General features: G+C 39.2%; 2 protein-coding genes across 8 annotated transcripts; both read right to left on the reverse strand.

Annotated features, from left to right (window-relative positions):
- Positions 1-12,678: 12,678 nt before the first annotated feature.
- On the reverse strand, positions 12,679-28,859 carry LOC137255824 (sodium-dependent dopamine transporter-like). 3 transcript variants are annotated; one of them, XM_067793384.1, is made up of 14 exons: positions 28,817-28,859; positions 24,102-24,225; positions 22,486-22,617; positions 21,650-21,908; positions 21,049-21,181; positions 20,661-20,795; positions 20,209-20,312; positions 19,562-19,686; positions 18,704-18,816; positions 17,976-18,104; positions 16,780-16,879; positions 15,669-15,769; positions 14,085-14,255; positions 12,679-13,024 (listed from the first exon to the last, which is right to left on the reverse strand). In XM_067793384.1, exons 2-14 carry the CDS (start codon positions 24,214-24,216, stop codon positions 12,929-12,931), a joined length of 1,713 nt encoding a protein of 570 aa, XP_067649485.1. In that variant the 5' UTR covers positions 24,217-24,225; positions 28,817-28,859; the 3' UTR covers positions 12,679-12,928. The 3 variants fall into 3 exon arrangements, with proteins under 3 accessions (XP_067649485.1, XP_067649486.1, XP_067649484.1); XM_067793385.1 differs by lacking the exon at positions 28,817-28,859 and adding an exon at positions 28,243-28,307 and having other exon boundaries at positions 22,486-22,614; XM_067793383.1 differs by lacking the exon at positions 28,817-28,859 and adding an exon at positions 28,243-28,307.
- A 2,336-nt stretch (positions 28,860-31,195) lies between these two features.
- Positions 31,196-52,739, reverse strand: LOC137255823 (sodium- and chloride-dependent GABA transporter 3-like). 5 transcript variants are annotated; one of them, XM_067793378.1, is made up of 14 exons: positions 52,624-52,739; positions 48,682-48,809; positions 41,666-41,797; positions 40,766-41,030; positions 40,349-40,481; positions 39,966-40,100; positions 39,413-39,516; positions 39,050-39,174; positions 38,213-38,325; positions 37,710-37,838; positions 37,377-37,476; positions 36,763-36,863; positions 33,365-33,535; positions 31,196-31,862 (listed from the first exon to the last, which is right to left on the reverse strand). In XM_067793378.1, the coding sequence occupies exons 2-14, from the start codon at positions 48,794-48,796 to the stop codon at positions 31,746-31,748; spliced, it is 1,740 nt and encodes a 579-aa protein (XP_067649479.1). In that variant the 5' UTR covers positions 48,797-48,809; positions 52,624-52,739; the 3' UTR covers positions 31,196-31,745. The 5 variants fall into 5 exon arrangements, with proteins under 5 accessions (XP_067649479.1, XP_067649480.1, XP_067649482.1 ...); XM_067793379.1 differs by lacking the exon at positions 41,666-41,797 and having other exon boundaries at positions 52,624-52,708; XM_067793382.1 differs by lacking the exons at positions 31,196-31,862; positions 33,365-33,535 and adding an exon at positions 33,542-34,119 and having other exon boundaries at positions 52,624-52,708.
- Positions 52,740-67,178: the final 14,439 nt, after the last annotated feature.

Consider the following 67,178-nt stretch of genomic DNA (forward strand, 5'->3'; position numbering starts at 1 on the left):
TGCAACGATTATTGCAAATACGCTTATAATATATTCTCTGGGTTGTTGCACCTGAATAGATTATGAAAAGATGACCAGAAGGTGAAGAACTCACTGTTGCTACATGTAGAATATGCATTGTATTTTGTGATTTCATAGTATTTTGCTATCTCCCTTACTGCATGGTTAAAGTATGGAACTTGTTGTTTTGTTTTGTGTGTATATATTACCTGTTTCACTACAAGACATATTGCATTTAAAGAGGTATTGTTTCTCCCTTTAAACCCGATTAGAATATTTTCTGGTGTAAAATCAATTTTGCCGTCAGTACCAGTCTTAAGCCAAATCCCAAATCGTGGGTTTTCCCAAATCTTTCTAACATGACAGCAACCGTAAAACAGATGGATAATAGTTTCTCGTTCTTTCGAACAAAATGTACACATAGGTGTATCATTTAGTTTAATTCTATTTAAGAAAATGTTTGTAGGTATAATATCGTATAGTATCCTCATCTGTAGCCGTTTCAAAGTACTACATTTTGTACATCGATTTGACAGAATGTATATGTTTCGTAACATTGTGTTATCATATTGTATTTCAAAGACCCTTTCCCACTTTTTATAAGCATATGATTTATTATAGTTTGGATCTAGTAATGAGGTATAGATCGTTTTGATGCCTTTAACCTTCAAATTTAATTTGGTTATATTGAAAGGTAGTATGGGAGAAAATGGTATTGTTATGGGAAGGGAAATGTGTCTTTTCTTTAAACAGGCTGTTATGGAAGATTTGATACTGTAATATCTTAAGATATTTATTCTGACTCGATATATTTTTGCAGCTCTTCATGAGTGTAAAATTCTCCTGTAGCGGGGTTCATTAGATCATAATTAAAGTGTATTCCTGCACTGTACCACTGTTTTTACAAAAAGTGACATGTTGCCTACTCTTAACATTAATTAAACCAAACACTTTGACTTAATATATCCCTTGAATTTAGTGTATTGTTTTTGTAAATAAAATCCCCATGCAGAGATGACATCTCGCCAAAAGGGGTTTCTTATGCAAGGTTTTCTGTGTTTTTCCATATATTCAGGGTCTGCTAACCAAAGTCTCTTGTAGGTAATTATACAATTTTCCGCTAGTGCTTTCATTTACAGGTACTTGAGTACAATCTCTTTATCCATGATATTTTACATGCATAAATAATGTTCTTAATAAGTGGAACACTAATTCCTCCGTACTCAGGTGTCATAGCGAATACATCCCTTCTAATTTTATCAGGTTTATTTTTCCATACAAATTTGAAACATGCTTGTTGGAATTTATTTATAATTTCATCTGGGGATGATGGAATTGAAGAAAATAAATGATTTAATTTTGCTAGTATTAGTGACTTCAAAATAACATTTCTCCCAATGCGGGTAAGTGTTCTTGTTGACCATAACTTCATTTCATTCTCTATCTTTTTTAATATATTTTCATAATTCAGTTTGACCATTTCATCAAGGTCTACATCAAAATGACACCCAACAGCTTAAAGCTGCTTTGGGTCCAATCTAAATGCCAGTCTTTACAGAGTTTATATCTACATCTTTTCTTAGAACCTGTCAAGATCAATATTGTCTTGTCTTCATTAATTTTTAATCTAGAGAACATTGCAAAGAAAGATAAAGTATTCAGTAAGGCATATATACTACTCTCTGTGCCATCCAAAGGTAGGGAGGTATCATCGGCAAATTGTGCAAGCACGTATTCAATACTTCCTTATTTAGTACCTTTAATATTTTTATTGTTTCTAATAAGTATAGTCAACATTTCTGCACATAAGATAAACATATATGGTGATACAGGATCTCCTTGACGACAGCCCCTAGCTATAGGGAAAAGAGTGCTGGCAAATCCATTTACAAGTACACTTGATTTCATATCATTAAAAAATGTTCTAATCCACTTCTGAAAACTCGGTCCGAAGTTATAAAATGTCAATACGTTTACGATATAATTTTAAAAATTCTGCTGTAAAACCACCAGGTCCATGATCATGACTTTTGTTGTTTTTCATTTATTTAATGCCTCTAAGGGATCTGCATATATTAATTCACCCTCTAAAGTTGCGGCATTGTCTTCATTTAGTTTTGGTATATCGTAATTATTTAACAGAGAATCAAGATTTATTTGTGTGTAGTTTTCATTTTTATAAAGTTTTTCGTAAAAGGTTTCGGTTTTGTTTAGTATTTCTTCTTGATCTCTAATGGTTGTTCCATCGTTTTTTAAAATTTCTAACATAGATTTTTTGAAAAAAATTCTAAATTCCAAATTTAAAAAAATATCTGCTTGGTTTAGCTCCCTGCTCAACCCATTTAGCTTTAGATCTAATAAAAGATCCTTTTGTTTTATTTGTTTCAAATTCATTAATTTAAGTTTTTATGTCATTTATTCTCTCTAAAATTTGTTCTTTATTTTGAGGGTTGTCGTTTTTATCCAGTTCTATCTCTAAATCATGCAACATTGTTTCTAGATCGATGATTCTCGTCTTATCCTTTTTTTCTTTGATGATGTATAGTAATTTGGTAGACATCTAATCTCCATAAGAATCATTTCCCATAGTAATTGATCATTAATTTGATATTTTGAAATTTGGTCGTCGGTTTTAGATTTATATTTGTTTAAAGTATTCTTGATAGTTTCTTTGACTAACTGTACATACTTTGGATCTTGTAATAAAGAATTCTTGAATTTCCAAAATCCTTTACCTCTTTGTGTTTTAGATAGAGATAATGTTATTGAAATAAGTGAATGGTCTGAATCTATACTTGAGCTTATATCACAGTTAGTAACATTTTGTAACAGATTATGAGAAATCAAAAAATAGTCTAGTTGAGCTTGTTTAATTGGAGTAGGCTGACGCCAGGTAAATCTTCTCTCGAAGGGGTTGGTTTCCCTCCATGGGTCTTTTAGATTTAAAACGTGAATAAAATCAATATTTTTTTCTCTAGCTTTGGGGTTATTAATATTTTTATAATTGAAATTATCTTTCATAGGGTCTTGTACTGTATTTCAATCTCCACATAAAATAATCTGTGCCCCTCCTAATTGTTCCACGTGATCTTAAATAATGTAAAATTCTGGCGAACCTTGGTTTGGGCCATATATGTTTGCTAATGTGTAAAGTTGTTCACATATTTTTACATTTAATATTATATAATTTCCTGAAACATTATCAACAACCACATCTTCAACTTCGAATTCAAAGTCATTATTAAATAGAACAGCTGTTCCTCTGGCATTCTTTTGAATGTTGTCATACAGCACTGACTCTAGCCCCATTGTTGCCTAATGATTTGTTCTTGATCTTTAGTAAGATGTACATCTTGTTAACAATAACTTTTGGTTTTTTTTCGTAAGAATCGAAACATTTCATTTCTTTTAAAAGGATTGTTTAAACCCCTACAGTTTAGAGACACAATCTTATTTTTTTCCTTTTCAACCACTTTCAAAGGTACTAATATCTTCGACCCATGATACTAAGTAGTATTTGTGAAAGTGCATTTATCAGTGGCATATTTTGTGGATTTTTCATTATTTTGTATATGGAAATAAGAATTCAAACATCTTAAAAGCATGAACGTAACAAGCAAGGAAATAAGAATTCAAACATCTTAAAAGCACGACCGTAACAAGCACTTCCGGCATGTGAGTGAGTGAGTTTAGTTTTACGCCGCTTTTTGCAATATTCCAGCAATATCACGGCGAGGGACACCAGAAAATGGGCTTCACACATTGTACCCATGTGGGGAATCGAACCCGGGTCTTCGGCGTGACGAGCGAACGCTTTAACCATTAGGCTACCCCACCGCCCCCTCCGGCATGTGAAAACCAAGATAAATTTATAGTTTCTTTAGTACACTCTTTGTTTTTAAGAAACTTGACATATGGTTCTTTATTCTTGGAGACCTACAGTGGTATGTTTAAACGTAACACTGCTATTTCAGGCATTGTATTGTTATCCCTGTAATACACTTAAAACAATATGTTACCATTAGTGTAATATGTAACTCCCCACAGTATGCAACTAGAAGGGTGTGTTTACCAGAGATGTGTTACATGACTTTCAAACAATGAAATATACCTTTAGTTCTGTATACATTATATAGTGAAATTAGGTACTATTACATAATTCACTGTTACGGATCGTGAGGAGCACAGTTATGATCACGAGGAGCACAGTTATTCCTGTAATTGATCTTTACAGAAGTGTGAATAAAATGTAGCATTATAGGCACAAACTTTGTGTGTGACTTTGTATAAAGTGCATGGTTTCTTGATCATTTATGTCAGCTGCACAACATTTGGTTGTAAGCTGAATACCTTACAGATTAACAAGGTATGGTTATGTCTATATATCAGAGATAAAAACGTATATTAATATTCGCAACTTAGTTTGATTTTGTGTGTAACATGTAATTTCCCTGTGATTTGTATCAATCATTTACAAGAGCAGCAGTCTCACTTTGAATTGGAGATTAGGAGGCTTGACGTATGGTTATCCTTTCTAGCGCAACTACAATAGTATATAATGCATTATACTACTGACTCTGGCATTGTATAATAGATAATGTTTTGTCAATTCAAATAGTATGTTATCACAGCTGTGCCCACAGCAGTGTGCACCTAGGGGGATGTATTTAGCATAAATATATTACAATAGACATTGCAGTGACAGTCTTACTAACCAAAACACACATCAAAACAAAATTATATACACCTAGGGGCAAAAGAAACGATACCACATTATTGAAGCCAATTAATCAAAGATGACAAAATATAAACAGAACATCAATGTTGTAATTTGAAGACAAATAGGTGAGGAGTGTATAACATCAAATTCATTAAACGAGGTCAATAATTGTGAGAGATAATGGCATAAAACCACATGATATTTATATGTCCTGTATTCGGTCACTCCACTTTTATGAGATAACACAATGTCAGTGACACAGAGACACGCATGTGAGTCAGTATCGAGTATGGTCACCACCGGCATCAATACAGGCTCTAACACGACGTCGAACAGATGAGGTCAGACGTCTGATTACGTGAAGAGGTATCCTGTTCCATTCCTCCCCCAAAGCTTGGATGAGGGTTTGCCTGTTCACTGGGGCGTTGTCCAGTTGAAAGACGGTTCTTGGATTCTGTTGCAGGAAGGGTAGAACAACTGGCCGAAGGACTTGGTCGATATAACGCTGCCCATTCAAATTCCCATCCACAACAACCAGATCTGTCTTTCTGTCACCACATATCCCTCCCCACACCATAACGCCTCCTCCAAACGACTCAACCTCCTGCGTGCAGCAACGTGCCCTCCCTCTCCTCTGCATCGATGCACTCGTTGCCTGCCATCAGGTCTGTTCAGGAGGTATCTGCTCTCGTCCGTAAATAAGACTCTGTCCCATGGTCTGCGCTGCCAACCTTGAACGACACGTCCCCATCTCACACGTTGACGTCGATGTTGACGCCTCAGTGCTACACCACGGTAGGTCTGTAGGCTCGGATACCATGCTGAAGAAGTCTCCTGGACACAGTCCTCCGGCTGATACGATGACCCAGGGCAGTCGCTGCTGATGACGTCACAGTGAGAAATCGGTTGCGCAAATGCAGTGTGGACAGGTACCGATCTTCAGCTGGGTTCGTGACCCGAGGTCTGCCACTCCTCGGCCTGTCCTGTGTAATGTCTGTCTGTCTGTAACGGGTCATTAGCCTGGTTATTGTAAGTCGGGTACAACCGAAGATTCTTGCGACGTGAGTGTGGGTGGCGCCAAGCTGGATCATGCCGATTGCCCTTTCTCTCTCTACTGTCGAATAATCTCGGCATGGTCGCAAATGTAATCGCAAAATGTAGATGTCGACAAACATTTTCATGTGCTTTTATACCGAATATAGTCACGTGTATCATGCGTGCACGTGCACTAAACTATTGCGAATAAGTTCATTTTTTCTGGCTTCTTGTTGTGCACGTGCATCCGTGTTTCATTGCACCAGCCTTGTTGCGTTCGTGTGAATGTTCTTAGCCACAATTTCTCATAATATTGACGTCCAAACACCACTTATGACTTTTATAAGTTTGGCATCGTTTCTTTTGCCCTTGGATTGTAGCTGGAAAAGGAGCAATACGCATCACATAATTCCTGATCGTTTTCTATATGCTCTCTCGTCTCTATGCATGTGTACCCATCAGGTTAAGAACTCCTCACTGTGCTAGAGTCTGCAAACTCCTCGCAGTATCTGAACTCAGCAATGTACCATTTATCCCTCCATGTACAGTATAAATTGTATGGTGAAAAAGGTATCTACTACTACATAATCTACTATCAAAAGGATCATAAAAACAAAGTTATCTGTTTCCCCTAACTAATCTCCACAATCGTAGTGTCTCAACTGCGCTTGTTTGGGGAAGTGAAAACTATCATGCCGTATTGTATCTATAAATAGACAAGCACATGGTGTTTGTGGTTTTATGATGAGAATATCAGATGTTCCGCCGTAGGCTTACATACATTGGAAGTAAACAATATTATAATATCGGTAGAGATAGAAAACGTGTTGCCGTTTGTACTTTTCGTGAATTGTAACTTCCATGTACATGTGAAGCAGTTTCAGCGCATTTCTTATACCATAAGCGAACATTTATACATAATAATCAGTAAAGTAAAAATACTCTCTACTCTGAAGGTAAATGTTGACAAAAGAAATAAAGGAAAAGTGGGTTACTTATTAACTTAGTAAGCATTTATGTGTTGTTTGATACCACAACATTTCTATATCATGTCAGGAAACAACAGTCTGCTGTCTGCACATTCGTCTAAATTTACAATACAGTCCTATCTATGGAATATAGTGCATAGGTCAAAATTTTATTCAGTTATTTACCCGACTCATCAAGGAATGGACTATATTCCGGTTTGTGACAAATAAATAAATCCATGAATAATCCAGTTCATGAATAATCCGAAGTTATGAAACAAGTTCACTTTTGAAACACTTTGTTTCAACACAAGGGACTAACTAATTTTAAAGGTAAAAAAAATCGGATTGATCACATGTTGACACAGTCACAGTTTGGGCGCGTCTTTCACCGTTATGTTTTTCCACTCGTCCTGCGGGCTCTTTCTGTATTAGAGAGTTATGTCAATTCCGCGCTCCATAATTCTGGTTTGTAGCTTGTGGTCCCTTCTAAGGTGGAAAGCTTTGTTGGCCAGACGTCCACGTTGCTTTTTCAGCGAGACTGAAAGGTCCGTTCGGACACTCATTTTCTTTTCCCGCAGTACTTTATTGTTCTTCATGGACGCTTTGTCAATCAGCTGCTGGGACGAACTTGATGATTGTGGGTTTCGGCATATTCTTCTGAATGTTCGTGGGGTCAGTGCTCTTCCTCGTTAAACGATGCACATTTACAAACAACGTGTTGTCGACTCCCGGGACACCGAGTGATGTGAAAAAGGCGCGTACCGCTTTCTCGGGCTCCAATCCGTCTGCCACCCCGTAGACCAGGAGGTTATTCTTGCGTGAATACAGTTCCTGCTGTAATAGTTTCGACTCAAACGCTCGATGCAGTTCACTGATTGCATTCGCATTTTTCCTTATTTCGTCTGTGTTGCTCTTAATTAAGTTTACATGTAAAATGATGGGTTTCCTCAAAGATAACATTCATGCTGCAGTCATATAGCTCCACGCAAAGGCAAAGTGGCTCGGTGAAAAGTAAAATTCACCCCTCGTGTCATACAGTTATGCTGTGAGTATTCTAAGAATCCTTTCAGCACATATCGACATACTGAGAAGGTGAGGTGGTCTCGTTGTCTCCATTATAGCTAGTCCAGGTGGGGGAAAAGGTAAACGGGAAATGGCTGTTAAAATATTACTGACCTTATCAGATCGTTTTTGAGACCGATGACAATGTAAAAGTTTCTTAGTCAAACACATTGAACCTTGTGAGTTGTATTTGATTCATCATGATAAAGGATCATATTAACCACTTCAGGAGACACCCTTGAAGGTACGGGGTAGAAAAGGTCATCAGCAACCTATGCTTGCCATAAAAGGCGAATGTGCTTGTCGTAACAGGCAACTAACGGGATCTGGTGGTCAGACTCATTGACTTGGTTGACACGTCATCGGTTCCCATTTGAGCAGATCGATGCTCATGCTGTTGATGACTGGATTGTCTGGTCCAGACTCTTATTATTTTACAGACCGCTGCCACATGCCTGGACTATTGCTGAGTGTGGCGTAAAACTAAACTCACTCACTCACACACTTCGGGGGAAACCTTTTTCATGTACTGTCTGGGGTTGTATGAAGATACTGTTCCCATATTCTAATACTTCATTTTGGTTTGATATCAACATTGGGAACAGGTTCTGTCAAATAATCCAGAACAAATAATCCGATCAGCTGGCACAGCAGACACATGTCATTGTATCCCAATTATGTAGATCATGATTTTGCTCATGTTGTTAGTCACTGGATTGTCTGGTCCACACTCGATGTTCTACAAACTGGCGCCACATAGCTGGAATATTGCTGAGTGCGCTGTAAAACAACATTCAATTAATCAATGAACTTTCGACGCGTTTGGCCTATGTAGTCTGTGTTATACGTGTGTTTGGTAAATTAACTTTTTTCCCTTCGCGGTAATAACACTCGCTTTTATTTTCAGCGAACTCAGTTTTCTTTCAGCTTAGTTTAGTTTTTAATAAAGGTTTCAGTACAAAATGTTCAACAAACACAGACGCAAAATACACACTCTTTACACTCTATTTTTATTTTTGTTCCAGTGCACTGGCGCTATCACATTTCCCATGTTTTATGACATTAATATCTTACAAATAAAAAAAAGTCGATGTCTGAAAATTATTCTGTTGTCAGTGAGTAAGAGGTTCCCAACATTGGCGTGAATAACATGAATTACCTTACCTTTATTACCTTACTTCTTGAGGAGCAGTTTCTTAACTACTCAGCAGGTGACAGATTAAACGTGTTTCCTTAATTGTTCCCCAGCGTTCGCCATGACGTTAACGCTGATGTAAATGTTGAATTATCGATTAGCCGCTCACACTATTCCATATCAGTATGAGTTCGTGGTTAGTTGAAACAGTTTTGACAGCAATAAAGAAAGCCAAGTTGATCAATCGAGTGAAGACGATCAATCAGATGTCGCAAGGGAAAACCAATTTCTGACCTGCAATGTACGATATACGTATGTACGTACTTTCCGTACGATTTCTTTGGAAGTAGACTTTAATTGGCCAATATTCGAACATGCAGCAGTCATTCGTACATGAATTGTACCATATGCAGATTGAAGTGTACCTTTATCAATAAATTGTTACTTGTATTGTCTAAACGCCAAACGTTTAACCTAGAAGTCATGAATGTTATGTATAATTGTATTCTCTCTAGATAGTGTGTTCATTCGATATTGAACAAAATGTAAATACTAACCAGAAGAAAAACTAAAACTGGCATCAGATGCTTCACGTGCATTTTGAGATTGAAAGGTAACATAAAACATATGATAAGGATTTACAACTGCTTTGATATTTACAACACGGCGTTTCTGTCAACCTTTGAAGGTGCAAGAAGTAGCCTAGCGACGTCGTGTTGTAAATATTAAAGAAGTTGTAAATCCATACCATATATTGTCTCTCTTCCTTTTTCCTCTGGAGAAGTTAGTCTGAGCCATAAGGATATTACATGTATACTTTATAGATCTGGTCCTTTCCTGTGTTCTGGATCTACATGTATTTCCTCTGCGCTTAAAGTCCAGGAGACGTTAGAAAATATGTCTCGAATGCCCCAAGTGTTCTGGAAGCGCCTCACAAACACCGACGATATCATCACTGGATAAAAGACAAAGCGGGGATTTATTGCTGTTATAACCGGGCTTCAATTTCCAGTCAAACAGTTTAACATTGCTTGGATGAGAGCAATAACTTAAGGAAGTCTCACAGTCCAAGAAGTGAAATCTTAGACGATCATCTTTCATGAAGTGAATGAGTTTGGCTTTACGCCGTATTCCTCAGTTTCGCAGTAATATCACAGCGCGGAACACCAGAAATGTGATTCACACAGTGTACCCACCAGGGAAATCGAACCCCGGTCTTCGGTGTGACGAGCGAAAGCTTTAATCACTAGGCTGCTCAATAGCCCCCGACCATCTTTTATGTTTGAAGACAATAACCCTTTGATCATTCCTCAAGTTGTAAAAGTCGAAGATCCCTGTTTATGTACCAACTCCACCTTTAAAAGTATGCAAAGTATTATGTTAAAAATCCAATACTGTCGCCAATGCACACCGCGAGGCAATAATATGCCTTGCAACATCAACTTTAATTAACGAGACACCTTGTGTTGTGGAAGATTAATATTTGTCGGATCAGATACTTCTGGTTAGTAATATCACAGTAGGTTTTGGATGTTAGAGGGTCTGCTCCTGCGTCTGTGTAATAGTATTTTCCATTTTTTTCTATTTCTTTCTATTTTTTATTAGCACAGATGTTACACATACGATGTATAAATACAGGCGAGATGTCACACGTCCACTTTGTTAATTCAAATACGAAGCTATATCCATTTCACATAGAGATGAAGATATTGTACATGGATGTGAAAGTAATATTGGTGGTTTTGTCCGACATTGTGTGGAAATAGGAAGAGGACGACAGGAAAGGAGGAAGGAGTAGATGGCAAGAGAGGAAAAAAGACGGGGGAGCGGGCGTGTCGGAGACAGTGTGTTTACGTACAAAGTTTCGGCATCAGTGTTGACTACTTCCTTCTAGTGTGGTATTGGCAGGGTCGTAAATATATATATTTTAGTGTTAGAACGTTGATTGATATTTTATATCAAACCTTGGAAATGCAAAGTTGTTTCTCCAGTTTTTCAAGTACAGATATGCATTTTGAGAGTGTTATACAAATGGTTTAACAGAATGATTGGATTTGGGTCTCCAAGTAAGATTGATTTGGATCTTTTTAATTTCGTCTTGGTTGATTCTTCAGACTCTGAGCATATTGGAAACTGTCTCATCACATTTTGAGTTTTCCTGCAATGTTCAAATGTTCCTCAGTGCAGGCAACGCAGTGGGTGTTGTCAGATATCCCTATATTACGACGAAAAGTTTGTGTTATTAAAATACGATGAAGAATTTTGAACTGAACTTTTCTTGTCTTATTATCAGCGCAACAGTTATTGATAATGGATAAACCTTTCGACATAATGTCTGTTGAGATTTGCATGTCTAGTCTGGATTCCCATTTACCTGTAATTTAGTCTAATATGGTTCTATCCTTATCACCTAAAGGTTTGGTAGATGAACTTATAATTAGCAATATGTCTTTTGACAAAATTAGTCGTTTCAACATGTCATTTTTGCTTTCTTTGTTAATTATATACATGTACATAAGGTTATTTTTCAACTTGTTTGTAAATTCGTTATATTTAGAATGGGAAGTTTTACGAAGTCTTTACTGGTTGTTACCTTGTCATGTGTTATAGGCTGTAACTATAAAGGACATTATCCCAAAATTGATTTTTCAAAATTTTGTTTATGAAATGTATTTTTCCTAGAAGTTAAAGATTGTTGTGTTTCCATGTGGACGAAGAGTTTCATGCACTAAAGACTGCCATGGGACTTCCGAATATGATAGTCGTTTGATCCAAATTGTTTAAATATATTTATCAAACATTTCCACGCTCACCATTGTAAGTCCACCGTTGCCGTATTCGTTTACAACCATCGTTAAAAACCAACCGACTTAGTTTCTTCAACTCTGTTCGTGGGACACCTGTACTTATGAATACGTCGGTGGCCTACATATTGATTGATAATAAAAGGTTGTCAATAACCTTTCTGAACTGTAAATCGACCACCTTCTGTATCCCACAGAAACCGATTCAACCAGTCGAGGGAAATTCATAGAGTGAGTGTTGTTTTACGCCGTTTTAGCAATATTCCATCAATATCACAGCGGGGAAAACCAGAAATGGGAGTGCCATATTGGTCGCTTGTATGGGATTAAACCCGAGTCTTCGGTATGACGAGTGGACGTCTTAGCCACCACCCCTTTTATCGGGTGAGTTTTTCAAAGACTTTGACGTCCTTGGTCGTCAAGAACATATGTTGTAACATCAGTGTATTGTCACAACTCGTGAAGATCCGGGTTAGAAATGATCTTCAGTAATCCATGCTTGTCGTAAAAATCGACTAACGGCTTCGGGTGGTCTTGCACGCTGACTTGGTTGACACATGTCATCGTATCCCAATAGCGTATATCGATGGTCAGGAGGTTGATCGCCGGATTGACGTGTCCAGACTCGAGTATTTACAGACCGCCGCCATGCAACTGGAATATTGCTGACTGTACTGCGTTCAACAACAAGCATTTGGCACCAAATTGCACAACAACATACGGTATTCAAGTGTACAGCACGTTTTCTCTTCACGTTTGTCCTCTTCTGAAAATGCATCTGTATGCATTCATGGTCCGATAGAACACAGCACATTTCCACGAGGAAGCGGAAAAACAAGAGATAATTATTGTCTGGGTGTATTTATTTGTAACTACTGACCACAGAGTACATTATATCAATGACCGTATTTTGATATTACTAACATTGAATCAGTTAGTATGGTACATAGATCTGTGATATTCTAAATACTTGCCCACGGTTCAAGTTCATGAAAGCATGAGGTGAAATTGAACCGAAAGTAGATTGATTGTGAGTGAGTTAACATTTTACATCGCATAGGCAATATTACAGCCATATTGAGATGAACCGAAAATAGATTGCTATGTGTATCTATGGAATATATTATTAAGAACATTTAAAACAAAGACTCTGAGGAGATTTCACTGGGCTGCCGCATTTCCCTTGTGAGGCTGAATCAATCTAGGGAGCCACCATTGGTTGGAACACGCCGGGGACATCGTCCTCGTTCTGTGATCGAATCCAGTCTTCACTAGGTTCGAAAGATTTCTTCAATTTCTGAAATATGTCGATGTGATAGAAACATGTTTACGCTGGGTAAAACAGGACATATAAGCGTGCTCAGACCTTTAAAAGACAGACATAAAACGAACGCACCACCATATCTTATATATCATATGAAGATCTTCAATACCCAGTAGCCAAGATCTTCAGTATTAGATCGTGTGGACTTGCTGATTTGCTTGACACCTGTCATAGGTTCACATCGATGTTGATCACGGGATTTTCTGGTCCAGACTCGATTATTTACAAACCACCTCCATATAGCTGGATTATTGCTGAGTGTGGCGTAAAACTAAACTCACTTCGTTACCACCCTTGAACTTCAATAAATCACTGTAGCCCTGTAATTCTGACAATCATCTGGCATCAAACAGTTGTTAGTGGTTGTTTCAATTCGTTTTTAGTTTTATTGTTTGTTTTGGTTCTTTCTGGGTTTTTTTTGTTTGTTTGTTAAATCGTACACATGCAAAGTTTTACCTCAAACACATTCATATTTCAAAACGATTACTGTACAAACATACGGAAGTGAATGTGGTGATGCGCCGTCAAACATTATCTTAGCAACATTGATTGAGACCAAAATATCTCCCATTTTTCAATTTAAATTAAAACTAAATTTCCCCTACTTTTTTTGAAGAGTATATTTTACAAATACAGTCCCCAGGAAGGTACATATGATGAGAAGATTATGTTCATGCATCTTGACATGGCACTTTTTTGTGGCAGTTGCCCAAACACCCCAAGAGGTAGTTTCAGTAAGTTACATGTAGTTAGACATTTAAAGAACCTTAGCATAAAATGGCACCACACTGACAGAATATTAATAACATAAATATAAATTAAAACAGAACAGCGCACACCCCTTGTACTTTCGGGTTCTTTGTGAAAGCACCGTAACTGTTTTGAAAAGTATATTTCTTGAGACTTACACGTCCCGACCATTTGTCTCGAGGACCACAGTACGATACAGAGCACATACGTGACAGTATGCACCTAGTGAGTTGAATAGTGCCAAGCATATTAAGATATCTCTCAGTCTTTTAGCTGCGGTTACCTGTTTCATTGTTGCTCCTGGGGTGTTGTAAACCGCCCAGATGAAAACAGCCGGTAAAGGCAGGAGTGATGAAAAGGATATGAGCCACCCAATAGCTGTTGCCCAGGTGGGATAGATGTAGTCCCCATACTTCGGGGGTCGGTAGGAGTAGAAGGAGTAGCAGCAGATCACCTAGTACAACAGTTGGAACGTAAAAGATACACACTTTCCTCTTCACTGGTGTTCACCTTAAAACTGAGGATCATGTAAAAATTCCAATATATTAATAGACGTTGTGGTGGTGTGTGGCCCTGTGCACAGAACTGAGCGCAAAACTCAGTTGAAGTTAAGGAACGGTGGGCGCTGAGAGCCCTAGGATGTGTGACCGTGTGTTCCGCAGCTTGACTAGTAATAGTTTGTAGAGTCCCAAAGGGAAGCATGTATGACACATGTGAATTTCTTGAAAATTGCCTTTGTTCATCCATCAGGAAATGTTTGCCCAGTGGGATAAGTCATGTGACATGTAATGGTATATATCCCATGCACACCTGTATAAACATTCTGCCAATATCGATTGTATATATTTTTGTCGTACTTGCATAAGTCTTCTTAATACCTTTGAATATTTATCCTGTAGCGTAAAACTAGACACAATTGAACGTAAAATGCAATAGATTCCATGTCCGGGTACACAAGGATAATTATTTTGCAATATCCATTGTATCATCAGATAGCCTTGCTGTTTTTGCATACACTCCTGGGTGATGTACAGACAGTGGGTTCTGTCTTTGTGCATTTATTTGGTAGTGTAAACCTAGGCATTTATGAGTGTGGAATGCTATTTGTTTTCATGCCTGGACATACCTGTGTGCTGTATATGCAGTGGGGTCTGTCTTTGTACATTTACTTGGTAGTAAACCCTAAGCATTTGAGATAGTGTAATGCTATATCTTTTCATGCGAGGACACACCTGGATAAATTCTCAAACTGACTGCATTGCCTCCACAGCTTTGCTGTTCTTGCATAAGTCTTTTATAATGCATCGACCTTGTTGTACACAGGACCCACATACTGTATATTGTACTGAATAAGAGAAAAGAATTGACTAATAACCCAGCGTCTCACTGGTAGGTTAGGTTTTCCGGGATAATGATAGTCAGATTGTTATAAGCATCCGTCTAGTGAATAGGCTTTACCTTATTATAAATGCACAATTATTTAAATCCGTGTTTGTCCAAGAAGAGTGATCCGTTGCTGATGCCAAGCACTGACTTGTCTGTCATCGACAGTTTGCCACTCAACAGTTGACATATTACTCTTATTATCCGCAAACAAACCAAGGATATGGCGAACAGCACGTAATTCTGCACATCAGACATTTACTCATTAAACCTATGTACACACATCTGCATAATCTGACACTAATGGCAAGAGTGTATACAAGCATGTCACTGCTGGAACATTGTTAACTGCACGGTTTCCTTTAGCGTATCACAGCAGTAGGTTTTGTAACGTCGTCATAGCAATAGCTGTTTTATGTATTTTTATGTAATATTTTCTTGCTTCATGTGAGTATATAATCTTTAGCAGACTAGAATAACTTACAATTAGAAATAGAGGGCACAAAATCTTGTAACCAATGACCATGACCAGCGGTATCTTCTTCCCCCACATCGTATGGACGTCCTCCTGAAGTCTCTTTGTTCCTTCAAGGGAAGGTCGCCACGGTATGTTATATTCACAGGTGCACCAACTAGAGTGCTTGGTTAGCAAAATATAACGTACGTTAAACAAAACAACAACGAAAGATAACTTCAGTAATTGTCGATGAATATGTTAACAAGTTCTTGAAGCCAACCAAATGTTTGCAGATTCGTCAGCCTTAACGCATGTGGCTGGTAATACTATGTATTACTGTAATAAAAATTATTTTTGTCTTAAATATAAATGATTAGATGATGGCAGGCCAGGTGCCAGTTTACTTCAGTCTGTTGCCAACATTCTGAATGGTTGTGATAACGTTTGAATCTGGTTCTAAAATGCTAATGAAGACCAGGTGTTTGTCTTTTCATCTTTGGCTTAACCACTCACTCAAAGGAATAGATTCGTAAGAAGCATATACACAGAGAATAGAATATACTTTGACAAGGAGCTAACGATTGTGGCGTACAGCACACCGGCAGCAAATGCTTACTTACCAGGGCTTTTGGTGTACAGTTGGCCGAGTTCTTTCCACATAGATGTTCTTAAAGTTCTTGAAGTCTCGAAAGTGATTAATAACACTCTCGATCAGGTTGTCATTTGTTGTTGTTGTTTTTTTTGTTTCTTTTTTTTGTTGTTGTTTTTCTTTTTTTTTTCTTTTTCGTTATTGTTCATTTGTTTGGACTATGCCTGGTTCTTTTCGTGCAGTGCATTATGTTACAGTCGAACATGTACAGCGGATTTTACTTTTAGCGGGTATTTTTATTTATTATAGAATGAGTGTTATCGCTTGCTGAATGAGTTTGTTGGCCTGTGTGAAGTGCATTAAGCCTATGAGCTAAATAATGGGCATTTGTAAAGGTTTTTCTGCTGCAGTGAACATATTTACTCATTTTAAGTTGACCACTGTGATACTTAAAAAAAAAAGTCTATCTACGCATCGAAGCATTCACAACATAATAACAAATAAAAGAGCAAAACGATTACAAAATTACCAAAGTTGGGATATTCTTACCATAACACCAGCCCACAGCAATACACTCAAGGATGCCAAACACGGCTGTCGATGGGAAGTAGGCGTACCAGTCCATCAGCGTTACCGCATATATCCCACCCTGAAATATATAGATTCTCAGATCTGCATGATATAACAAGAAGACATGGTCACCAATATCTCCCGTCACAGTGTTCTGTTTCTATTTAGTTCGTGTTTTTCAACTTCACAGCTAGATTCATGTCCTGAAAACGCATATCAAGTTTGGGTTCCCAAATACGCTCTTGGAGAAAACCTGTGCCCTCCGGGGGATACCGTGCACGAGAGACTCATGACAATGGTAATAACTTTGTAACATATTGTAAAACGGTTCCCATTTTCGAACTCCATCAAAGCATTTGTCTTGGAAACACATGCCAAATTTTGTTTCCCAATTTATAGCCCTTTGTGAGAAAATCTGTCCGCATTATCTCCAATGGACGAAAGGAGCTAAAATCAACGCCCCTACCGAATTCGTGACGGAGGATAATAACTCCCTGACATTCATACAGGTGCTTTGTTTAGATTCCCAAAGCAAATATTTCATTTCTTAATTACCACGTTGTTGATGTGGGAATAAAACAAGTTCATCTCACAAACTGACAAAAATAGTGTGCATCACGGTATTTCAGTCTTTCTAGACTAAAACAGATTTTTAGGATGTTCAAAGTTAGAATTTGAAACCTGTCGACAAAGAGCAGTATTTGGTACATCAACTTGCATTGTAATCTAAATTATTTTTAACTACTGAAGACATTACCAAATCAAAAACGGACTGTTGTAACTGAAGGTGGATGACCTTACAAGGGACCAAAAGGATGTTCCTGCATGGTAGCCCCACAAGCAAGAGGAAGTAACTGAAGTGCGCTTTTTGCCTGAGGAAAAAATCATCTCTATTTTTGGCACACAAAACACAATTAAAATATACAAGAAGAGACTTAAGGAGCACCATTACTTCTGAAATATATATCAGTCCAAACAGGAAGAAACTTGAGGAACACCATTACCTCTTACATATATATCAGTCCAAACAAGAAGAAACTTGATGTGCACCATTACGTCTGAAACATATATCAGTCTAAACAGGAAGACACTTGAGGTGTACCATTACATGTGAAATATATATCAATCCAAGCAGAAAGAAACTTCTGGAGTAGAGACTTGAGGAGTACCATTACCTCTGAAATATATATCAATCCAAACAGGAAGAGACTGAGGACCACAGGACCTATGATAAGCCAGCGTCGTTTCATCAACCTCGGAAACACATCCTCCAAGGCAGCAATGATTATCTCAACAGTCGGTGCCTGCATTGATTCAAATTACACATATTTCAGAAGTTGAACAGCAATGCTTCTAACTCGTACAAAATGTGAACAGAGTCTAAACGATGAGCACATACACACACACTCCCCCAACCAGAACCTCTGCTAAACGAGAATTACATGGTATATCTGTATGAATATCAGTATATGACAGTGTTATTACTATCCAAACCATTAGGCACATTTTGGCCAAATTGTGAACGTTAGTGGACATGTTTTTATATAAAGCCATAGAGTGTTCTGAACAAAATTTTGAACTGAATCATGACAAGATGATCATAAGAGACACCTGATTAAAACATCCGTATCAAACTTTACACTACCTTTACACTACCCATTTCCCTTGCACAAAGACACCCTTACATAAACTTGAAACCAATATCACAATAAAGTGGACAACTACCTTGATTTTTAGTCTAATTTAAGATACATGATTAGTGATACAGTAGAAATGTCATAATACAACATTTCTCCAGACAGAATGTCTCCAAGAGCAGATTGTAATGGTATTACAGTTAATCCTACGTTCAATTAAGACATAGGTTCACGTTCAAAAGGTACTCATTAGAACATCCCTTTACCATAGAATCGATAGCCAACAACATCAAGGTAAAGAAAGTCATCACAGACCATAACTGAGGCAGTGGGAGTGCTGAAATGACCTCAGGGTAGACGATGAAAGCCAAGTCAAGCCCTACAAATGCAAGTGCGATAGTCAATGTACGTTTTCTATGTCTGTTCAGTGATGAAAGTGATATTTTGAAAGGACCAGGCAAATGATCTGAGCTCATTTATATATATTCTGTCAAATGTTATCTGACACACAGTGAATGAGTGTTGTTTTGCGCGGCTTTTAGCAATATTCCAACAGTATCACTGCGGGGGACACCAGAAATGGGCTTCACACGCTGCGCCCATATGGGACACTCAGAGTAACGGAATAACATGTCAAGAAATCTTCCGTGCGTCATATACAAACAGTGGAAGAAACTGTTCTTATTTTTTAAATTTAGATCAAGCACTGTGCGTGCTCTGATTGCAAAAACGTGGATTGCACGATGTTGAAGGCAGTCAACATTTGAAATGTTCACACAAACGTCCATTCGTTCTTTTAGTGACAATCGTTACAGTTAACGGGCGCAAAAACTGTATCATACTAGGATAATGTTGATCGCATGAATGCGAAATTTAGTTGCTGAAATATCGGAGGTTGTCAAGGTCATATCAATAGAGTTGAGTGAAATAGCCCTGAGCAGATAGATATCCAAAGAGCACAAATAAACACAAAGGAAGACTGGAGAGGCGACAGAGCTAGTATGGTTCAGCACCTCAATAACAGTTACAGGGATGTTGTTCTGACAAACTGTATAATCGCTAATTGCAGAGTCATGGAACCTCGCTACCCCTAAACTCATCGGCTATATTAACATGTTACTTACCTGAAGATTGAAAAGCTTCAACAGTTACTCCACGCTGGTAGGCCACATGACCAAGGACACAGAAGAAAGCAAAGCCGAAGAAAACGTTGGTGAGTGAATCAATCAGGCAGATTATTACTGCATCCCTTTAAGAAACCATACATAATCAGCATGCTATTCAAAAATAGATTGAATATTATGATTTCGGATATAATGATATATGCATCTTACTGACAATTAGGTAGTCGTGAAGGTCCGAGCTTGGTTAGGCCTTCAGCAACCCATGCTTGCCATGAAAGGCGACTATGCTTGTCGTAAGAGGCGACTAACGGGATCGGGTGGTCAGGCTCGCTGAGTTGGTTGACACATGTCATCGGTTCCCATTTGTAGATCGATGCTCATACTGTTGATCACTGGATTATCTGGTCTAGACTTGATTTTGTTTACAGAATGCGACCACAAAGCTGGAATATTGCTGAGTGCAGCGTAAAACTAAACACACTCACTCACTCACAGACAATTAGACTAATCATGATTCATGGGATAGGACCAAAATAAGGTAATCAAGACCACATGTTTTACTTTGGAGTTAGATATAGTTACAAATTACCGAAAATAGTGTTACCATGTACTGATACAGCCACAACATATGAAACCATGGAATATACCTGAAGCAGTTGTTATCCTTTCTGTTGTGTCCAGACATAGTGATGAAACATCCCATGGCTATACCCAAGGAAAATAGGGCGTATCTACACGCGTGAATCCACACCTGAGACGATAGATTACAAGATAGAACTTTGCTGTGATTATTTATATCTATATATATCCGTATGAAATTGCATATGTATAGAAAGCCATACTACTGATATTGGATCTTACGGGGATTTGACGTGGATAGGTTATGGTAGAGGAGAAACAACCTGTTTGACGTACGTCAGCGTAGAGGTTACCGTGACCTCAGCATCATTGAGCGCAGGAGACGTATTAGACTGTGATTTTATTTTCCCCGCCTGACTAAGCGTCCATAACTAAACGTGACAAATGCGAAATGACTTTGTTGCTGTTTTCGTTGTGATAATTATGATAATAACGATGGCACAAGTCAAAACAGACTCACTTCGGGGTCTGTAAGCTTGTCAAACTTAGGGTAGATGAAGTAGTGGAATCCCTCTGCCGACCCCGGAAGTAGAGAGCCCCGGATTAGGAACACCAAGATGAGGATGTAGGGAACTATTACGGTGATGTAGACAAGCTGGTGAAAAAGGACAGAGGAAGTGAGGGAACCAGGTTCCGACTAGCCAAAACAAACTGTATACATATACAAACGATATATTTATATATATCACGGAGAGACATAAATGCCGTTGTACAAGACAACCATAGTGGTAATACTACCTTATGCATATGTGAAGGTATGGAGTTACGGTCACCTTACAGTCAAAGTAGCATACACGTACATCTGACTTGCCTAAAATTGTATCCGGTATCTTAATTCGGCATCATACCTTCCCTGATACTTTGATTCCTTGAAACATCGAAAGGAATAAGATCGCTGTGGTGACCGCGAGACATCCAACAAGATGCCATCTTAGACCTCCAAGGTAGTCCAGGCCATCACTTTCCCCAAGCATCTGGACTCTGTGGTTGTCAACACCCTTATGTCAATAGCTTACATCAGAGACAAGAGTGGGTGAGGTGGACGTCATGCAAACAATGTTAGTAGGGAAAGAATGAAGTGAGCAGATAGACATTTACGTCTTCAAAACGCATGATAGAATGAACAGGGTTTCTTTCATGAATGAGGACTATGATTTATGGATATACAACTCAAGCTAATTTGCTTGACAACGACATTAGTATCTATCTATGTCGGAACGTCGCACTCACTGAATAAAAGAAGTTGTATATCCATAACTCATAGTTCTCATTCTTCATCCACTCAACTTCTAGAACGCCTATCAAGGAGGGTTTGGTCTGACCAATCATGATTATCTGTAATGTTTCTTGAAATAACATCGTGAAATAAATAGTAGAACTGACCATTTCAGTGAATACAATTGTATGCTTAATATAAGATAAATATTATTTTAGTATTTGTAAACCAACCTAAAGAATTCTTCGGCTGCTATCATCCGTCCGTCTGTTTCGTTCAAGGAATATCCATTGTCTGTTAGAATGGTGTCGTTAGGCAGATGTGAAGCATTCTCGTTCCAAATGCATGCTGGGGTGTTCCATACGTTGTCGCAATGAGACCAAGGCAGGTTGTGTGAGAACGAGTAGTAGAAGTAGTAGACAAACCATGCAAAAGTGACGTTGTAAAAGCCAATGTATAGCCACGTGACGATAACAGTACCGACTCCTATACCTGCAACGGTTGGGAAAAATGTATCGCCATGTACCAAAATGTTTCGAGATACTAACTGCAACTTTATATTCACTTCTTCACAGAATGCCATCAATATAGATAAGTCCATATCAAAGCATATTTAATGTGGACCAGTGTTTGGAATTGGGTATACCTAAGAGATGCCATACCAATTGATGGATAGACCAAACATGCGAAATAACATCTTATATGAAGTTAGGGCAGATTTGCTTTTGAAACTGTTATTTTTCCTTATGTTTGATCGAGGGCAATATGACCCGAATATCCCACTATAAATACACGAAACAACAAGCAGATACTCGAAATTTCACACTTGCGAAGAAAAGCAATAAGAAAATACTCGATACTCAAAACTCCTCGGGCATTCAGGAAATGCCAAAAGCATGAAATTACTCGAATATTTTTATGATACTTGAATAACGAAAAAACACCCGAAGCAACAAGACAATACTCGAATCAAATAGAACATTCCCGGAAATAAAAACATTTCTACTACAAAAGCGTCCTAAAGAGTTCTTATGAAACTGGAATGTGATTGTGTTAAGTCACGCGTTACCTTTGAAAGCAGGACATATATTCCACACGTTCATGGGTCCACTCTGAGAGAATTGTCCGATTGTCATCTCCAGAAACACACATGGTATGGCTCCAATCATTGTGAAGAACATGAACACTATCAGGTAAGCTCCTTGACAACAGACAGATATACCTCATTGCATGCTTCATAAATATATTTTCCTGGTACACATCAACAGGATTAATTCTTACCCAGGTAGAATGTAAGTAACTTTGTCTTCGGTTTCTTACAAGGGAATACATCTAACCGAAGCAAACAGTACAGACTGTTAAGGTATGGAATTATAAATACATGACGACGTCTTAAAATGATATTCTTCAGAGATATAAATTATGATAAACTTTTCTCTTGGTGTGGTTTGTATTTGTTTGACCTGGGTTAATTAGATAGAAATTGATTTCTCTTTGGAGAACCAGATAGAAAGGGAGGACAGAGTGTAGTATTCCTTTAACTCAGACACAATCAACGGTTTAAATCAGATTAAATTAATTTTGCTCTACAATACAGATTATCAGGGTGCTCTTTTTGAGTCTGAGATCGATATGGCAGAGCGGCTTGGAAACAGTTCGTGAAACCAACGTTCTTGCAGACACCTCTGATAATGAGATGAAGATATCAGGGCTGTTTAGACGCTGAATGAATCTGCTCTGTGATTTCAGAAAAGACCAGTGAATTTTTGTATGTCTTCCAACCATACTATATTTTATGACATGGTAAGGACCCAAGCCAAAAATGAGTGAGTGAGTAAGTTTTACGCCACACTCGGCAATATTCCAGCTATATGGTGGCGATCTGTAAATAATCGATTCTGGACCAGACAATCAACAGCATGAGCATCGATCTGCGCAACTGGGAACTGATGACATGAGTCAGCCTATTGTCGCCTGTTACAAGCATAGTCGCCTTTTGTGGCAAGCATGGGTATAGATCGTCTGCCTTAATATATGTACATAATATCATGAATTATCATACTTGTCATTCGTCTCTCGTAAATCGCTGGGCGACTGACTGTGTACCCCTGTTATAACTTCTGTATATTATGATGTCATATGGATATGTTTTTATGCACACAGGTGAGACGTTAATAGACATTTTGATTGACTGATTGATCGGCAAGCATGGGTTGCTGAAGACCTGTAGATATTCTACCCTAGATTTTCACAAGCCCTAAGCCAAAAACCCATCCACATCTGTTTATTAGCGCTGGTAGAAAGATCCTCATTGTGTCTATACAGTGACACACACACTTCGATCACACTTTACCATCTATTGAGTCTACTTCTTTGAGAGGCATGTTTAGAAGTTGGTGACTCAGATAAGGACAAACTTTATGGATGAGCAAGTACTTTCCCGACAACGATACCAGAAGCTGTGTCGAAACGTCACTCCACCTGATTAAAGAAATTGCTCATCCAGTTTGTCCTTATCTATTGAGTTTGTAACCATGATGTATGACAAAACTATCTCTAGTCATTAATCTGAAGACTTTTAAAGAGGTCTTCCTTCCTCCTTTACAAGGAGATATGTGTTACTGTTGACATGTTATGTTTCATTTTGAGATGCAAATTTGGAAGTATTATTTCAGTGAGACTCACCTCCTCCATTGCGCATACAGTAGAAGGGGAACCTGATGAATGCTCCCGAACCGACACCATATCCCACAAGGGTAATGATGAAATCCAGTTGACTGCGCCACTGTTCGTGAGCCATGGTTGCAAACTATAAGAGAAATCACAGTCACAGTGACAATTGATAGTGGAGCATCAGCCGTGTAAGAAAGTGACGCCTGTCCTATTGACTGTTGTAACTCCAATGTTGACGATAGTCTTGCCAAGTATAGTTTTTCCTGATTGGAAGAGCCTTCCAGGTTTATAACATAAAACACAAAATTATTATTCAAGGTCTGTACGTTCACTGAGAAAGAATCTGCCAGGTTCATACATTAGTACTGTCAACTTTGGCTTGCCTCTCCCGTTTTACACCTCTACACTGATTCCCAAGGTGCCACTGAAATCCGTATAAAGAGAAATATATTAGCTAACCCAGCAGATGTACCTTATCAGAAACATTAGCCCTATTCTTTAACGGAATCAAGGAGGGATTGCCATTATGTTCAACCCTTGTGTTCCAACCGCGTGGTTAAACTATTGTGGAAATGCCCAAAGTATTTGTTTGAGTTTGTTTACAGTCCAAGAAAAAAGAACATCAATTCTGACAAACATTTGATCTCCCGACTATGCTTGTCACTATAAAATATGTCAGAGGGAGAAAGTTCTCGTGTAGCTTTAATCATGAAGCCTTTGTTGCCAAACGTGCTGATAATGGATAATATTAGATATCTTGAAAAGAATCGACAGTTCTTAAAACTGATTTCAACATTGTTACAGATCACCTATTAACTTCAGATCACATTTGTTTGCATTGTCCTTTGTAATGCGTAACGTCCAACAAAACAAAATACTGATACATACAGTATATGGTCTAGTTTGTGTGGTGTTCGAAGTACAACGTACCAAAGTTGTCATTTATTTTAACAAAATGAAATCCTCCTTGAAGATCCGGGATAGAAATGATCTTCAGTAACCCGTTCTTGTCTTATGAGGCGACTAACGGGATCGGGTGGTCAGGCTTGCTGACTTGGTTGACACGTGTCATGTCACACATGACACATGTCAAAATCGATATTCATGCCATTGATCACTGGATTGTCTGCTCCAGACTCGATAATTTACAGACCTCGCTCATATAGCTGGTATATTGCTGAGTGCGGTGTAAAACTCAACTCACCCACTTACTTGGTTGACACACGTCATCCCCCACAAATGCATAGCTCTAGCTCGGTGCTACCGTTGAAGATCCGGGTTCGAACTGATCTTCAGTAACCCATGCATGTCGTAAACAGGCTTGCTGACTTGGGCACATCCCATTTGTGTATATCAATGCTCATGCTGCTGATCACTGGATTGTCTGGTGCATCTACTGACTTCAAATGTCGCGTCGCCACACGCTTCTAATTATATGAGTTATTAAAGTACATGTACATGAGGGTCTTGAGTATGAGGCATGCATTTACATGCTCCTCCAAAAGACTATGAAAAGGTAGCAAGTCGAGCGGATACACATTGCAGTTGCAAACAAAAGGCAAAGTGGGGGGGATCCCTCGTTAGACAGTGTACTTAGTGACATGTTTGAAAATATGTGTTGGCGGGCAAATCATTGCGTCAACGCGAGTTGACAAGCATTGAAGGAATGTAACAAAGTATTGTGTCAAAGAAGGAACGGTTGTTGTATTTGACTCAGTCAGGCGACACCTAGCCAGTTCTTCCGTGTAAGCCTAATAGGTTGCCAAACATTGTATTTTGCTAGGATTGAGGGCTTGTCTAACTTTATTTGTTATAAGACGTGAAGTGTTATCGTTGGACGTTTGATGATTTCAGTAACTTCAAAATTTTGTTACGTTATATTGAAATCATAAGGAGAACATTGAGTAGTCTATCGTCAATACAGACAGAATAATCATTTGAATGAAATGTGTCTTCCCCAGATGCAAATAAGTTTGACGTTGTTTAATGCATGTTTACTGCATTAGTACAATACCATAGCTGGAACATTGCTGAGTGCAGCGTTAATGAGGGTACTTATGTATTCATACAATACCAACGAGGGATCCCCCCCACTTTGCCTTTTGTTTGCAACTGCAATGTGTATCCGCTCGACTTGCTACCTTTTCATCGTCTTTTGGAGGAGCATGTAAATGCATACCTCATACTCAAGACCCTCATGTACATGTACTTTAATAACTCATATAATTAGAAGCATGTGGCGACGCGACATTTGAAGTCAGTAGATACACCAGACAATCCAGTGATCAGCAGCATGAGCATTGATATATACAAACAGGATGTGCCCAAGTCAGCAAGCCTGACGGCCCGACCCTGCTTGTCGCTGCTTACGACATGCACGGGTTACGGAAGATCCGGATCTCCAACGGTAGCACCGAGCTAGAGCTATGCATTTGTGGGGATGACGTGTGTCAGTCAAGTGAGTGAGTGAGTTGAGTTTTACACCGCACTCAGCAATATTCCAGCTACATAACCGAGGTCTGTAAATTATCGAGTCTGGAGCAGACAATCCAGTGATCAACAACATGAGCATCGATCTGTGCAATTGGGAACCAGTGACACGTGTCAACCAAGTCAGCGAACCTGACCACCCGATCCCGTTAGTCGCCTCTTACGACAAGCATATACGCCTGTTATTGCAAGCATGGGTTGCTGAAGACCTATTCTACCCCGGGTAGACCTTCACGGGTATCTAACATTATGGATTATAATATAACATTATGACTTCTGTATTGTCTATCGTGTTCAAGATTTCCTCATTCAAAACTATTTCTCGTAATTTAGCTTTCTGTGGTAAAAGAAAATCACCAGCTAGAGACCATGCAGGTAGCAGAAGCACTGTAAGCCCAAATGGCATCTAGTATAGTGATCTACCTTCAGTTGTTGGTGATAAACAGCCAATTTGTACGTGGTATTGTCTAACATAGCTTTCTGCTTTTAAAAATACATTTAGCTAGTTTTATCTCTTTTTGTGATACTCTAGTTGTTTTTCAGTCCGTCGATGACTGGTTCTTTAATTACTTGTATTTTTTGTGCATCTACAGTATTTCTCGTCACTATATGGCTGCAATATTGTCGATGTGACGTTAAATTTAAACTCACTCACTATAAACAATCTGCATACTAACATGCCAGCACTTCCGTAACAGTTATAATGTTTAATGAACGTAATGTTTATCTGCTATACTCTTCAAGCTGTCTGTAAAATGATTAAGTCGTTATTCGAGAGTGTGAGTTCGAGTTTAGTTTTACGCCGCACTCAGCAACATCACATCTAAATGACGGCAGTAGCGAATAATCTGAACCAGACAATCCAGTGATCAACATCATGAGCACCGATATACGTGATTGGGAACTGATGACGTGTCAACCAAGTCAGTCCTCTTAGTCGCCTCTTGCTATTCGATAGAGTCTAACCCTTGATTAACTCTTCAGAGGCCAACGGGATGTCAAACGGGTGTTATTGTTTACTTATCATCGATGTAATATATCAATGTACATGTATCTATAATCCTGTGCTGTAGCATTACAAAGCAGGTTTTGACAGTAAGCTAAACCTAACTCTTCGTATATTTACAATGGAAAGAATTTAGACACATTTGTAAAAAGATCTATTCTAAAACCACCTCACGAGAGACACTGAAAGAAAATACCATTAGACTGAAATGTGTGAAGCCCGACAAACACATAGGCAAACACAGAGACAGATAGCCGCCCAGACAGATAGCTACTGTTTGGTTCCAATTCTTAAAAAAAGCTACATCACGTATTTGTAACACAACTAAAGTATGGCTGTTGAATATTTCATAAATAAACGTTTAAAATCACGTAGTACCTTTGAGCTGTCTTGGATAAAGTGTTCGCTTATCATTTCAAAGACCCGGATTCCACTCCCCACGTGGGTACAATGTGTGAAGCCCGTTGTCTTTGCTGACATTTGAATAAAACAGATCAACGGTACGGTATCAGATAATTTCAAACGATGATGATGGAGCTTTTTTTTAACTCTAATGGAGGTGAAGGACATGGGATTATTTTACAGTGTCCCTAGTATGATGGTTTTAGAAATACATCTTTTAACAAATGTGTCTAAGCGGCGTGAAACAAAACTCACTCAGTCTGAAGATGTGTATGTTCACGGACATAGAATCCAGCGAACAGTGATAAGGCGACCTTTCACTGTGCTAATAGGAAGAATAGCTCACATCAAACGACCTAGATATCTGTACATTTCAGTCAGTTTTACCCGCCAAAATACACGGCAGCATATTATATTCATCACCGTGGACGGGTGAGAGACGTTTAGAGTGTGTTTAGAACTATAGTGAATGGTATTACATGAAACTTTAATGTGGTTATATATCAGGGTTCAAAACAGCAGTAACCCTCTATTGCCTCTGCTGTACTGTCCCAGGTCAAGTAATTATAAAACATCAACTTACCCCACTTCACAACACCATCACGGAAGTGTTGGCACACTTTTGAGCGCCAACGCCTCTGGTTGTTATTTGTCAACAAGAATACTATAATTTGATGTAAAGCGATATCTCAGAAAGAATAGCCTTGCAGTCTTACCCCCGAATACATCTACCAGCAATGACCCCCCATCTGTATCTCCTCTCTTCACTCGAGAGCGATCAATTACAAGCGTTCATGGACCCATATTGTTAAAATTAAATGATTCCTACCTTTGCTATCCCGAAAGACGGGTGATCGTCGTATTTACGGGTATTTATGTAGCTGCAGTGTGGCAAACCAAGCGAACAGTTTTACCCAGTAAACTCTAGCAGCTACATTGAAAAACCTGTTCTCTTGGTAAATGTTATTTTTAGAATGTCTGCTTTAAATATTCTGCCTTTTATGTACTTATGACGGGCGAAGTAGATAGACAGATAGACAGAGAGATGAGGACATTGACAGATAGATGGATAGGTACACAGAGACAGATAGCCAGACAGACACATAGTTACTGTTTTGTTCCAATTCTAAAAAATCTACATCACGTATTGGTGACACAACTAAAGTATGATTGTTGAATATTCCGTGACCATCTTTTTTCTGTTTTTGTTTATTTGTTGTTGTTTTTTGTTTGTTTGTTTGTTTGTGTGGGGTTTTTTGGCAGAGACAACATTGTTTTGTGTATAGTTTTGTGAATACAGACGTGAATCTTTGAAGTTGGTTGTGTTATTTTGTTTTGATATACAAATTAATTAAATAAACTGAATGTAACACTCACTCAACATTAGCCCTCTGAATCTACCCTTAAGTGTTATCATTTCAGCACTTCTTGTTTACACTGTATGCTTTTTCTCACCGCAATCTCTCCCAAAGCGTGTTCAGTACATTGGCCAGCGTGTAGTTTCTATTGTTCTGTATTCATCCAAGCCTAAGGTATTTAAAAGGTTAATTTCATCTTGTATGTTGGTCAGTATCAATTGCGGTTACAGTGGCTCATGTTGTGGTTCTCTGTGTCTATCTAATGGTTGGAAGTTATATCGGCTATAGTTTCAAGTATGCCATTTTTGAGCGTGTAAACTCACTGTCACTTTAACTCTTACGAATAGAGTAGACAACGAAAGCTTTGTGGATCGGGCACCAGAAACACAAACAAAAGTCACTGTCCTAATCTCATCTTTCTGAAACGCACCTGAACAGACCCCACTCACCTAACTACTTGCTATAGTATGACGGTTTTACCACGGATGGTTTGATCCACTAAATAGACTCGGCAGTGTGTGTTACCTAAAGAATGAAACTACATGTAGTCAGTGAGAACGTGACTGTGTAATTAACCATTGGATAGAGAAGAAGCATTACAAACTTCGTGGAGGAACAAGATGCCACCATTACAGTCTGATCTAAGTAAATGCAATTCAATATTATTTTTATTTGTCAAGACGGATTAATAATTGGTTATTTGATGAACAAAGATACTCAAAGATTTAGATTTCAAACGTGTTTTAGGGAAATAGTGACGTATGGTAACAGTGGGTGGTGATAGGCTCATCATTTCTCGTACTTCACTATTTGATAGGGATTGAGCACATGCTTATGATAGAGTCTAATTCACACAGTTGACTATGCTTTTGGCCGACATACGGTACTTAGAAGCCTTAGTATTGGGTACTGTTTTGTTATTGCGTCTCTCACATAGTCAACTGGATTACATGATGTAAAACATTTGTTTGATTGATCTGGGCCTCGTTTCACAAAGCTCTCGTCATCTTAAGATCTCGTATCGTTCTTTTAACATCCGTACCTTTAAACTGTAAGATTAACTTTTGATCGCCGTAGCGTTGCGAGGGTTTCGTGAAGCAGAGTTCGGGATTATATCATTCAAGCGTCAAAACGGTTTATGGGCAGTCTGTGGACTCCCTGGGCAGCAGAACCAAGAAGGTGTTATCCATACATTTGCCAGTGTTATCACTAATGCCGATTGATCAAAACATGCCCAACTGCCTTGCGTGAATTGTGACGTACGTGGGTACTGCGCTGGTGTCACTGGCCCCTGACATCTAAATTTGTATTGTCCCTTGTAGTGACTGGACTTTTACGTTGCTTTTAGCAAATTGCCAATATTTCATCAATAGCACGTTGGTTGACACAAGAAATGTATGTTGTGAAACTTGCAGGATAAAGGAAAGTAACTTATAATAAAGAAATCGCATTTTTATATAGTGGTAACAAGACACATCTGTAATCTGTACTTCAGCATTTCTCTCCTATTGTTGAAGATAGAAACTTGCAGTATTCACTTGAATAAAGCTGAAAAAATTACTTGTAGAGTTTAAGTTCCCTAAGCATGGCCACTTCCAGTGGTAAGGCAAGTCCCCTGCCAATTCGGCGAAGTGTGACGTTCCATGATTTTTTTAATTGGTCCCTATTTTAACTATGTAAGTTCATTAAAATGGTTTGCATTTTTTCCATACTCAATTTTCCATTAAAGTCACGCCCCCTATTATACAGACGTTAATCATTAATAGCAATCATATCTTCAAACTCAAGTCGCTCCGGCGAATATCTCAGTTGAACGTCGGTGTGGCGAGACGACACAGAACACAGAAATCTCTGAACAACATATTTAATCAAACATAGGGTTATTAATGCACGCCGTTTGCTCATCGATGTGTAGACTATCACAACCATGGTTTATAGCATAAATGAAGGAAGCATTCGACGGTATGGATCGTTATGGACAACGTCCTGTTGGCTGCGTAGATCGATATTATTTCTTACACCATTATCAACCTCGAGAGATGGCAACCAGTTAATTACAGATGTACATACATAGAGACAAGAAGCGGATTAACATTAGGTACATGTAATTTATAAGAAGAAGAACGTAACTGCAGGACAGATTGAGGGTAAGCATAGTTCAGGCAATAAATCCAAGATACAGCAAATGGCTTCCAGCTCAACCCCCGATCACGTTAGTCGCCTCTTACGACAAGCAAAGCCTGCCTAAGACTATGTTTCGCCCATGTTACAGGTACTCCAGGAGAAAACACGGAGCATGTAACCCTGGTTGTGTAATTTCTGTGAAAATTGGAACAGATGTAGAACTAATTATATCTGTGGAAAGAAAACGACCACAAATGACTGACAGGACGAACGTTTTCATTGTGAGGCTGATGTTTTTTCAACCGTTACCATTGGTTGTAAACCCTCGGTGAACTCCTCCCCTTGAGGTGATTGATTCCAGTATTCATTTGGACTGAGAGATTTCTTCAGTTTCTGAAATAATGCATTTTCAAATAAGCGTCGTGACAAGTTTGCCTTCCTTATCTTTCCTGTACCGTTACAGATACTTCAAGATATCATGCATTTATTAAGGCAATAGCAGCGTGTTCAAAGATGCTGCACAAGCTGCGAATGATATCTATAGTATGACCAGAAATTATTGAGAATTTTAGGAATATGTTTAACTGGATTTAATAGTATAAACAACCTTGGCCAGCTATCAACTTCTTGGTTTCATTCAAGAGAGACAACTCCGTTAATCCTTTTTCATTAGTTTGTGAAGAGGTATCTCCCCCCAACACCCTCCCTTTGTTTACTTGCTACCAGACGGCATTTTTAGAAATCCTCAGTATGGATGATTTAGAGAAGACGAGGTTGAATTTAGAGTATTGCAATAAGGACATCTGATAAGCTAAAGTGATTTCAAGTAGTTTATGTCCTCTGTTTATTGTGTTTCTAAAAATACTACAATCGGATATGGCATTGAGCACCAGGGGGCCGTTGATAGACCTAGAAAATTGACTTTCGGTGGTGAAAGGAGGCGGGTTGGTATTCTTGTTTCTAAAAACAGACGGAGTTCAGAGTGAGTGAGTGAGTTTTAGTTTTACACCGCACTCAGCAATATTCCAGCTATATGGCAGCGGTCTGTAAATAATCGAGTCTGGACCAGACAATCCAGTGATCAACAACATGAGCATCGATCTGCGTACTTGGGAACCGATGGCATGTGTCAACCAAGTCAGCTAGCCTGACCACCCGATCCCGTTAGTCGCCTCTTACGACAAGCTGAGTCGCCTTTAATAGCAAGCATGGGTTGCTGAAGGCCTATTCTACCCCGGAACCTTCACGGGTTACGGAGTTTAGAAAGCTTAAGGCGGGGTATGACTGATAGAGGACTTAGCTGTCTGTAAGTAGACAGGTAGAACTGAGGTGCATGCAATCACGCAATGGGTTGGCAGAAAAGGCGAAGAACTCATCACCCATCATAAAACCTGAACACAAGGAGCGAAAGTTGAATTGGAGCTTACAGCATAGAAATTTTAACTGGCACAATATGAGGGATATTTACTTGCATCTGCTCTCGTGTTCTATGTAAATGTTTGGATTTCCCAGCAGGACAAAGACCCGAAACATCGTTCAAAGCATTCCCGGGCCTCTTCTTGGACCCAGAATACATTATTAGATTATTCAAGCTATAGCCCTGACCTTAAATCCAATAGAAAATGTTTGGGGACGTATAAAGTGTCAATAAGAAACATCTGACAAATATTGCTGAAATGAAAGTAGAGGTGTCCGGTATTGGGACAGCATGGACCACGACTTTCCAAATTCTTTGATCAGATGAAGTCTGCATTGTTGCCCATGGTGACCTGACAAAATACTAACTGTTAACCTGTCTTTAAATCTGGAGTTATGTTCTTCTAATATTCACAATATAAAAACAGAACACAATCTTTAAATTCTCAAAAAATTCTGATCATACTATATGTGTTTACCTCTTTCATTGTTGCCCCTTGAGTCTTGTAAACCGTCCAGATGAAAACGATCGGAAACGGCAGGAGAGACGAACAGGATATGAGCCACCCAACTGCTGTTGCCCAGGTGGGATAGATGTAGTCGCCGTACTTCGGGGGTCGGTAGGAGTAGAAGGAGTAGCAGCAGATCACCTAGTACAACAGTGCAAGTATAGCACAAACACAGTCATCCCACGATTGTAATACTGGACTACGAAACCGAGTATCGTATAATCTCCGTATTTTCTTTGACATTGTCATTACATGCCTGAAGTAGCTCTGCGAGAAAATGTGGAGCTTTACCAAGCACAAGGATTTGACACAGTGGGAACTGTTTGTCAGAACATATGCCATGGAACGCTATACTTTTGTCGTTTGGTTATGCAGTATTTTGTCATTTGTATGTGCCTTGTTTAAACTCCGATAACATTTACAAGCTACACGGTATTGATGGGATATTATTGATGGCAACATTTAACACCATTCTTTTGTCAAATTAGTCAAGCAGAGTAATGGCTGTTTACATCGTTGTTAATATATGGTGATCATATAGCACAAATGTTAGTTTTGTAGGCTGCATTACCTTTTTTAAGTTGTGTCCGTACTTCAGCGCTTTAGCTACCAAGAATGACTTACAAATAGAGATAGAAGACACACAAACTTGAAACGTATGGCCATGGTCGGAGGTATCGTCTTCCTCCACATCATAAGGATGGCCTCCTGAAGTCTGTTTGTTCCTTCGAGCGAAAGTCATCATGAAGTACTATTCACAGACAGGTACTGTCTAGATACTATTATGCAGCATGGAAATGAAGACAATGAAAACAGCATATTAAAAGATAATGTGTGAATAGCTTTTGGGATTATTGATGCACAAATACACAGACGTTTTTTTGACATTTGCCGATTAATATAAAAGAACTGGTAACGAAATTGTCTCCATAAGTGCTTTCGGAATCATACAGCGATTTCTGTTTTAGCGGATATTCCTTTTGGTTGTAGAACGAGATTTGTCATTTGAGACAGACTGACGTTTGCAGTATAACCTCAGAGGCAAATGATTTGACATGTTTCTAAACTGTGTAAATACTGTACTCATTTCAAACTGACCGCAATATTAATGATAAAAGTCAAAGATATACTAGTAGCCACCTAAGCATTCACAACACAAATTGAATAAAGTCACAAACTATTTGCAGGTTTCCCATAAGGGCACCAAAGCTAATGCATTTTCATCTTAACGCCTACCCACAGCGACACACTCAAGGACGCCAAATATGGCCGTCCAGTCCATCAGAGTTAGCACGTATATCTCACCCTCAGGTGTGTTCAGACTGTTTTTATACACTATGATAGTGATTCAACATTTGCACATCAACAGGGTCTCTCAACTGGATTACAGGATACAGAACGTTGATGGATTGATTGGAATTATGACATTAAAGGCGCCTAAATAGTTTGTGGTCGGCATAAGGACTCACAGTCCAGTTCTATGGAGGCCACCACATAAAAAGTACTTCTTCCATTGGGAGTTGAGGAAATGAAAAACGCTGATCAATATAGATATTCAACGTCTTTATTCTGTAGAGGCGACATAGGCTTTTAACATTATCATCACGTGCCTGAAGTATCTCTGCGAAATAATGTGCAGCTTTACCGAACACAGGGATTTGATGCAGTGTGAAGTATTTGTCAGAGTTTATGCCAAGCAACGCTATATTAGTCGTTTGGTTATGCAATATTTTGGCAGTCGCTTGCGTCTGGTTTAAAGATCTGATACCTTGTACAAGCCGAGGGCATTGCTGAGATACTATTGATGGCAATATTTAACACGATTCATTTGTCAGATTAGTGGATCAGATCAGTGGCTGTTTAATCCGTGTTAATATTTGGCGATTACATAGCACAGGAGTTTGTGTTGTAGGCCGCATTACCATTTCTGTATGCCGGTTTGTTTCAAAGCTTTAACTATGATAAATTACTCTTAGAACGCGTTTTGTCATCTTTTGGAGGCAGGCACTATGCAGTGGAAGCTGTATAAATCGACAGCTGTCATATCCGGGAAGTTGTCAAGACCGGCTTGAAAGCTCAGTCATTATCATCATTTAAAAGCTCTGTAACCAGGCAACTTGTAAACTTCACTAACTGTGACTGTCTCCCTGTGATATAGCGTGCCAACAAGAAGGCGTGGATGCCCAGTGCTCTGTATCGTGATTTCTTTAGAACAGATTAACAGACAAATGAGGCACCAAAGGCGGTGTCACTCAGCAATGTCACCCATAAGTCTTTGCCTGCAAATCACCACTTTCGTGTTACAACCTCTTGATCAAGGAATCATCCAGGCATTTAAAGTGCGATTCTAATCGTATCTCCTGTAGTCCCTCAATACGAGAATGGAATGGGCTGGATTCGGCACATGACGTTAGCAAAGGTGTTTGCCCCCTGTGGTTTTGATGTCAGTCCTGCCAGAGAGGAGCTCGATGACGAGGATGACATTCCTTTAGTGGCTTATGTCCACTCTCTCCCCTGACATTCCAACTGCAGATTTGTCACCAGTTGTCACCAGATTTGGTCATTCCTACAGAAAACCCCGACATGCAGGAGTAGGAGGATCAACCGTTGACTGCAATAACCAAGGAAGATTTACAAAGTGATGTCTTCCTCCGACGAAGAGACAGAGGGTCCAGTTAAGCAGTCCACCATGACAATGAGACACTTTCTCAAAGTGTGAAATGAAGCACTTTGCTTCGTCAAACGAGACGTGTTTGCTGCCTCGCACTGAGAAAGTATCGCCGAGAAATTCGTTTTCGAATCATCAGTTGTGAAAAGACAAACCAAGATGTCTGAATTTTTTTCAAATGTGTTGAAAAATGTGTGAATAAAAGTGAATATGAGCTGAAATGTTTGTGTTGTGTATTGCATTGTCAGTGGGTGCAGAAGTGAGAGTAACTGATATAACAATGTTCAGTTCTAGTTGTACGTAACCATGACAGCTGTACAGTTCGGCACGCTGCTCTAACCGGATTATTTCACCAGTCCCAAATGGTGCAGGTTTAGACAGCTTCCACTATACTCTCAAATTCAAATGATTTGACATATTTGAAATTGACTATCATATTAATTATAAATGCCAACGGAACAATAATAGACATCTGAGCATTCACAACATAAAATGTTTTCACGTTTTTTTCCTAAAGTGTGCCAAATCTAATACCTAACACCAACCCACAGCAATGCACTCATTTTTCACATCAGTAGAGCTGAGCAATCGCTGTTTACGTCGTTGTTAATGCATGACGATTAAATTGCACATGTTAGTGTAGGATGAGTTTCTGAGTTCTAGGCTCGATTCAAAGCTTTAGCTATCAAGAATGACTTACAACAAGAAATAGAGGGCACACAAACTTGAAACTAACGACCATGGCCCCAGGGATTGTCTTTCTCCACATCGTGCGGATATCTTCCTGAAGCCTCTTAGTTCCTTTGAGAGAAAGCCATCATGAAATACTATTCACATATCTGTGTAATATTATGCATGTTTATTAAAAAAGCACAAAAATGAAGAAAAAGACAACATCACTTTCAAAGATAATACGTGGCTATGTTTTTGGGATTATTGATGCACACGCTCGCGAAAGAGGTTCTTCAAACGACAGAAGACGTCTGCAGATTAATCGAAACGATTTGGTAACAGGATTGTTTCCATAAGTGTTGAGCAGTGTTTGCAGCGGATTCTGACTTTAGCAGATATTCCCTTTGGTTATAGAACGAGTTTTGTCATTGTTTTCATTTGGAGGCAAACTTCAAAGGCAAATAAATTGACATATTTCTAAACTGCATAAAAAGTGTACTCATTTCAATTTGACCATCATGTCAAAGATATACTAGTCAACGTCAAAGATACACTGGTAGCCATCTAAGCACATAATAAACGAACATAAAATGTTTTCATGTTTGTTTTTTATGAAGGACACCAAAGCTAATGCATTCTTACCATAACACCAACCCACAGCAATACATTCAAGGATGCCAAACACGGCTGTCGATGGGAAGTAGGCGTACCAGTCCATCAGAGTTACCACGTATATCCCACCCTAAAATGTGTACATTGCTCAGAAGGGTTTAAGACACGGTATAATATCTTCGTGATAATAATGTATTGACGTAACCATGGAATTATATTTGTAAGCAGAAAATCACTTACATGTCTGTATAGAAAGTGAATATGTGTGTGCGTGCGCATTTGCTGTGAACCTTAAAGTTGAGGAGTTTCATTACATGCGACATATCTATCAAACCAGGCGGGAAGAGACTTGAGTACCATTACCTGTGAAATATATATCAAACCAAACAGGAAGAGGCTGAGGAGCACAGCACCGGTGATAAGCCAGCGTCGCTTCATCAACTTCGGATACATATCCTCCAAGCCAGTGATGGTAAGTTCAACACACGGTGCCTGCAAAATGCACGTTCAATACATGCTATACTCATGGCTATTGTCAATAAAAGTGTGTCAACAAACCATGACAGGAACTATCTTAGGCGTGTCTTGTAGTGATCGTCGGATGTGCAAAAAGTCCGGAAATAAATATATATATATATATATAAACACAAAAAAGCAAACATGCATGAATAACAGATACAATATCTCACCAGACACAGGTTCTCCCTGAATATTAAAACATAAGCAATCCAATCCTTTTTCGTGTTGGATAATAACTTGGTCATATTTACGTGACTGAACTTGTTAATCCTGCGTTCAGTTTGGTGGATAGGTTTATGAACATAAACTACGGATTGATTCAGAGAGTACTGGACTGTTCTCATTACCACAGAATCGATAGCCAACAACATGAACGTCAAAAAGGTCATCACAGACCACAGCTGAGGCAAAGGGAGAGCAGATATGACCTCAGGGTAGACAATGAAGGCAAGGTCATAGCCTGAAACAAAAGTGGAGCAATCATTGTGTCTTTATCTTACTCCACATGGGTTAGATGTGTGAAGCCAATTCCTGGTGTCTACACCGTGATGTAAGTGGAATATTGTTAAAATACAAAACTAAAGTCACTTACATCTCAATTCAATACAAACACATGTAAGTTCTTAAAGAAGCATACATATAATCTTTGCAGACGGCGATCTCATGTATAATCTATTGGAATGAGCGACTGAACCTTTCATTCTGACTAGTGAAGAGACTTTCTCATCTGCAAGACAAACTGACCAGTACCAAGTGTGCGTTTAATGAGACATTGGTCTACTGGATGTTGATGGTAGCCAAACGCAAACGTTCAAACAGACGTCCATCCGTCCTTTAAGTGACATGACGGTCGAGATTACAACACACACGTCGCTATTTAGTGTCGTGTGAATTAGCGTTCTGGACAGTTAGCATGAAATAATGAGTTTGAATTTTGAATAGGTGTGAAAATTCTCCTTCTGTGAGCGTTAGTTTGGTTTACTGCTTCTTTGTAGAGTATTGCGTGTACATGACGTCCTGGCAGTGATGCTGATCTTAGACGTTTATAATTTTGGTTAAACACACGAGTTAAGAGATGCTGCTAACCGTAGAGCCAACGACAAGTGCGAGTCCTAAATTCACGAGACACCTTTTATATTGTACTCCCTAACTTTAAAATTATTCAAAGAAAATATGCTACTCACCTGAAGACTGAAACTCTTCAACAGTTACTCCACGTTGGAAGGCCACGTGACCAACAACAGAGAAGAAAGCGAAGCCAAAGAAAACGTTGGTGAGTGAATCCATCATGCAAATGATTATTGCATCCCTTTAAGAAAAACATGATCATTTTATCATACAAATTTGGGTAGGATGAATGTTGTAGCTTTCATGCAATTGTTTTTTAAACATTTTCCCACAAGGCCCAGTATTAGTAAATGGCACGAAACTATATGTGTCTTAATTACATTTCAGTTACCATTACCGTTTAGTTAGTCAGAAGATACAAAGGTATTAGAACATGTTACAACAACTGAAATAATTTTTTGAAACCTGGATGACTATACCTGAAGCAGTTGTTATCCTTTCTGTTGTGTCCAGACATAGTGATGATACACCCCGTGGCTATACCCATGGAAAACAGGGCGTATCTACACGAGTGAATCCACACCTTAGAACAGAGAAATCAATCGTGTATATCGATTCAGAATTACAATATTAAAAACTTAAGCTTTGAAGAGCATTTCCACATCAAGGCGTGCAATAATGTTCCTGACATCAAACCATTCTTAAGAAGCATTGAACTGTTAAACAACAATGTATTTTCACAAGTTCAATTCGGAGATAAACATACTGTGTTGGAACCGAACCGAACACGTAGCGTGAGGTTTTAAATACAAAAATTAGAGCTATTATACTTTCGTTATATACGTCTGATTTTCCAACACAATACGTTTATCTCCATTCTACCATAACCGTGTTATTCAGATTTTAAACAAGTACCTAAAGTGTTTGAAAATCAGAGGTATATAACGTGATTATATACCTCTGGATGACTTTGATTAACCAATCACAATCCAGTATTTACTGAAGTCAAGGTAGAATCAGATTTGTGCTCACTTTAGGATCAGTAAGCTTGCCAAACTTAGGGAAGATGAAGTAGTGTATTCCTTCCGCTGACCCAGGTAGTAGACAGCCCCGGATGAGGAAGACAAGGATGAGGATGTAAGGAAGGATTACAGTGATGTAGACGAGCTGGAGAAACATAATTATTCAGTGCGTGGATTAAATGACTACTTAGTGAACTAAAGCAAACTGTATGGCTGTTGGACATGATTTCCTTAATTTGCGTGGACAAGAGAAAGTTTCATTAAAGCAGGAATTCTGGATTGTGCACATCACATTTAAATATCTAAAGGTGTCGGAAGTTAGTAACAGTGTATATCCGAGATTGAATATATAATACATAAGTCTCGATGACCCAAAACCGTTATGTATATTACCTTCCCTGAAACTTTGATTCCTTGAAATATCCAAAGAAATATGAGCACTGTAGTGACCGCGAGACATCCAACAAGATGCCATCGTAGACCTCCAAGGTTGTCCAGGCCATCGCTCACTCCCAGCATCTTGAATCTGTGGAAGTGAATATACTTAGGTTTATAGCCTACATTAGGGACAAGGGTAAGTGAGGTGGGCGTCATGCAAACAAGACTTCAGTCAGATTGAAGAAGTCAGCATAAGTATTTAAAACGTATGGTAACGTGACCACGGGTTTTGTTCTGAGAAACCAATAATAAAGCTAAACTGTAGACAATGGAATAAATTCTAAATGTATTTTTCGTAAAGAGCAGGTTAATATCTATGTCCAGTTATAAACCTAATACGAAACAACAATGTGGAAATATTCAAAAACAAACTTCCAGAATTCCTCGGCAGCTGTCATCCTTCCATCAGTTTCGTTAAAGGAATGTTCAGCGTCCGTTAGCGTGGTGTTAGACGTTGTGTCGTTAGATGTAGCATTATTGTTCCATGTGCATGCTGGAGTGTTCCATGCGTTGTCACAGCTGTCCCAGGGCAGGTTGTGTGAGAACGAGTAGTAGAAGTAATACATGAACCACGTGAAGATGATGTTGTAATAGCTAACGAATATCCATGTCACGATAACAGTACCGATACCCATGCCTGCAACAGAGGGAAAAATAAGGATTTTATTAGGGCGCGTCATACTCCCAAAGCATCGTAAACTATATTTTTAATGCTTTGTTGCTGTTTTTCTAGATGAATGACTAGTGATATGTTTGGCGCACTTCTTCGCTGAAACGCCATGACCAGGTACACGGCAGTAACTCAGCAAGGGTCATATTCGGTACCAACCTTTGGTTAAATCCATGTTCACGGGCATTCCTAAAGATGTCGCCAATTATAGCCACACAGATGAATGGGCCACTCGCACAAACAATCAGGTTACATATTGCAGCGAAGGCGGATTGTCTTTAAAAACTGACAACGTGACTGTCCTTCAAATGGATTCCATTCGATTTGAAACTCAAACGGATGGACCAATAAGAGTGAGTGAGCTGGGTTTCACGCTTTCAGCTGCAGTGCGCTAGGCAACTATGTAGATTTACCTTTTAGCTGGGTATTTATGTTACCTATGACACTCGAGGAGGTTTTCCAATTGTAAGTGTAATTTCAGCCGTATTGAAAAACACTCAAAGAGTCGAAACTGTTCACTTTAAATGCGATTTGGATTTCTATAGTTGAAACTGGGCTGTTTCTCTTATGTCACTTGGATGAACACGTATTTCACTTTTTACCTTTGAAAGCAGGACACATATTCCAGACGTTTATAGGTCCACTCTGAGAGAACTGTCCGATTGTCATCTCCAGAAACACACAGGGGATGGTTCCAATGATTGTGAAGAACATGAACAGTATCAGGAACGCACCTTGTCAACAAACAGCAATTGATCATGATTTCCTGGACTAAAATTCCATGTTTCAAAAATGTGTTTCCCTGGTAAACATCAACACGATCAGTTCTATCCCGTGGGGCATGTAAGAAACTATGTCGTCGGTTTCTTGTAAATTATTGAAAACAGTCAAGCAGAACTAATGTGTACCGTAGCCGCTTATATGACCAGATAAGCACCCTGACAACAGACAGTGGAGCAATGTAAGTAACTGTGTCTTCGATCTCTTGCAACGGTAAACAGTCAAGCAGAACTAATGTGTACCGTAGCCGCTTATATGACCAGATAAGCACCCTGACAACAGACAGTGGAGCAATGTAAGTAACTGTGTCTTCGATCTCTTGCAACGGTAAACAGTCAAGCAGAACTAATGTGTACCGTAGCCGCTTATATGACCAGATAAGCACCCTGGCAACAGACAGTGGAGCAATGTAAGTAACTGTGTCTTCGATCTCTTGCAACGGTAAACAGTCAAGCAGAACTAATGTGTACCGTAGCCGCTTATATGACCAGATAAGCACCCTGACAACAGACAGTGGAGCAATGTAAGTAACTGTGTCTTCGATCTCTTGCAACGGTAAACAGTCAAGCAGAACTAATGTGTACCGTAGCCGCTTATATGACCAGATAAGCACCCTGACAACAGACAGTGGAGCAATGTAAGTAACTGTGTCTTCGATCTCTTGCAACGGTAAACAGTCAAGCAGAACTAATGTGTACCGTAGCCGCTTATATGACCAGATAAGCACCCTGGCAACAGACAGTGGAGCAATGTAAGTAACTGTGTCTTCGATCTCTTGCAACGGTAAACAGTCAAGCAGAACTAATGTGTACCGTAGCCGCTTATATGACCAGATAAGCACCCTGACAACAGACAGTGGAGCAATGTAAGTAACTGTGTCTTCGATCTCTTGCAACGGTAAACAGTCAAGCAGAACTAATGTGTACCGTAGCCGCTTATATGACCAGATAAGCACCCTGACAACAGACAGTGGAGCACTGTAAGTAACTGTGTCTTCGATCTCTTGCAACGGTAAACAGTCAAGCAGAACTAATGTGTACCGTAGCCGCTTATATGACCAGATAAGCACCCTGGCAACAGACAGTGGAGCAATGTAAGTAACTGTGTCTTCGATCTCTTGCAACGGTAAAGAGCCAAGCATACCTAATGTGTACCGTAGCCGCTTATATGACCAGATAAGCACCCTGGCAACAGACAGTGGAGCAATGTAAGTAACTGTGTCTTCGATCTCTTGCAACGGTAAACAGTCAAGCAGAACTAATGTGTACCGTAGCCGCTTATATGACCAGATAAGCACCCTGACAACAGACAGTGGAGCAATGTAAGTAACTGTGTCTTCGATCTCTTGCAACGGTAAACAGTCAAGCAGAACTAATGTGTACCGTAGCCGCTTATATGACCAGATAAGCACCCTGGCAACAGACAGTGGAGCAATGTAAGTAACTGTGTCTTCGATCTCTTGCAACGGTAAACAGTCAAGCAGAACTAATGTGTACCGTAGCCGCTTATATGACCAGATAAGCACCCTGACAACAGACAGTGGAGCAATGTAAGTAACTGTGTCTTCGATCTCTTGCAACGGTAAACAGTCAAGCAGAACTAATGTGTACCGTAGCCGCTTATATGACCAGATAAGCACCCTGACAACAGACAGTGGAGCAATGTAAGTAACTGTGTCTTCGATCTCTTGCAACGGTAAACAGTCAAGCAGAACTAATGTGTACCGTAGCCGCTTATATGACCAGATAAGCACCCTGGCAACAGACAGTGGAGCAATGTAAGTAACTGTGTCTTCGATCTCTTGCAACGGTAAACAGTCAAGCAGAACTAATGTGTACCGTAGCCGCTTATATGACCAGATAAGCACCCTGACAACAGACAGTGGAGCAATGTAAGTAACTGTGTCTTCGATCTCTTGCAACGGTAAACAGTCAAGCAGAACTAATGTGTACCGTAGCCGCTTATATGACCAGATAAGCACCCTGACAACAGACAGTGGAGCACTGTAAGTAACTGTGTCTTCGATCTCTTGCAACGGTAAACAGTCAAGCAGAACTAATGTGTACCGTAGCCGCTTATATGACCAGATAAGCACCCTGGCAACAGACAGTGGAGCAATGTAAGTAACTGTGTCTTCGATCTCTTGCAACGGTAAAGAGCCAAGCATACCTAATGTGTACCGTAGCCGCTTATATGACCAGATAAGCACCCTGGCAACAGACAGTGGAGCAATGTAAGTAACTGTGTCTTCGATCTCTTGCAACGGTAAACAGTCAAGCAGAACTAATGTGTACCGTAGCCGCTTATATGACCAGATAAGCACCCTGACAACAGACAGTGGAGCAATGTAAGTAACTGTGTCTTCGATCTCTTGCAACGGTAAACAGTCAAGCAGAACTAATGTGTACCGTAGCCGCTTATATGACCAGATAAGCACCCTGACAACAGACAGTGGAGCAATGTAAGTAACTGTGTCTTCGATCTCTTGCAACGGTAAACAGTCAAGCAGAACTAATGTGTACCGTAGCCGCTTATATGACCAGATAAGCACCCTGGCAACAGACAGTGGAGCAATGTAAGTAACTGTGTCTTCGATCTCTTGCAACGGTAAACAGTCAAGCAGAACTAATGTGTACCGTAGCCGCTTATATGACCAGATAAGCACCCTGGCAACAGACAGTGGAGCAATGTAAGTAACTGTGTCTTCGATCTCTTGCAACGGTAAACAGTCAAGCAGAACTAATGTGTACCGTAGCCGCTTATATGACCAGATAAGCACCCTGGCAACAGACAGTGGAGCAATGTAAGTAACTGTGTCTTCGATCTCTTGCAACGGTAAACAGTCAAGCAGAACTAATGTGTACCGTAGCCGCTTATATGACCAGATAAGCACCCTGACAACAGACAGTGGAGCAATGTAAGTAACTGTGTCTTCGATCTCTTGCAACGGTAAACAGTCAAGCAGAACTAATGTGTACCGTAGCCGCTTATATGACCAGATAAGCACCCTGGCAACAGACAGTGGAGCAATGTAAGTAACTGTGTCTTCGATCTCTTGCAACGGTAAACAGACAAACAGAACTAATGTGTACCGTAGCCGCTTATATGACCAGATAAGCACCCTGGCAACAGACAGTGGAGCAATGTAAGTAACTGTGTCTTCGATCTCTTGCAACGGTAAACAGTCAAGCAGAACTAATGTGTACCGTAGCCGCTTATATGACCAGATAAGCACCCTGACAACAGACAGTGGAGCAATGTAAGTAACTGTGTCTTCGATCTCTTGCAACGGTAAACAGTCAAGCAGAACTAATGTGTACCGTAGCCGCTTATATGACCAGATAAGCACCCTGACAACAGACAGTGGAGCAATGTAAGTAACTGTGTCTTCGATCTCTTGCAACGGTAAACAGTCAAGCAGAACTAATGTGTACCGTAGCCGGTTATATGACCAGATAAGCACCCTGACAACAGACAGTGGAGCAATGTAAGTAACTGTGTCTTCGATCTCTTGCAACGGTAAACAGACAAACAGAACTAATGTGTACCGTAGCCGCTTATATGACCAGATAAGCACCCTGACAACAGACAGTGGAGCAATGTAAGTAACTGTGTCTTCGATCTCTTGCAACGGTAAAGAGCCAAGCATACCTAATGTGTACCGTAGCCGGTTATATGACCAGATAAGCACCCTGGCAACAGACAGTGGAGCAATGTAAGTAACTGTGTCTTCGATCTCTTGCAACGGTAAACAGTCAAGCAGATCTAATGTGTACCGTAGCCGCTTATATGACCAGATAAGCACCCTGACAACAGACAGTGGAGCAATGTAAGTAACTGTGTCTTCGATCTCTTGCAACGGTAAACAGTCAAGCAGAACTAATGTGTACCGTAGCCGCTTATATGACCAGATAAGCACCCTGACAACAGACAGTGGAGCAATGTAAGTAACTGTGTCTTCGATCTCTTGCAACGGTAAACAGTCAAGCAGAACTAATGTGTACCGTAGCCGCTTATATGACCAGATAAGCACCCTGACAACAGACAGTGGAGCAATGTAAGTAACTGTGTCTTCGATCTCTTGCAACGGTAAACAGTCAAGCAGAACTAATGTGTACCGTAGCCGCTTATATGACCAGATAAGCACCCTGACAACAGACAGTGGAGCAATGTAAGTAACTGTGTCTTCGATCTCTTGCAACGGTAAACAGTCAAGCAGAACTAATGTGTACCGTAGCCGCTTATATGACCAGATAAGCACCCTGGCAACAGACAGTGGAGCAATGTAAGTAACTGTGTCTTCGATCTCTTGCAACGGTAAACAGTCAAGCAGAACTAATGTGTACCGTAGCCGCTTATATGACCAGATAAGCACCCTGACAACAGACAGTGGAGCAATGTAAGTAACTGTGTCTTCGATCTCTTGCAACGGTAAACAGTCAAGCAGAACTAATGTGTACCGTAGCCGCTTATATGACCAGATAAGCACCCTGACAACAGACAGTGGAGCAATGTAAGTAACTGTGTCTTCGATCTCTTGCAACGGTAAACAGTCAAGCAGAACTAATGTGTACCGTAGCCGCTTATATGACCAGATAAGCACCCTGACAACAGACAGTGGAGCAATGTAAGTAACTGTGTCTTCGATCTCTTGCAACGGTAAACAGTCAAGCAGAACTAATGTGTACTGTAGCCGGTTATATGACCAGATAAGCACCCTGACAACAGACAGTGGAGCAATGTAAGTAACTGTGTCTTCGATCTCTTGCAACGGTAAACAGTCAAGCAGAACTAATGTGTACCGTAGCCGCTTATATGACCAGATAAGCACCCTGGCAACAGACAGTGGAGCAATGTAAGTAACTGTGTCTTCGATCTCTTGCAACGGTAAACAGTCAAGCAGAACTAATGTGTACCGTAGCCGCTTATATGACCAGATAAGCACCCTGACAACAGACAGTGGAGCAATGTAAGTAACTGTGTCTTCGATCTCTTGCAACGGTAAACAGTCAAGCAGAACTAATGTGTACCGTAGCCGCTTATATGACCAGATAAGCACCCTGGCAACAGACAGTGGAGCAATGTAAGTAACTGTGTCTTCGATCTCTTGCAACGGTAAACAGTCAAGCAGAACTAATGTGTACCGTAGCCGCTTATATGACCAGATAAGCACCCTGACAACAGACAGTGGAGCAATGTAAGTAACTGTGTCTTCGATCTCTTGCAACGGTAAACAGTCAAGCAGAACTAATGTGTACCGTAGCCGGTTATATGACCAGATAAGCACCCTGACAACAGACAGTGGAGCAATGTAAGTAACTGTGTCTTCGATCTCTTGCAACGGTAAACAGACAAACAGAACTAATGTGTACCGTAGCCGCTTATATGACCAGATAAGCACCCTGACAACAGACAGTGGAGCAATGTAAGTAACTGTGTCTTCGATCTCTTGCAACGGTAAACAGTCAAGCAGAACTAATGTGTACCGTAGCCGCTTATATGACCAGATAAGCACCCTGGCAACAGACAGTGGAGCAATGTAAGTAACTGTGTCTTCGATCTCTTGCAACGGTAAACAGACAAACAGAACTAATGTGTACCGTAGCCGCTTATATGACCAGATAAGCACCCTGACAACAGACAGTGGAGCAATGTAAGTAACTGTGTCTTCGATCTCTTGCAACGGTAAACAGTCAAGCAGAACTAATGTGTACCGTAGCCGCTTATATGACCAGATAAGCACCCTGGCAACAGACAGTGGAGCAATGTAAGTAACTGTGTCTTCGATCTCTTGCAACGGTAAACAGTCAAGCAGAACTAATGTGTACCGTAGCCGCTTATATGACCAGATAAGCACCCTGACAACAGACAGTGGAGCAATGTAAGTAACTGTGTCTTCGATCTCTTGCAACGGTAAACAGTCAAGCAGAACTAATGTGTACCGTAGCCGGTTATATGACCAGATAAGCACCCTGGCAACAGACAGTGGAGCAATGTAAGTAACTGTGTCTTCGATCTCTTGCAACGGTAAACAGTCAAGCAGAACTAATGTGTACCGTAGCCGCTTATATGACCAGATAAGCACCCTGGCAACAGACAGTGGAGCAATGTAAGTAACTGTGTCTTCGATCTCTTGCAACGGTAAACAGTCAAGCAGAACTAATGTGTACCGTAGCCGGTTATATGACCAGATAAGCACCCTGACAACAGACAGTGGAGCAATGTAAGTAACTGTGTCTTCGATCTCTTGCAACGGTAAACAGTCAAGCAGAACTAATGTGTACCGTAGCCGGTTATATGACCAGATAAGCACCCTGACAACAGACAGTGGAGCAATGTAAGTAACTGTGTCTTCGATCTCTTGCAACGGTAAACAGCCAAACAAAACCAACAGTATAAACGTCATGGAGTTTGCCATATCGTTTTAAGGGAGAACATTCAGATCTTCCAGGAGTACCCAGTCCTGGTCCTGGTCAAAGGCCATCCATTTCAGTTAATAGCCGATGCCAGAAAGTACCTAACAGTGTTGATGCAGAGACACACACTTTGTATCCACCAGGCACGCACAAGGTAGTTCTTAGCACAACCCAGGAGCTTGAACTGGACCATTTGTTCCCCAGAATCACCATGACAAGTCCCACTTCATAAGCAGTACCTCTGACTGTAGATTGTATGCATCCTAATTATAAAACCATGGTATATAGAAAACTACCCCTAGTTTTCACACTGAAAGGATTTGAATGTAAAGAGATTCGGCCTTCGTCTATGGGGATTTGTGTGATTTTTCATATGTTCATTGGAGATGGAAATATGGAGGGATTATCTGAGTGAAGCTTACCTCCCCCATTGCGCATGCAGTAGAAAGGGAATCTGATGAATGCTCCCGACCCGACACCATATCCAAGAAGGGTGATGATGTAATCCACTTGACTGCGCCATTGTTCGTGAACCATGGTTACATTCAAACTATAAAAAAAATGACAATTGTTAGTGAAGTGTCAGCCGCGTAGGACACATGGCACGTGTCCTGTTCAGTGTTGCAACTTTTGATATTCGATGTTGATGATGGTCCAGTCAAAATGTCTCTTTTCTAACTGTCTTTGATATCTACATTCAATTCCTTTTCCCACTTACTTTACAAGCATTTTTTTGCTTATATCTTCCTTGTGAAGAAGTCAGTTATAAAATCTGTTACCTCCTTTTTTAGCTTTCAATTAAGAGGAATACAAGGTAAATATATCTGAATATCAGTTTTGAACGAACCCAGTTTTGAATATGTTTTCAATGAAGATAATAATCCTGAATTTTCAATGAAATTTGCTTTAACCCCATACAGTTCTACGAATTCTTTATAAGGAAGAAATGTATTGTCATATTTTTCGAAATCATTTATAAATTTTACATTGGATTGTAGGTAGTGGTCATTTACTGCTGGTTTTCTCCCTATTGTTGTTTATCATTTGTCCACATGTACTGTCTGCTGAGATGGTGGTTTCCATATTAACTTTGTCCCTCTATTTCCGATCAGGCTTCAAATACGTCTTTCCAGAATGTGCTGGGTTTAGGTTACCGTGGTCCCGTTTCCATGGGGTTAAGTTTCCACACTTGCTCTGATGTATACGAAAGATTATTTAGTTTTGAGTCATGTACGAATAATCTTTCAATATGCTACCGCACACATAAACATCTTTTTCTGAGCGCTCTATTAGAATTTGCAATGTACTCAGCTTACGAGCGCAATATGTTTCATGTTACCCGCTGTGTATGCCGAACTGTGGGAATACTCTTGGGACATCGTTTAAGTTATCCTTTATCTCGATTAACTGAGTCACGTGTGAAGTACAGGCATCATGTGCAAGTTGTGTTGTCGTTGCTCTCTCTCTCTCTCTCTCTCTCTCTCTTTCACGAATATCCATTGCCTTCGCAAACAAAAAGCAAGGTTACTGAAGTACTGTATGAATATTAAAGTATCTTGAGAGATCTTGACCTATGTCCGACAATAGTGTTACTGGGGATGGAAGAGGGGTGTTGCTTTGAGAAATGTTTTGAAAAAGGAGGACAATCTAGCTGGAAATATTTTATCCCACTTTTAACCTTCACCTTTTAAGCATACGAAGCATTCAGCGCCTTAAATTTGTTCAGTACATAGGGTACCACCAACGGGATTTTTCGTCTTCCCATCACGGTTAGTCTGGAAATCCACACCGAAACGCTAGCGCTGCACTACGCAGTAAACGGGAAGCTGTTATTTATAGAATTACATGCTTTATTATCATCACTTGTGGTTTGGGGGTTCCAGTTCAGTGAAGCAGTTGAGCAACCCTTCCTATGCCGACGGTATCGCCGTATATCTTAAACATGTACATATACTGACAGACCGTACAGTGAGAATACGATCCAGCGACACTTATATTAACTTCTAAGAGACGGTAAAGAGCGAACAAAGAGAGTATCATCAAAGTGTCTACTGATATCATATTACATCACGATACCAGCAGATATCGTTTGATCTCATGCAAGCTATAATCTCCAGTGGACCACAAGGACGATAAAGTCGTTTATGCATATGTAACAGTTGAAATAGGTTTAAAAATCATTACAAAGAAGTGTTGGCAGTAAGTGAGAACATTCGCTTGACACGGGCCATTAACCCTTATATCCATAGGGTCTTTGACTTTCATCAAATTTTATGAGCTAGTTTCTTTTGGTAAGCAATGAAAGGGCCAGTAAAGAATTTTGCGCACCGCAAAATTACGTCCTAAAAATGGAACGATTTGATGAGATGGATGCAGGGTTATTTTCCACTGTTGGGTAGGAGGATTCTCATGCGCGATAAAATGACAGCACCAGTGTATGCGTCTTTCAAGGAGAAAGTGAAGGGCCTTGACTAAGTGTTTCCTTGCACATGTATGCCATGGTAAGTATTTTATGGCGAAAAAATAATGACTGATTGAGATTACACAGAGTACATTACAAAGATGCTTAGAAGATGTGAACTACCAGTTGTTTCTGATGTTTCTGAAAGCCAGGGACATAACTGGATCAAGATGGATGCTTAGCGATTGTGTCACCAATTTTGTGGGCAATGTCAGCTCTATCATTTGATAAATCATCACGGAGATTTTTTCAAACGGTGAACGGTAGATTTTGAAGGAACATGAAGTTAGAAACGGATTCGGGATTTGGGATTCGGGATTCCAAATCTGAATATTTTGCTCGGATTCGGGATTCAAATCCCGAACCTGAATATTTTGTTCAGATTCGGAGTTATGAACAACAGTGTCAATGTACATTATCTCACCCCTTCTAAGGTACTAGGGGCCGTTAGTAAACCTGGGTATCGTAAAAACATGAACACCCAAACTAACATTTTCCCATATTTCAGCCTTTACATTCGGGTTTCGGCATTTGAATCCCGAATCTGAATAGTTTTTTTTAAAAATCCGAACAAAATACTCAGATTCGGGATTCGAATCCCGAATCCCGAATCCCGAATCCCGAATCCGTTTCTAACTTCATGTTCCTAGATTTTGAATGTTTTCTGTTAATGCTCTGGACCATAGTTTACGTGTATGTGGAGTTGTAGACGAAACTCAGGAATTGTTTTGTCAGCATTGTTGTTAAGTATATTCCAAAACGACTATATAAAGGTTTGATTTATTGTTACATTTACAGAGGTTGTTCTCTGAAATTGAATCCTCGTGGATTTTACATTTATTGTTAGGGTTGACATTTCCCCCAGACGGGTTGTGTCCGGTCATATCGCCCATAACGATACATGATTTTGGAAACTGATCATCCCGATCCTAACAGTTTACCTAAAATATATACACTAATCTGCATCTTGTCCCATTTTGGCGGTAAATTAAGCATGGAAAAATGCAAACCATTTTCATTTTATTTTCTACTTGAAAGACCACATATTCACTCTAATGAAATTACATAGTTGAAAGAAAAAAGTCACCTGACTTCAAACTTGGCATGAATTGGCAGATGAGCTGCCTTGCACTGGAGGTCGCCATGTTTAAACGGACATGACTTTGCAAGTAATGCGGATGATCCAACTACTGAACAATTTCATCAGCTTTATTTGCTTCTACACTGCAAGTTGCTATCTTCAACAATAAGAGAGATTATTTTTAAAAAGCACTGGTCCAAAAAGTTGACAATATGCATAGATGAGCTAACTGTCTGTATTTCACAATACGATACGTAAAACTTTCTTTGTACACATGTATATTTGCGACCGTAACCGATGTTCTTCAGGCATCTAGATCCCGTTACAAGACCATTAAGTTCACTACGCCAATCGAGAGCTATCTATACATTTCAGTCAATTTTACCAACACAGTTACAAGGCATATTTTACTCACCACCAGAAAGTGAGCGACGAAATTGCTTTAGAACCTCACTGCATGGCGGAGGTATTGCATGGTGGAGTTAATGTGGTATTTTCTCGCGACTTTTAAATTTATTATCCGCGGTTGCTGTACTGTCCCAGATCTACCAGTTATACCTACATGAAGTTACACCTTACTCTCTCGCCGTGATGATGGCACAGTTTTGAGCCTCATCGTCTCTAGCTGTTATTTGTTAACAACAAAACTATAATCAGAGGTAAAGCAATAACAGAATGAATGACAATCACTCACATTAATAGACTTTACCAAGTTCCCCTGAATAAAAAACAAACATTGATCTCACGCTCCACCGCTCTTCTGACACATGAGCGATCAGAGGTTATCGACACATTGTTTTGGTAAAACAAAAAGATTCCTACCTTTGGTATCCCAACCGATACACTCGCCCCGTGGGTACTTCCTAATGTATCTGAATCGTTGGGAGCCAAGAGAACAGTCCCAGCCAGTAAACACGAAACCGGTTCGCTTGGTATGTGCTGTGTTATATTTGGAAATGTTTGCTCTGAATATTTCGTCTTTTTATCATCCGTTATCTCAGTTTGCTAGCGCTCTCAACACAAGCCAGTCGACGAATATCTTGCTAGTTGTCCACATATTGTGGCTATTCTGTCTTAGCATATAAACATGTCTGGCAAAGGACAATTTCTAAAATGTTTTTCAGCAAAATTACTATACAGATAATGAAAGGGAAAGCAATTTTGTGCCTTATTTATTACATATCCCCTTAAGTTTAAAATAACGCGACCCGTGAAGGTCCGGGGTAGAATAGGCCTTCAGCAATCCATGCTTGCCATAAAAGGCGACTATGCTTGTCGTGAGAGGCGACTAACGGGATCGGGTGGTCAGGCTAACTGACTTGGTTGACACATGTCATCGGTTCCCGATTGCACAGATCGATGCCCATGTTGTTGATCACTGGATTGTCTGGTCCAGACTCGATTATTTACAGACCGACGCCATATATCTGGAATATTGCTGAGTGCGGCGTAAAACTAAACTCACTCACTCACTTAAAATAACGCCCCAAACACCGTTATTTTACGTTATCTACAAAAGACACAAAGGGTTATGGAATGAAATGTAAACCGTATAGGCAGTGTGAGAACCTTTTATCCAAAATGTGAAAACCAGTCAACTCTTTGCCTGGATTTTACCCCATACCGGACATTGCGAATTTTACACTCTTCTTTAGCTCTTAACAACTTTTTAAGATATGTGCCAAAAGCTGATATATTATACTTTTAACGCGTCAAATGTATTTGTATAAGTAATGTGTTCTTTTTATGCTGTGAAGCCCATTTCCTGGTGTCCCCCGCCGTAATATTGCTGGAATATTGCTAAAAGCGACGTAAAACTAAACTCACTCACTCTTTTTATGCGTTTATCACTCTCTAACTATTTAACGGATAGTCATGTCACACAGTATTTTAATAATTATTCCATGCTGTACATTTCACATTTGATATCACGTCCATATAGGCGTGGCATATATACTTTTATCACTGTGCATAACATGAACGTGATGTGTTTACATGTATATATGAAGAGACATGAAAAAAACTGTTGAGCGTAGAAATAAGCTCCCCTACAATAATAGTTCAAAACAGGAATGAGAGCACTAATTTAAAAGTACACGGTTTACTCAATTTTTATGTTCATGGGTATCAAGTTCATGGGTATTAAGTTATTTTTCCTGAATAGATAATATTCAAACATTTAGAAAACGTAGCACCCGTCATCTTAGCTCTTGCCACAGATCACTAGACGGATAATATTATCATAATGTGATAAGGATACAACTAAAGAACACCATATGCATCGTAAGTCTTGTCATTATTATCATATTACATAATCACCATTCACGGCATTATTTAGTTTATGTTTTGTAATGTAACTATCGAACATTCGGAGAAACGAATTTTAAAAATAACATAGTGGTAATAGTGTATTTTTTTCAACAAACAACTAATTAATATTCTTAACCGTTGTCGATGACCCTTGGATTGTTATGGATGTTTTGTAAATAATGAGACATGAACATCGAGGAGAACTTTCTTCGATATTGCAGAGTGTTCATAAATCAATGTTACACTAATGTCGGTTGTCTGATAACAACATATGTAACCGTGCTGAACAAAATCGATCTATTACCCGACCGTACTGTTGACAGGAATCTCATTAATAGTACTGTGCAATATCGTCTTAATCTGAACGCCTTCACAGACGCATATTCTTGAAATATAGCTGCGTCTAATTTATAGATGAACATATACTTAATCAGAAAATGCCTGGATAGTTCTTTTCCGTGCCTACAAGAACGGAAAACATGTATTATATTTCATACATGTATTATGGAACGACGCAGAGAAATATTATTGTGCCATTGTATTCCTTATATGAACATATCGCAGTATAATATTACCGTTCAGATATTGTTATAAAAATATGTTACAATTCCAAACATTATCGTGTAATATCACAAGAGAAGTTGTCCTACATATCAGTCACAACAGAAAGAGATACATGTTTTGTTTATTTTCCTACACATTTCCTACGCATCAGCTACGAGAGCAATGTTTAAGCTAATAAACTTTTCGTCAATTTAGATAGCATTTTTAAAAGATGATTTGCTTCAGTAAAAACGTCGAAGGATGATAAAGAACGGAAGGCCTAATGCTGAAACGGTTTGTAAAATATACTTACAATCCATCTGTGGGAAAGATGTCTTACGGAGATATGAAACCAAAATCGGATAAGTGACCTTCACAAATAGCATGTTAATTACCACTGATATACACAGAAATTAAAATCAGATACAACACAGGAATGTGATTTGTTGATAGGAAACGTCAACTTCTGTGCAACGTGGCGCAATGACTGACGCAAAATCATGCAGAACGGCAACGGTAATGATAAACATTTCTGTATCATTTTGTCTTTCTTACAATGAAAACACAAAACATATAACAATACACAGACAGTCAGAATCATTCTGACTTCTTGCATCTCACATTTATGTACAAACTATCCATGAATTAAGGGAAGGCCCCTTTATATAATGATACGTCTTAATGATATGAATTGTGTAAATTCCGCAGACCGACCACTCTCAAATATTTGGTCACTACGAGTATTTACACAGAATGATACTTGTCCGGATAGTTTTTTACTACATGATCCCACGTAAATTTAAAGTTTCCACTTTTTTTAATCGGAGACGGTGTGTAGTTTTAATTTATGACCTGATGTGTCTAAATGTTAACAGCTGACGGGAGGATGTAAAACCACATAGGGACCACAGGGTGCAAATGTACTGTAAGTCCCTATGGTCCCTCGTATAGTCATCTACCTTCAGTTGTTGCAGTTTATAGTCTGGTTTTACATTGTCTGGTCATATGTAGTTAAATATTTTACATTGAATTACTAGTTTTGAATGGATATCTGTGATACACAAGTTGTTTAACTTTTCTTCGTCAACAGGCTTTTCATTTTCATATATTGATTTTGGATATAATTGTTGATTGTTCCCGTCACAATATGGCTGAAATATTGCCGATGTGACTCTGTCGTTCATTGTTACTACATGTATTATCAAAAACACACGTTTTCTACCCGCATTACGTTATTACTTAATGTTCACAGTATAATTCAGGTTTCGAAACATTAGTTAAAATATCTAGTTTTTTTTATATAATATGGCATTACATCAATATGTATATAAATACATTCATGTCTAAATTCGCAAACCAGTATTATAATATTGTAGTCAACCTGTATCCTCACCACTTGCCTGCTACTTATGGAAGAAGATTCGTTTTATGTCAGCATTTGTTAATCCTGTTTCTATAATTGCAGGACTAAGGATGAAGGTTTAACTCCGAAACGTTGTGTTCTCATATAAAGAAGTTGATATCCATAAAATCTTCATCCTTATGCATTTCACTTCTAAATGCCCTTCAAAGACTTAATTGCAGGACTGTTTGAAAACTGTAATGATTGTGGTTTTAAGAGTAACCGTCTGTCATATATAGATTCAGTGAACACATTCCAGTGACTATAGGAGCAACAGAGATACATAAACCATACTAAGGGGACAACTGGACTAATGTCAGACGTAACTATATTATCGTACAGTGTAACTCATGTAATACAGAGTGTGATTAAATGATGCATGAACAAGTCACCAAATGAATTTATTTTCATTTCGTTTTGTTCAGATATGCCCAGTAAGATTTGTGAGACGACCTACTTCTGTGAATCATTTCCCCTCCAACTTGAAGATGTGTTCAGGAAAAAGAAATATCAATTAAAGAAATAATAACTTATCCGAAGATAGTTTGTAATTTTATTCAATTAAGATCATTCTGGTAGTGAAACCAAAACTTTTGCCACAGATTTCTGCACGAAAAAAATTCTGTCAGAAATGTCTGGAGCTAAAAATATTTCTGCCAGACATTTATTCACCAAAAAACATCTGCCAGAAATTTATGCAGAAATACATTTTCAGAGCCAATTTGTGAGCTTATTAACCCGCGAACACACCTGCACATGAACGTTTTGGGTTTGTCTCTTCTAGATCTTCCCAATGATACAAAATACGTCTTAGGACTAGCTGGCCATTCCTTATTCGTCCCACCCGGCCTAATTACCAACCTGTGTATATTCATGATCGAGATAGATTATTGTAGATATTGACAGATTAGTGAAACATTGGATAATAAGGTACCATAACAAGTCACTATTTTTAATGCAGAATGTGTTAAAAATAGGACTAATTTTACATGGACAGATTCGTTTTCTTTCATGATAAAATTCTGATATGTTTTGGAAACATATCTCATGTCTCAAACGAAGTAAATGAACGAATCTTGAGATCAGTATAGGCCACAAAGACCAACTGTGTATAGAGTTAGTAGTTGAAGAAATTAGACAAATGTTGCACACGTCGATTTCACTCGCGGAATACCCCCAGTTACACCTTAATATATGCTAGCACTAGTGCTTCCGTCCACTTCTTTTCCGTGAAGATTCGGGTTAAAATTGATCTTCAGTAACCCATGCATGTCGTAAGAGGTGGTGATGCTCGGTTTACACATTTCATCGCCATGCTGTTGATCACGGGATTGTCTGATCCCGACTATTTACAGACCAGCGTCATATACTTAGAAAATGACAAGTTGAGTTCATTGAATTAATACCTTCACTGAGCGCGTGGTCATGTGTGCGAAACAACACTCACCCAGGTGAGAAAGATCAGTCAAGATAGCTACATTCATATTCATCACGTGAAGCATTGTCAGTCGGTGAGCACAGAACTCTATTTAGAATAATAGAGTGGTTAAAGCATTCGTTCGTCAGGCCAAAGTCCCGGGTCACATTCCCCGACAGTGTACAATATCTGGTGTTCCCTGCCATGAGATTGTTTAAACATTGCATAAGCAGCCTAAAACCATATTCACTCACTCACTCTACCGAAACAATTTCAGCATTGTTTAGGACTGCATATGACAGAACAGTATTACAAAACAAATATCGTTATAATACACAGAAAATGTTTTCAAAGAACGTGCAAATAATACCCCTGCCTTATATTTTTATAGAAATTATTTGAAACTATACACACGCTGTGGACGCTGATAATGGCGCAACACAGTGTAGACATTCCGCCGCACCTCATGGCATTGGTACGTTACACTGAAAATATCCAGCCAATCCACATGGCGTTGATACGTTACACTGTAGACATCCCACTGCATCTGACGGCATTGGTACGTTACACTGTAGACATCCCACTGCATTTGACGGCATTGGTACGTTACACTGAAAATATCCAGCCAAACCACATGGCGTTGATACGTTACACTGTAGACATGGGACTATAATTATTGATACTCCTGCGTGGGTGGTAGTTTCATGAATATTCCAAGTAATAAGCACTTAGCGTGATCAACTGATCTGATATTTTTCTTTTGCTACCAGAATCATCTTAGTTGAATACACCACCGTTATATAATTTAACATAGACTTTCTTTAAATGATGTCGTTTTCCCATGTTTAATCATAAAGCCTATTAGTACCAGACAACAGTGTATTTTACAGTGTGAATTTGACCGTATTTCATTATAGCTTTTACAATTTCATTTCCGTTTCATTATAACACAGTTTTAACTCCTTAGTGGATTCACGACGTACAAGATTAATTTAACAGTATTGGGGCGCATTTACCAATCCCAATATACCTACATTGTTTTTGCATGCGATATGGGTTGAAGGTGAATAGAGACGAAACCGGACATATACTACATACATACAATAATAACAATGTAAGACATCTGAGCCACAATTTGAATTCATCAACATGCCCGAAAAGACCAGCGTACCAGATGAGATGATAAAGAATACCTTTTCGACAATGCATCAGTGTTCAAAGTGACAATACCCGCAAAAATGTAATTGTCTCGTTGAAACAATGATTTATGCCGAAGTGGCCACCGAGTTTTCACACCTGTTAATTGGTGGTTTATCAGGTTGTCTCTATCAGCGGTCATCGTTCCGGTTCTGTCGTCCTTGAGTGGACACCGCGGTTAATAATTGCGCAAGCCAGAGAGCGGCCACTCGGGGAGTACACCGAAACAATGCCAGTTGATGCTGCATGGACAATAGACGTTTTGTAGTGTATATTCAGTACGTCTTGTCGGTTCAAGGTCACATACTACACAAAACAGTTCTTTCCAGATTCTGATTAGGTTCGGTAACATATTATCAAAAATGCAAATAAAAGTTATAAAGTTTAATAACGCTGTTCAAAAAACACGTAATAGGAGTTCAAACGCTTCCCCAGGGCTGGGGGAAAAGTGGCTTCACCACCCAGAGCACATGTGCAGTGATTAGCTTGAACCGGGAAGCCAACTCGTATAAACACTAGTGATGTGTGCAAGATTATCGGTGCGGTCGAAGTGGGAGAACAAGAGATGTTTCTTGTGGTTACAAGCATCTTGGGTCGGCAGTAATAACAACACACTGGTACAATACCTGCATATTTGCAACCCATGTTTTTGAAAACATGTGTAGTATTAGAAATGCTAATTTCATTGTTCAGCCTGAAAACTGAAATGTTTTAAATCATTTGTATAGAAACATAGAAAAATATATTGATTATGACAAGCAGTCTCTGTCACAGACAAAACGCAATGTCTGTTTATTGTCACCTGTCACTCTGCTTGTCTGCTAATGACAATATGCAATACTCAACTTCAATCCCTGACCAACTTAACACCTGTCAGGCTATACACCATAAACAAACTACACTGATTTATGGCTCGTGCACCTGGGGTCTGTCTCTGTCACATTATGTAATTACACAGACAGGAATATTTTGAAACAGTTTAACACTGTATTTTGTACGAATTCACGAGTGACATAAGTCTTTCTATTCCTGTTTGAAAAACATGTAACTGATAATATGACGACGGTACACTGGAACACTGATATAAAGTGTCATCATCACAGACACATTTATACAATTTAACATTTCAACCACTGGCCTTTGTTACGAAAACACGCCAATCAACTTATCTCACTAGCTTCTCTCATGATGAGATAATTCACTTACTGGGGTCTTGGTGAAAAAGGGTAGCAATAACAAATATAAACGGGATATTGTACCACGTTAGTCATTCTTGAATGGGATTTTGTCCGTCCCCCAATGCGACGGCTGACAGTAACATGTTACTCCGCAGGTCTGTGTAACCATCACCGATGTAATGGCAACTTAATCCTCGGTTCACAACTCAACCACGGCGCAAGACTTTCATTTTTTTTTCCAAGTTACGTTAAGAATGTAAGACACGCATACGCGGTATCGGGTTATATTAATAATAACTTCGTGTTAACTGCACATAGCAACGTTTCTGTGTAGGTTCTTACACCATGTTCAAGGTAACAGTGACAACAAGCAAGTGATTAGAATTATTGAATGATGTGACAAACATCATGTACTTGAATAACAAGGAGTAGATACTTGGATCAGGCCAGGTGGGAACTAAAAACAACAAACAGCACAGCCGTGAAGCAATTAATCAGGAGGCATTAAGTACTAAAAACAGTAGTAAGCGAACGGGTGCTGATTGATAAAGTCTGACCTCTTTGCCAAGAAGTACGGCTGAAACATATAGTGTATGGAATACGTCTAACACAGAACTAAACCAAAACATCTAATGGTATAATGATATGAATTGTTCAAATTCCTCACACCGGTCTTGGGGGTATTAACATCATCATCCTTTTTATTACCTGAAGTTTACAAACACATGCAAAATAACATGAGGATACTTTACACCCACAGAAGTGTACATACTGTCTGTTTTCAGTTTCCTGCTGATGAATTAGATATTCGTATTCTGATGCAAAAATACCCCAAGCTCAACAATTCAGATCATAAATTCACGTGTTATAAATTATCATTACAGGTAAAAGGACGGTCTAATACACACTCTTCCAAATATTTAGCCTTTTAAATGTATTTACACAGAATTGTATTCGTCTAGATAATTTTGTGACTATGATTGTACTATCAAGAACACATCATCTAAAGTCCATAATAAGGTATCCACATTTTAAAGATAGTCTGTAATTTTATTCAATTAAGATAATTCTGGTAGTAAAATTTAAAAAAATTCTGCCAGAAATTTCTGCAGAAAAAATAATTCTTCCAGAAATTTCTGCAGAAAAAAAATTCACCAGAAATTTCTGCAGAAAAACATTCTGCCAGAAATTTCTGCAGAAATGCATTTTCAGAGCCAATTTGTGAGCTTATTAAAACGTGAACACACTTGTTTCGTGTTCATCTCCTCGAGATCTTTCCAATGATATAAAATATGTCTTTGTAGCTTGTGTCAAGTTAGGACTCGCTGGCCATTCTTAAGTTGTCCCGCCCGGTCTTAGTAGGTTACGGTTTATTATGATGTTTATGCATGCATGCATGCATATTAGGAAAAACATATACGGCCAGATGTGCTTAAAGTACACTTGTCTCCGTTTCAAATGTGAACGACAAATAATTAAAAAACTCGAAAGTGAGATAAGGGCACAGAACGTTAATGGGACACATGGTTCTGAACACTCTGTACGCAACAGGAACTGAAATCTGACGTTTACTGATCGATCATGCAAAAAGTTGTTTAAACCATCATGAAACATTGTGCTATGCTCTCGTTTATGTTTTGTGCACATATCTCTATTTCGAGATATTAATCATTCATCGGTTTCATTTAAACAGACTATAGTTTTCGAACATTGCCAGGTTGCATCCAAACAATGACAAATGTGTCATTATTTTCCATGTCATCAATAACTCATTAATACGTAATAGATTTCGGTCAACAAACAAAGACCACTGTTCCAGTGAAATGAAGATTCATTCGAATCGTTTTATATTTAGGAGAAGACAATACCCATTTAGAATATTGAGTATGTATGTTCTTGTTTGAGAGACCTGATTTTCACGCACGTGTGACCCTATGGCTAAAGTTACGTGTAGACACGACAGATAGTTTGTAGCATGTTCCCTTGGTTATCACGGAAGATTTGGTTTCAAATATATTTACTTGTTTGTAAAATTTATTTATGTATTTCTTAAATCTAAATTTGTAAAATTAATTCAAAATTATATATATTTTTTGTCACACTACTTATACATATATTTTCATATATTTGCAACCTCTAACTCGTGAACTTTGAGCGAAACTAAACATTCCTGACCATGGGCCATTGTTCGGTCACTGGATGAGCGAGTTTTATATTTTGAATTCTCGAAAAACTTGTTTAAGTTGTATTTTTTCTTTCTTAGAAAATATATTCAAGACAACCTTTGTCAGAAGGATTTGACTTTTGGGTTTCCAGAATTACATTGGGGCATGTTAATGATACTGAGCAGCAAAAGAAACTGTAAATAGAAGACATAAACATGAAAGCCTACTTTTGATGAAATTTTATTTTTTTTTAAGCTTGCGTTCCTTTTGCTGTTCAGTACATATCGGAAACAGTTGCTGCTAGAGAACTATGTCCTGCAACAGTAAGTTTTAACTGCGCCTCTGTCATCCTGAACACTTTGCAAAAATTGCATTTGTGTATATGGTCGTGTAGTCGACCTTATGTTTCCCTATCATTAATGACATAAACCTAGTATGATTTTTCTCGTGCCTGCATTCATTGTAAGGTCTTTGTGTGTGTAGAACAAAGTGCGACCAAGACGTAGGAAAAACGCACGTATCGGAAGAATCACCGAGTCTGGTGTGCGTGCGTGTGCGTGTGCGTGTGCGTGTGCGTGTGCGTGTGCGTGTGCGTGTGCGTGTGTACACTGGGTACGTATGTACAGTCAACATGACTGGTCTGAACGTTCCAGGGAGTCATAAATATGTGCACATCATAAATATACCCTTAAAAAAGAAAGGGAACCTGAACTTTGAAGTCTGGTAGAAAGAAAACCCCACGAGGAACGTTACACTGATATTCATCTTGTGTATGCAGCATCATTTCACGTTATCACAACACACAAACACAATGCATGGGAAGCACGTGCACATCGTCGGAGCCTCATTCACGTGCATGGAGTGTCATTATGAATTTTGACGCTTTTCAGGCAGGTCGATAAATCACTGTAGACTATTTTTCCGATAATTTTCTTGCATCTGTGAATGGTCATGGTTTTCAGGGTCAAACCACGCACTACTGATTGAAAATTGTACATCTGAAATTTTCATGTCATTCTCCGGTCACCTAACAAGGGGGATAACTGAACGAACAGCTTTGTTTTGAATGAAATCCATGTGGTGATGCATTCTCAAAACATCCATTGTTATTGTATCAACATTGATTCAATCCCATTTATCTCCCAGTTCTGACAATCGTACATTGAAAGTACAGTTCCTTTACGTTTGGGACATCACTCCCACGTGGAAATATCATTCTGGTTATCATGGAGAGTGAGACGTCACTGTATTTGCCACATCACCCAAGGTGAAAAACGGTTTAGATCCATGAGTGAAACTCAATATTCTGCAGTTTAACTATAGAGTTCTTTCACGCCAGCGGGTAATTGATAAGAAAAATCAATGCCTTTATCGCTCTCTGCCATTAACTATGCGACATGTCATTGTCACAATGGAAGATGACATGCTGGTTTCCATGGAACAACTTAATTAATTCTCTGATACCGTAATGGTTGTCCGGATTGTAAAGTTTAGTTGTAGAAGAGTTTCATAGCTAACACACTACGTGATGCACATTCATTATGCACACAGCAGGTAAGGCAGGTAATGATAATCAGTTATAAAAAACAATTCTGTAAATTTCCTCTTCTCCCAGGGGACTTAATGGATTGTGTTCGCGTGTTCAGGCGTTCCGCGACTCGTGTAATTAATTCTATATAATATTAGCGAAAAGCTACCATTTGTTATTAATATTATTTTATTTTTTGAATATTTTGTGGTTAATAGAACAAGAACCAATATTATACTGTTTAGCTTTGACATTTCCTGTATTATCAATTACCACTTTTGCTTTATTGAGGGTACAGGTAGGTCGAGTTGTAAACGTGCTCACTCATCACACCAAGGGCAAGTCTTACGCTGGTACAAAGCGTTAAGCTGATTTCTGTTAATTTCTAAAAACATAAATAAAGGCGACAAAAGTCCAATGGATTTGATTGTATGATACAGATGTGTCCAGAAAATGTATTAAGGAATCACTGTCAAATAGAAGTGAAACCTGGTGTTCGCGAAACTGTCAGCATGTTACGCACCTCAGTTATTCATCACAAACACACGCAAAGGCTCGTCACTTGTTCATCTGAATACACGGGAGCATATGGCTGATATGAAAATAGGAACTGCACGTGTGGACAAATTGTTGAGGTGCCATTGCACAAATTGTTGAGGTGCCATTGCACAAAGCGATTTTAGGGCTAAGGTAATTCCCACAAGGTACAGTGAACTTACGACTTACGACAGTCGTAACGATAATGGTAGCTTTGAACAACGGCACAGCGAAACCCTGTCATCACCTAGAATCGTTTAGTTCGGTTTTTAGACATAAAGGACACATCTGAAAACATTCGGATTCTTTCTCATTGTTGGAAAAAGCCTCATTGCCACGTATAACAATATGTCTGTGGATATTATGTATTAAATTATACCCCTCCCCTCCTCCAACGGCTTTTGGTTTAAATATTTTGAGATATTTAATCTGAAAGAGAAAAAAATGCTACAAGGAATGCGAATTTTACAAGAAGGACCATGTAGTGGACAAGGTTACAACACAAGGATGCCAAGGTCAAAATTTCCAGGTCAAGGTCATCAAGGAGCTCAGAATGTCTAATGACCATCGTTGGCATCTAGAACAACCTGACATCTCCTTCATATGGAACTGGCATGGATCTAACCGACACGTTGAGTAATGGTAGCCCACTCTGCCCAAAGCGCATGGGCTCTACTGCTGTAGAGTCTGCGGTTGCTGTTGAGTCGAAGTCGATGTTCCACTCGTCACACGACGTTCTGCATGATGGATGGGGTGAGGTCTCGGCATCACTTTTGTGCACCTCTGAGCCGTCAGGTTGTCCTGTACATGGACGAGGTCAGTCCTGCTATAGTGGGAGATGGCTACCCACGTCATAACAAATACTCCATAAAATCTGTCGACTTCCTGAATACAGCATGACGCAAAATGCTGTCTCTGATTAAGAAACCCGGATTCTGCCTGCTGTCTAAACGATACAACAGGAAACGGGACTCGTCGCTTAACCATATCCTCCTGCAACGAAGTTGCTGTCATATCATGCTGTTAAAACAACCCCACGAATGAGACATCCTGCCCGAAGATCTGCTTCTCGTAATCGAGACTGTTTGGTCCGATAACCTCCGCAAACCAGGTATGTTGGATGCTTGATGACGTCACTCGTGGTCTACCTGATCCGGGTCGGTCACGTGTTATTCTTTGATTCTGATACCGTTCCACAGTCTTGTTACGGTGCTGAGTGGCACGTTAAACACGCTTGCTCCTGCAGAAAGTGATTAACCAGCTTCCAATGTACCTAAGCGCTGTTCCTCTCTGCTTCGCTGAGTCGTGGCATTTTATCAGTGTTCTCGATTGTTTCAGCAACAATTGCCAATCAATTTAAAACAACGCTTTTTTACTGTTAATATAAGCATGCTTCACGTACAGTTCATGGGCGAGCTGTTTGGTCAGTTTAGCATGTTCTCTCTAAACAACTGTTAGAGAAATTTCCATCTCAGCAATGGCTTTTTGTACCTATAACACTACGTCTCCAAAAACTAAACATAAAATGTAATATCATTTAGAATAGTACTTCAAGATATGTTTTTTATCCGTTTTGTTTTTCTTTTTTTTTTTTTGGGGGGGGGGGGGGTAGATTAGATTAGATTATTTGATTTCATTTTTTGTTTTAAGCATTCTGGCCTAATTGGTCAGTTGTTGAAGGTCGTAAATTAGATCTTATTCTGGTGGGTATTTAATTTTCTGATACTATAAAAGTATAAAAGGGCTTAGAGCCTCGCATAAATCCAACTTGATCCATAGATGCTGAAACACACCCTCAATTTCTGACATTTGATGACAGATTGTTCCCCAATTTTTTTGCTGAAGGAAACACGAATCAATCGAATGTTTTAATCTTGTTGATGGTTGAAAAAAGTTAATTGGTGTACCTTAAGTATATCATGGTCTTTTACAATGAAACAAATGAACTACTGACAGTGCCAGATGTTACCAAGAAGGATAGTGTAAACTATGTCACAGGTGGTACCCGTCACCAAGACATGCAAGTACTGCCAAGGGGCTCGTGAAGCTGTTAACCCGTCTGGAAACTGTGCGGACGTGCTGAACTGTTACCTGCGTATCCTTCAGATCGTTTTATTGAGTACTGACGTATTGATCACTAAGATCCTCAGGAACTGGCGGATGCAGACTTCCATGTAATAATATGCTACACTCCCAGTCCGGATGTTCCGTCGGCCAGGACATGCGGGCGTATATATTCTCTGTGGAGGCAATATCGTACTTCAATATGGCCACATTGTCCGCGTGGCATCAATAAGACAGTGTTTACTTGATGCCGATATTTTCTGAACGATGAACCCGGCGCTTTCTGAAAAACAAAATCAACAAAGAAAAGCCATGTGAAGCCACTCTAAAAGGTTTACATTCTTAAAACGTGAAATTTGGTTCCGCTTCGGAACTTATTCTGTTTGAGTATTGGTTATAGTGTTCAGTGTCATTTCCGTGCTCGATGTTCACACAATGGGTGTCTACCTTTGGAAAGTTGCCACGCTGATTAGAATATGTCATCAGGCAAATAGTAACATTGATCATCTCAATAAAATTCAACACAAAACATCTGTTTTATTTTATTTTGATGTGATGTGTAATGTGTATCGGCCAAAAACCACACCATTAGTTTCAAACACATGAAATAAGCCCTTGTACTATAAAGGGAGGTGGGTAAAGCATTCGCTTGTCACGTCGAAGATCCGGGTAATATTGCTAAACACGGCATAAAACTCCCTCACACGTGTTTATCCTTTGCACAGTAATATGTATTATAAATTTAGACATTTTGTTTTACAATGCATACATAATGTATGTATGTATGTATGTATGTACGTATGTATGTATGTATGTATGTATGTATGTATGTATGTATGTATGTGTGTGTGTGTGTGTGTGTGTGTGTGTGTGTGTGTATGTATCTGTGTGTGTATGTGTGTGTGTGTAGGTAGGTAGGTAGGTATGCAGGTAGGTAGGTTGATAGGTACGTACGTACGTACGCATGTATTTTATACTTTGATAACTAGTCTGTTTATCGAAACTTTTGTCTCCCTTTTCCAATTCAGCTGGTTAG

This window comes from Haliotis asinina, chromosome 11, assembly GCF_037392515.1.
Source record: "Haliotis asinina isolate JCU_RB_2024 chromosome 11, JCU_Hal_asi_v2, whole genome shotgun sequence".
In the NCBI taxonomy this organism is placed as follows: Eukaryota; Metazoa; Mollusca; class Gastropoda; order Lepetellida; family Haliotidae; genus Haliotis; species Haliotis asinina.

Excerpts from the sequence above, each read along its gene's own strand:
- LOC137255824 (XM_067793384.1), bottom strand. The coding sequence starts at position 24,216 with ATGGCTCACGAACAGTGGCGCAGTCAACTGGATTTCATCATTACCCTT. Across the intron at positions 21,182-21,649 it reads GCAGCCGAAGAATTCTTTAG|AGTCCAGATGCTTGGGGAAA; the intron begins GTTGGTTTACAA and ends TGACAACCACAG. Across the intron at positions 18,105-18,703 it reads TGTTGGCTATCGATTCTATG|GCACCGACTGTTGAGATAAT; the intron begins GTAAAGGGATGT and ends GAATCAATGCAG.
- LOC137255823 (XM_067793378.1), bottom strand. The coding sequence starts at position 48,796 with ATGGTTCACGAACAATGGCGCAGTCAAGTGGATTACATCATCACCCTT. Across the intron at positions 40,101-40,348 it reads GAATCAAAGTTTCAGGGAAG|CTCGTCTACATCACTGTAAT; the intron begins GTAATATACATA and ends ATGTTTCTCCAG. Across the intron at positions 31,863-33,364 it reads AAGGGGCAACAATGAAAGAG|AAACTGAAGAAATCTCTCAG; the intron begins GTAAACACATAT and ends GCATTATTTCAG.